The sequence below is a fragment of the Sceloporus occidentalis genome, unplaced genomic scaffold (genome assembly GCF_023333645.1).
Source record: "Sceloporus occidentalis isolate IW3139 unplaced genomic scaffold, rSceOcc1.0.p SCAF_1, whole genome shotgun sequence".
NCBI lineage: Eukaryota > Metazoa > Chordata > Lepidosauria > Squamata > Phrynosomatidae > Sceloporus > Sceloporus occidentalis.
The window spans coordinates 38,428,966-38,501,054 of record NW_028316981.1 but is presented as its reverse complement, the minus strand read 5'-3'; the positions used below and the strand labels follow the sequence as shown (position 1 = coordinate 38,501,054).

The 72,089-nt window shown below is 41.8% G+C and overlaps 1 protein-coding gene across 2 annotated transcripts; it reads left to right on the top strand.

Moving 5' to 3' along the window:
* The first annotated feature begins 35,096 nt into the window (after positions 1-35,096).
* EIF4E3 (eukaryotic translation initiation factor 4E family member 3) lies at positions 35,097-61,736 on the top strand. 2 transcript variants are annotated; one of them, XM_089519566.1, is made up of 7 exons: positions 35,097-35,322; positions 53,013-53,085; positions 55,650-55,744; positions 56,403-56,463; positions 58,215-58,281; positions 59,731-59,886; positions 59,985-61,736. In XM_089519566.1, exons 1-7 carry the CDS (start codon positions 35,156-35,158, stop codon positions 60,029-60,031), a joined length of 666 nt encoding a protein of 221 aa, XP_089375692.1. In that variant the 5' UTR covers positions 35,097-35,155; the 3' UTR covers positions 60,032-61,736. The 2 variants fall into 2 exon arrangements, with proteins under 2 accessions (XP_089375692.1, XP_089375702.1); XM_089519576.1 differs by lacking the exon at positions 35,097-35,322 and adding an exon at positions 48,776-48,821.
* Positions 61,737-72,089: the final 10,353 nt, after the last annotated feature.

Here is a 72,089-nt window from a genome sequence, read left to right as displayed (position 1 = left end):
TGCTGGTGCCCATGATTGCTGTGCCAGGGAACCGCAGCGGACAAACTACGCAGTTCCTCGGTGCCGCAGAAAGGATGCCCTTTCGTAACCCTAGTATGTGCCAAGCATGTACTGTTGGCGCGTCTGGAACGTGCCTTAGTTAAGTTTTTTGTTCTGCCTCTTTTCTGCTGTCTTTAAAAAAAGTGTAGTTAACGATACACAGGTATGTTTCCAAATGTAAAGCTAATCCAGTGTTATATATTTATTTTAGCCAAACAGATTGTGGAGTCTATTTATTTAGAAAGAAAGCCTTCACCCTCTGTCAAGAATCTAAGCCTTTGGCAGCACTGTTTCCTTAATCTTTGAGAACACCTGGAGAACAGGAGAAGTCCCAGCAGACTGGAGGAGGGCAAACGTTGTCCCCATCTTCAAAAAAAAGGGGGGGAGAGGATCCCAACCAATATCGTCCAGTTAGTCTGACATCTATAGCAGGAAAGATTCTAGAGCAGATCATTAAACAGAGAGTCTGTGAACTTCTATGCCATAATCACAAAAAGTCAACACGGGTTTCAGAGAAACAAGTCATGCTAGACAAATCTAATCTCTTTTTTTGATAAAATTACCAGCTTGTTAGATGAAGGGAATGCTGTGGATATACTATATCTTGATTTCAGTAAGGCTTTTGGCAGGGTTCCCCATGACATTCTTGCAAGCAAGCTAGTGAAATGTGGGCTAGACAACATAACTGTTACATGAATTTGAAATTGGTTGACTGGCCGAACCCAAAGGGATCTCAACAATGGCTCTCTTTCATCCTGGAGAGAAGTGGCCAGTGGCGTCCCACAGGGCTCTATTCTGGGCCAAGTGTTATTCAACATCTTTATCAATGACATGGATGACAGAATTGGGGGCATACTTATCAAATTTGCAGGTGACACCAAATTAGGAGGAGTAGCTAATACCCCAGACGACACGATCAAGATTCAAAATGACCTGAACAGACTAGAAAAATGGGCCAAAGCTAATAAAATGAGTTTCAACACGGAGAAATGCAAGGTACTGCACTAAGGGCAGAAAAATGAAATGAACAGTGAAAAATGAAATGAACAGATCGGTGACACCTGGCTGAACGAGACTACGTGTGAAAGGGATGTGGGAGACCAAGTAGACCACAGATTAAACATGAGTCAACAGTGTGATGTGGCAGCTAACAAGGCCAATGTGATTTTAGGCTGCATCAATAGAAATATAGTGTCTAGATAAAGAGAAGTAATAGTGCCGATGTATTCTGCTTTGTTCAGGCCCCACCTGGAATATTGTGTCCACAATTTAAAAGGATGTTGAGAAACTGGAATGTGTCCAAAGGAGGGCGACTAAAATGGTGAAGGGTCTGGAAACCATGCCCTATGAGGAATGACTTAGGGAGCTGGGGATGTTTAGCCTAGAGAAGAGAAGGTTAAGGGGTGATACGATAGCCTTGTTTAAATACTTGAAGAGATGTCATATTGAGGAGGGAGCTAACTTGTGGGACTCCTGGAACCAAACCCAAGGGGATACCAAAGGCACATTGTAAGATAGTCCAAATAACCTGTCATTATTATTTTATTTATTATTTATTTTGAGTATTTATATCCCGCTCTTCAGCCACAAAGGCTCTCAAAGCGGCTTACTTTTTTTAAAAAAATTAGACAGTTCCCTTACAATCTAAATCAGGTTTACCATCTAAAAAAACATGACAAAAAAAGATAAGGGAATGGTGGTGAGGAAGGGATCACGTTCATTGGTTCTTCTCTCCCTCTATGGCCCATGGCAGATGGGCTTGAAGGAGGGCTCTTCATCTTTACTTTGAGCTAGGCCCGATGGAGCTGGCCTGCCTCTCTCTCTCTCTCTCTCTCTCTGAGGCCAGAAAGGAAACAAAGGCAGTGTACACAACGCCAGAAAGAGGTGCGTCCCCGGTGCCTCTCTTTGCTCTGCAGGAGTGCCGCAGCAACCAAATTGTGCAGCGCTCCTGTAGAGCAAAAAAGGAGAGTCAGGAAGTGGCTCCTTTCTGCAGCGCTCCCCAAAGCACCAGCGATGGTGTGGGGATGTTGCAGCTGCACTGCCCCATTTGGAGGTGGCGCAGCTGCGATGTCACCAGTACGCACCACGTCTGGTGGGCACGCTGTAGCTGCATCACCCTTGTCATGTGCGAGGGCTGCCAGGTGTGTGGGCACTCTGCCCACCAGGCAGCTCTCGCACGTGATGAGGGCGCCGCAAAGGCCCGTCTATTCCGGGCCAAAGGAGCTAGCCTCTGGTAAAACTCAGTATAAATGGTAGCTTTGTTTATACAAAATACTCAAATCCTAGCCATCGAATTTTCAGCTGATTATTACTCATTAATCGAGAAGTGCTCATAATTTCTTCTCTTTAAAAAGCTTTCGAAAGCTTCAAATAATGGATATTTCTACTGTTTTTCAAATTTTGATGAATATTCTTTACACAGCTATGTGTCACATTTTCCTGTCAAAGGATACCCATGAAAGAGCAGGCTGGCATTCAGCTGAAGATATTCAGAGGAGGCAAGCACACAGAGAAGCAGAGAACAGCTGGCTAACTTTCTCTGCACCTTATCTCGCAAAGCAAGTAAACAGGAATTGCATTTGTATAATTGTGCCCTCTGTTTGACTGACCGCATGATATCATTGCTGTTCTATTGTTGCATTGAAGATAATTTTAAAAGCAGTTCCTTTTACTATTTAAAAAAAAACCTCAGTTACTGATGTCTTTTCCCACTTATGTCATGCTGTGATTTAAGAATGAAATTTGAATTATGCTTTTACAGGAAGTCCCCACTTAGCCTATGGGGCAAGGGAGCAGTGCACTATCAGAAACCGGAACTAGTCAAAAATCACAACCCCATTAAATTTTTTGTCACTCCACTCAGGAGGCATGCACGCACCTGCACACATACACAAACACATACAGTGGCCCAAGCAAAATGCCTCTCCAACCAGAGGACATGTCACAGCATGGCACTTTTGTTTGTCACTGTTTATCCTTTCTCTCTTTTTGTGGCTAATTATTCCTGCTCCCTTTCCTCTCAACCCCTAGGCACAATCATCTTTGACAGATAAACAGAGATAAAACATGGGATATCTGTGAGGTGGCAGAGAACAGAAACTACAGACTTCCAGAAATCTCAAAAGACAGAGCCATGCTTCTGTACTGCTGCTTCTGATGTTACATGTAGCCTACATCATAAATTCTCTGGTGTCTACTGAAGATCCCAGATTTCACAACCTATGTGTGGAAACAGCATTGCCAGAGTCCAGCATTTTTGGTTGTTCTTTTAACTAAATCTTTGTTAGGATTTTTTTTTCTCTGCTATGTTTTCATAGATGTTTATCACACTGAGCTTTTAGGAGATTTTACAGCTCAGATCCGGGGTGACTGCCAGTCCAATGATGTGAATTCACGTTATAACGTGAATGTGTTATCAGACGAGATTCCTTTCTATGGGTGCTCCTTCCGTGGTGCTTCCGCAGTGATTCCAAAGTGACCCCTTTGGAAAAAAACGTGAATTCACAGAATTCGCTTTCAAGATCACTTCAATTTCACTTCAAATTGGTCTGGTGTGGAAGATCACTCTGATGTCGCCCCCCTTGGCCCCCTGCGTCCTGCTCCTTCATCCTCCTCCTCCTCCTCCTTCATGCCATCTCATCCTCTCTGCCACCCTGCCACCCATCCCATCATCCCCTGGCTGTTCCTTCAGTCCAACCCTGGCCCCAGTGACCCCCTGCGACCTATCCCATCCCCTGGCTGCTCCTTCAGTCCGATCCTGGCCCCAGTGACCCCGTGACCTATCCCATCATTCCCTGCCTGCTCCTGCATCCCAATCCTGGCCCCAGTGACCCCTGCGACCTATCCCATCATCCCCTGATGACAGCGTCCAGAGCCCCATTGGGCATGCACAAAGGTGCAGATTCAAATCGTTGAACCCTCCGGTGTGGTAATACAATGTGCACTCACCATGCTTTGCTTGAATCCGCATCACGTGACTTGTCTGGAATCGAACTGACTCTGCTTCCCCCTCGATTTGGAAGGGCAACGGAAAGGCAACCAGGTGTGGTAAAACATCACATTTTAACGTGAATTCACATTGCTAGACAGGAGTGACTCCAGATCTGATGTGAAAAAACATCACATTTCGTGTTGCTAGAACAGGAGTGACAGCGGATCTGAGCTGCAACCCCCCCCCCCCGCGTGTGATAAGGCTCATAGATCTCTCCTCCCTCCCCAAAAAAGCCCTTTTCAACTAAGAAAAAACAGCCCAGCACTACTGTGCTCACTAATTCCCAGTTTAATGGCTATGACATTTTGACCAGCTTGCAGGCAGCATCACTGAACTCAGTGGGATACCACTGATGGCAGATGATAGGCCTTAGCATAATATGAGCAGGTCTTTGGGGAATACACAAACTAATTGATAGGGCCAGATGTTAACACTTGCAGGTTGCCTGTATAGAAGAGAACATTATATTAAGAAGCAGCTCATTGATTTTGCTTAACAGGGGTTCACCAGCAGGAGCGTATTTCACCCAGCATGCTCAAAAGAACTTCATTGGCTCGCGAGTTTGTTTTGGGGAAGAGTGCAAATGCTAATTTGATCTTAGTAGCAAGTGGCAAGTGGCAATGTTCATGGTTTGCACACAAAAGGTACCAGTTTCTATCCCTGGGGGTGGTATCTCCAGATAAGGATAGGAAAGACTCCTGCCTAGAACCCCAGTGTGGACTAGCGAAAGCTATTGCACTGTGGGGGGAATTTTGTCCCTGAACTACCTCCTGGCACATATTAGCAGCCCAAAAAGCTAACCCAGAAATGACCAGAAGTCAATTCTGTCTGCTGTTCTCATCTGCTGTGCAAATGATAAAGGAATTAACTCTGCTCCCTTCAGCAAAGAGGTGCATCTTTTCTCCCCCATTCTGATTTTTTTTTTATTTCCAGGCAACAGGCCAAAGTCTCCTAGACATCTTAACCTCAGTTAATATGATACAGTTATTTTAAATGGGAAACTATGAAACAGTTAAGTTTACATAACTGAGTCAGGTTGAAGCCTAGAGGTCCATTCAGGGCAGTTTAGGCTAATCTGTGATTTATCCTAAATAGATTTAATTGACCTGCGGCTTCGTTCCATATGCAGTTGTAGGCATGACTATTGTTACAAATGTGGGGGACCCTCCTAGCAAAATCAAAGATAATTTAATTTGCCTTTTTTTAAAAAAAAATCTTCCTACTAGCACACCCAAACTGGTTTTATTTATTAGGTTTCTCATCTGAGCACAGACTTCACTCTGACAGTATATTGCCAGCAGGCCGATTAGGACTTTTGCAGCTTTGGAGGCATTTCACACATTTTGCACAATTACTCAAGTGCGTAGACATCATCTCTTCTGTAGGCTGGATAGTTTTTCACCCAAAGGTTTCTGAGTGGATGTTAATGGATTTCAGAGGTAATCCTCATACCCTCAAATAAATGAAAACCAGTACACAAGGCCAGATCACCTTGAAGTTATTACTGAGAAAGAATACACAAGCTAGGAGAAGCTGCAGCACTTTGCTTTTGTCCAAGTCTACAGAGAAGGGCAAGATTTTGCCCCCCTTCTCCTTCCTCCTCTGCTGAATTAAGGGAATGCAAACTATTTTTGCACTTTGAATTCAGTTTGTAGCAATTAAAGTAAACTGTAAACAAAGAGGAAAGGGGGAAGGGGAGAGAGAAATCGAGCCATTTTAAAAGCAGTTGAAAAAGTGGGATGACACAGGATTAATCAGGACTTCCCCTGACAAATCAGGACAATTGGAGGTTATGGATCTTTTCAGATGGTGTGTTGAAGTTGCATTTAGCCTCCTGTGTTCAAATCTGCATGCAAACACAAAGTCCCTGCATATATCCAAGAAGAGCTAGCTAGACCATCACTTCTTCTTCAGGAATTAGTTGCAATGTATTTAATATTAATATTCAATACATGGAATGTTACTCCTATTGTCTGTTAAGTACCTTAAAAGGTTCACAGAAGGAGCTCATTCCTTGCCAAGAAAATTCAAATACTGTGCTTAAAACAAAATATGCACATATAAATACATGAAAATGTGTTCATTTGCATTAACATGGTCAATTTGCTTCATTCTGAATGTTGTAATTTGCGTATGATTTGGAATGATTTTACAAGCAGTTGTGTGCTGGCAAATATAGAGTTGTAATGTGAGCATGGGTTTTAGACATAAGAAAATCTGCTTGTAGACTACAAAAGACAGAGAACACATAAACATGAAGACCAAGGCCTGTTACAGACTGCCAAAATAAAGCTGCTTTGGGTCTCTTTGGAGGTATGCTATTTAAATGATGCATGGGTCCTAAGAGTCCGGAGGTCGCGCCCAAGCCACACTCCATTCCTAAGCATAGGAGTGCAGCTTTGGTGCAGCTTCCAGATTCATAGGATGCATGCATCATTTAAACAGCATACCTCCAAAGAGACCCGAAGCAGCTTTATTTTGGCAGTCTGTAACAGGCCCAAGAAACTCACTGTGAACTATGGAGTCTTTGCTTCTACAGTATTCACAAACACAATCACATTTATTTGTTTTTGTAGTATTTCCAACTTTCTGAACAAGGCACAAGATCTCAGCGGCTTTCGATACCATAGACCATGGTATCCTTCTGGAGCGCCTGGAGGAGGTGGGGATCGGGGGATCACTGTGCTTCAGTGGTTCCGGTCCTACCTCACTGGGAGGTTCCAGATGGTGCAGCTGGGAGACGTGTGCTCCGACAAGAGACCCCTAACATCTGGGGTCCCTCAAGGGGCCATTCTGTCTCCCATGCTTTTCAACATCTACATGAAACCGCTGGGAGAGATCATCCGGAGACATGGGGCGCGGGGTTATCAGTACGCTGATGACACCCAAATAATTTTCTCTATGTCTCCGACTGATGCAGTGACCGGGGATGGCATCTCTCCTCTCGTGGCCTGTATGGAGTCGGTAATGGGCTAGATGAGGAAAAACAGGCTCAGCTTGAATCCAGAGAAAACAGAAGTACTCGCGATAGGTTCTCCTGGCCCAGGGATGGCGGTGGTTCCACCTGTCCTGAACGGGATCACGCTCCCCGTGAAGGACTCTGTACGCAGTCTGGGGGTGCTCCTTGACTCGTCGCTCCACCTTACATCTCAAGTGGATGCGACAGTCAGGAGCACCTGTTATCAGCTTCAGCGGATACGCCAGCTGCGTCCCTACCTGAGCCGGGGGGACCTAGAAACAGTAGTACACGCTCTGGTAACCTCTCGGTTGGATTTCTGCAATGCGCTCTACATGGGGCAACCCTTGTACCATACCCGGAAGCTGCAATTAGTGCAGAATATGGCAGCGAGACTGGTCACTAATACACCTAGGACCAGTCATATAACACCGGTCTTAAAGGACCTACATTGGCTGCCTATTCGCTTCCGGGCGCAATACAAGGTGTTGGTTATAACCTATAAAGCCCTAAATGGCTTGGGCCCAGAGTACTTGAAGGACCGCCTCTCTCCGTACAATCCGCCCCGCACACTCAGATCCAGCAGGCAGCAGCTACTAAAAGTTCCAGAGGCTAGATTGAACAACACCACCAGAAGGGCCTTTTCGACCTCGGCCCCCATCCTCTGGAACGCGCTGCCTACCGAGCTCCGTTCAGCAACCTCCCTGGCCCAATTCAAGAAGGAGCTAAAGACGCTTCTCTTTAGGCAGGCTTATCCCTAAGCCTCTGCCTTGTGAGCCCTTCCCCCCTCTGTTAAGTCCCTGTTAAGTCCCTTTGTTAGTTCCCCTGTTAGCCATTGGTGAGTCATCTGTGATTTGGCACAGACTATTTTTACTGTATTGATGGTTTTAATATGTTGTTTTAATAATTGTATGGATGTCTGCTGTGAACCGCCCTGATGTTTCGAAGGGCGGTATACAAATAAAGTTTATTTATTTATTTATTTATTTATTATCCAATGGCAATATTCCCTGCACATGGAATCATTTTGAAAAGATGAACAGACCAACCTACACTAAATTATCAACTATAGCAGGGGTAGGCAACCTTTTTGAGCCGGGGGCCAGGTTGCTGTCCCTCAGACAACTGGGGGGCCGAAGCCGGGGGTGGAGCTTCCACCCTCCGGGGGGGCGGAGCCACATGCCAGGGGTGGGGCATCCACCCTCCAGGGGTGGAGCCACATAACAGGGGTGGAGCGTCCACCCCCGGGGCGGAGCCGCATGCTGGGGGTGGGGCTTCCACCCTCCAGGGCAGAGCCACATAACAGGGGTGGAGCTTCCACCCTCCAGGGGCGGAGCTTCCACAGAGGCATCATCATAATCATCACTACCACCACCTCCACTGCTATCATTGTTACAGCAGACCTTTCAGCAATAAATGCACCAAAAATACACAGAAATGCACTTTGGAAAGTCACACTCCTCCTCCTCTTTCTCATTGAGAGGGGATTTTGCACATAGAACACCAAGGACAAGTGAAAATAATAATAATAATAATAATAATAATAATCAGTTACAAACATGGAAACTACTAAAATGCAATTCAAAATAAAAGGCAGGAAACATGCACTCTTTCAACCCAGAAAAGCCACAAGGTACTACTGAGAGGGCATTTTGCAAAGAACACCAGGGCAATTAAATAATAATATTAATATTAAAGTTACAGGCATGGAGATTACTAAAATGCAATTCAAAATAAAAGGCAGCAAGCAAAGAAAAGCCAGAAAGTACTACTGGGAGGGCATTTTGCAAAGAACACCCACCTAACCCCCTCCCCCAATGAACCAAGCTGTGGCTGCAGCTGCTGCTCTGGCTCCGTTTCTCCCTGGCTTTGCCCTCCTTCTGCTGCCTCCTCCTCCTCCTTTCCCTGCTCTTGGGAGGAGGAGGGCGGAGGGCGAGGTGGAGCCTGCTGCAGGCCCACTGCAGCCCCTGGAGCCCTGTTGGAGTGCTCTAGGGGCTGCAAGGGGCCTGCTACATGGGCACCGCCATTTTGTTTTTCAAAATGGCGGCGAAATCTCGTGTGACCTTTGCCATCCTGAGGTCTCGCGAGATTTCGGCCGCCATTTTGAAAAACAAAATGGCGCCCGGAGCGGCAAAAAAACGGGGGAAATCGGCGGCAATCGGCGGCAGGAGTGCTCGGGGGCCGCTTGGAAGGCCTTGGCGGGCCGGATGCGGCCTGCGGGCCGCAGGTTGCCTACCCCTGAACTATAGTGTACAGTTCAGGCCCAGGCAATTTGAAGGACCATATCTTCTCATATGAGCCTGTCTGAGCTTTATGATCTTCAAGTAAGATCTCTTCTCTCTGTCCTACCACCTTCATAGGCATAGTTGATGAGAATGCAGGAGAAGACCTTCTCTGTGGCTGCTCCCACATTTTGGAACTTCCTCTCAAGAGAAGCTAGGATGGCTACTTCTTTACTTTATCCAACTGGCAGCTGGTTAACACCTTTCTTTTCCAGCACACCTTTGGAAATTCATTTTCAACAAAAGGACTTTTTATGGACATGTGGAAATGAGTGCTGAAAAGTTTTCAGCCTGACTCAGGCCCTATACAGACCGGCACTTTGGGCTGGCATGGTGGCAAAGTCAGGGAGGAGCATCTCACAACGCACACACAGTGCTGAAGGAGTGCCATATAGCCATACCATCATGGCTATCGCGCCCTGTGCAGTGTGCAGTTGCTGTGGCCCCAATCTGGTTGAAGAAGGGATGACTGCAAGCCGCCTTCACTTCTCAAAATCTGAGCATACTTTTGACACCATAGCCTGAAAGAATGTTCTTTTGTATTGTAAATTGCCAATTTGCAGGATCAGATGGGCCAAAAAAGCAGCTTCCAGCCACTTTGGGGATGTGGCATTCATATGATGCATGCCCCTAAAGTGGCCAGAAGCCTCACAAAGCTGCCAAGGTGGCAAGAGCCAGACATTCCAAGAGTGAATTAAATCCACTCCTGCTGGCGGCCTGTTTGGGACCCCAGCGGCAGCCCACTTTGGGAGTGGGCCAACTGATTGCCAAGGTCCCAGTTCAATTAGAGCCGGAGTGGCCACTCCTTATTTTATTTATTTACTGTATTTATACTCCACTCTTCAGCCACAAAGACTCTCAGAGCAGCTTACAAAGAGTTAATTAGACAGGCCAGTCTGCTTCAACCCATAATTCTATTTCTGATTATTATTTTTTCAGATCATTTATAAAACTATGTCAACACAAAGTGTGGAATTTTCAAGTGCTGAAGTCTGTGCCGTCATGAGGTTCCTGTTCCTGCAGAAGAAAACTCCAAAGGAAATCCATAAGTTTATGATGCAAACACTGAGTGATACGTACCCCTCATACTCAGCTATAAAAAAGTAGTGTGCCAGCCTTTAGCATGAAACTTTTGAGACCAAAGATGCAGCAAGGTCTGGCAGGCCTTCAAGAGTGTCAGCTCCTGAATTTGTTGAGCATGTTCATTACCTGATTTTGGCAAATTGGCAAACCGCAGCTAAAACAATTGCTGAAAGACTAGAGACCCTGAAAGCCTCTCCAGAAGACTGTTTTCAGGGTCTGGCATGGCTGCTTTCAGAGTAGCTGCACTGGATTATGGGTGGGCTGGTGGAGGGGAGGGCAATGCAGTTCACACACACACACACACACACACACAGAGAGAAATGCCAAATCTTAGCTCTCTTTTTGAGGAGCAACTGTCCCCAAGCATCTCCTTCTGCATCTGCCAGAGAGGAAGGATCAAAACCACTGCAATGCCGTGCCCCCGATTGCCAACTCTCTCAGGCGCTCCAGAAGGATGCCATGATCGATGGTATTGAAAGCCACTGAGAGGTCCAAAAGTACCAACAGGGTCACGCTACTTCTGTCGATACTCAGACGAAGATAATAATAATATAGTTTATTTATACCTCCCGCCTCTCCCATGGATCGAGGCGGGATTACAACCTTAAAAGACACTTACAATCAATACAACAATTTTCAATCAATACAGCAATAAAATACTAACACTGAATTTACCAAGAATTCCTATTAGTTCTCTAAAAATTACAATTTGTCCATTAGCCAACAATCAGAGTCAAGGAAGAGCAGTCGTCATAACCTTTTTATATGGAATTCAGTAGATAAACCCACTGGAAGAGATTCGTTTTGAGTGCCTTCTTAAAGGCCTCTAAGGAAGTAATGAGACGGATCTCTTCCAGTAGGTCATTCCATAATCTTTGGGCTGCGGCATTGAATGCCTTATGTGAAGTTGTCATTAGCCTGGTATTATAATATTCTAGTAAGAACTTCCCAGATGTTCTAAGAGTGCGGGGCAGATTATGTAAATTAAAATTTTAATTTTTAAAAATATTTCTTTAAAAATGTCACACCTTACCACATTTTAACTTTAATCACATGAAATTATGTATATGTATATGTAAATACATTTGGGCTGTGCATACAATATTTAAAGATACAATTTTAATTTTGTTAGTTGTCACAACTATTACCATTACATTCAGTCATGTCTGGGAATTATGATTTATGAGTAACATTAATACAAAAAATTACTAAGGATTCTGTATGGTGTGGTATGGGAGGAGACCAATGCAAGGGGGTGACCCCATGAGTTACTGCACTGGGTGACACCAACCCTAGTGACGCCACTGGCCATGCCACAGTCTTTTTGTAACTCTTTATCATCACTCTATTCAGACTCTGGCTCCTGTCCTCCAAGTTCTTAGAAAAGGCTCTTGTCTTTTCTGCTGCTGATCTTGTTCAAAGATTATATTGAATCCTGGAAGAAAAATCTGTATTTCTAACAAGTGAATTTATTCCAAATTAAAATCATAAAACAGTTGTTGATGTTCCCAGCTCTACAATATCTGCAGGCCTTCTTCACGACTAGTCAACCTCTTACTTTCTTCATCTGACTGTGGAAAATGGCTTCTCTATTCTTCTCCATAATTGAGTGGGGGATTATTTTGACTGGAAACAACCAAACAAGAATAAGATGACTGTAAAAAGCCTCTATGCAATCCGCTAGCTGAAGGTTTTTATATCCCTGTGTATAGGCTTGCCATATGCCGCCTGGGGGCTGGACTTTCCCGGTTTGGGGCGGGGCTGCACGGTCCCGCCCCGGTTTGGCCCCGCCCCCGGGATTGCCCCTGCTCCCGGGCGAGATATGGCAAGATGAGGGAGGCTTTCCCTTGCCGCTTGGGCCCAGGCCCAGAGGGAAAGCCTCCCTGAAGGGGAGGAGTCCCTCCCCACCTGGGCTCCGCCTCCGCCGAGGGCGGGGCCCAGGCCCAGAGGAAAAGCCTCCTTGAAGGGGAGGAGTCTGTCCCCGCTTGGGCTCCGCCCCCACCGAGGGCGGGGCCAGGCTCAGAGGGAAAGCCTCGGAGGCTTCTATTCAAATGTAGGACACAAAAAAAATGTGTCCTACATTTGAACATGTTGTCCTACATTTGTCCCGGTTTGGAAGTCCTGATGAATGGCAACCCTACCTGTGTAGCACAAATAAGACTGGTAAAACTCAGAAGAGGACTTGTGCATTGGAGTGACTGAAGAAAAGCAAGATTAGAATAAGGTGACACACATTTCCATTGCTGCCTTTAGCAAACTAGATGTTTGGCACCACATGTTGCTTTTTAGAAACTTGCCTTTTATGGAGATGCTTCCCTGAGAAAACAGGACACAGTGGAACCTACAAGAATCAGGATGTATATATATCCACCAACAAGAATTCACATTATTCAGTATGAACTTTGGGCTCCTATTGGTGCTTTTGTTCACCATGCTACCAAACAAGCATGTGCTAGATGGATGCTTTGCTTTCTGTAGAATCAAGATAATGCTTCCAGGTACTAATTTTGTTTATTGAAATATTTATGTCCCACTTTTCTTTATAAAAGTGATGGAGTCAATAATTTAGTATATACAATCCGCTCTCCTTTCTCACAGACTTGAGGTCCGTGGGCTTGAATATTCACGGAGGGGCGACCTCCGTTATTTTCAGTGGGGTGCACCTCTGTGGCACACGGCCCACGTGCGCTCAGAAAAACGTGCACCATTCAAGCCTATGGGGCTTGAATATAGGAGAGTCTCCATTTTTGCATGGGGGGGGGGGGTCCAGAATGGATTCCCTGTGAAAATGGATTGCCAATTTTATATATATTTGACAAAGTGATTGACAAACAGAACTTGAGAATATATCTCAAGACCAAAATGATTAAGGGTTTACCTTCTTCAGATGCCAAAGATGGAATTGAGCAATAGCAATAGTAGCTTCATTTATATACCGCTTCATACCATACTAAGCAGTCTCTAAGCAGTTTACAAATGTAAGCTAATTGCCCCCAACAAGCTGGGTACTCACTTTAGCAACCCCAGAAGGATGCTAGGCTGAGCCCCTAGTTGGGATTGAACTCACACCCTTGTGGTTTGTGATTGTGAGTGAGTGGCTGCAGTACAGGCATTTAATCACTGTGCCACTAGGGTTCCTGAGCTGTATAGTTGGTGGCAAACATGATATTATCAGCCTTCTTCGTGCATGATGGCATTATCTTCTAAATTGAGGACATATGACATTATAGTTTTTAGTATATAAATCCAGAATTTCCTTTTTTGTCCACACACACAGAAATTAAAAGTAGATCATTGCAATGGAACAATTTATATATAAATTCAATTAAAAATTCAATTGTAAAAAGCAAATTGAAAATGCTAAAATTGATTATGCATCACAAAACCATGACTAGGACAAAACAGTTCAAACAATACATGTTGGGACTATTTTTATTTTTCCCAAATGATCACAAAGCAATAAAATGCAGACTTGGCACCAAAAAGATATATAACTACATCGAATAAGTAGTGAGGCTGTCACCTGACCAATTTCCAGAGAAGAATGCATTTTCCTTGTAACCTTTCTTTCCCATAAGAGTCCACCGGCATTAAAATGACAATTGTTAACATCACTACAGCTCCCAAACTAATGGTAATAGTATGTATCACCTCCATCCCCCTGAAGTACTTTAGTTTGGCAAGTAGATAGCTTGACACAGGGAAGCAGTTCGTTGTCATTTTTAATGAGAAAGTGCATGCAAGGATATTCAAGGCTGCTGTCATCACATAGTAGGTCTCCTGTCAGTATGAATTAAGGCAATAGTTCTAAAACTGCACCTCATCTAGACATACCTGTGGTTGTAGAAGGTGTATCAGCTATGCACCCAAAGAAGTGAGCAGGAAAGTTCATTGTGTGCTTCTTTGTGTTTCTGAGGGGTGAAGCAGAGGCACAATATTAAAAAATGAAAATGAAATCATAAAAATGTAATTCAACTATGCCATGGGAAACATAGTTAACCATCCTCTTGCTTGTATTGTCACAATGCTTTGGAGCACATTAGTGCACAGAAGATACCATTCTGGAGATTTACTAAAGAACACAAGAGCAAATGGCTCTTGCTCCTGTACAGCTTTGGTTGACAGCCGTTACCCATGTTATCTCTCCCACGGAAAAGAATGGTATATATTTGAGCTTTCTTTTCTTTTTGGCAGCATTTCCATTACAACTATTGATCACTGATGTTTAGCATTTCCAGAATGCTATCTTCTGAGAGAGTCAATACTCTACTTTTACCCAAATTAACAATGTCAAGTTGCAATTATGGGGTGAAAAATGAATTTTGCCAACCCTTCCCCTTAAGTAGAACCAGCCCTTGGTGGAACACATGTCATCCTGGGGTGTCTTTTTCAACTTCTTGTAGTATATAGGATCTGTCTCTTTAAGAGACAGTCAAATGGCAACAGCAACTCCCTCTCTGTTGTGAGTGGATGTGGTTTCCTTAAAGATTCATCTAGAAATGGTTGGAAGATGTTTCTCTTTAAAAATAAAAATGTCCCACCCTTTGCCATGAGATTTCAGAATGGGATGCGATGAAATCAACTAATCAGGTTAACCTATTTAAAACAGTAAAAAAACAATGTAAGGAAATTAGGATTATCTGTTTTTTTGCATTGAGTCCAACTTTTTATGTTGCCGTTGACTGCTGGTTTGTTTATTTGTTATGGCTTCAGCCACCACACGGTTATGTTTCTTTTCTTTTGTGTCTTCCTGTGTTTTAAAAAGAAAATTCCTCAAATCAGGGAGGACCTTTCATTTTAAGTGAAGGATTTAGGTTGCTGCATACCACCCCAAACAAGGTAATTTGAATTGCAGATCAACCCTCAACCCTCACATGCCACTGAGTTAAGTGCATCAACTGAAGGAAGGACAAAGGTGGAAAGTGGGAGAGAAAGAACAAGTGAGGACATTTTAAAAGCAACTGAAAAAGTGGGACAAGACAGGATTAATTGGGACTGTCCCTGCCAAATCATTACAGTTGGTGGGCATGGTAAAGGTTCTGGGCTATACCAACCCAAAACAAGAACATTCTGACGACATATTAGTTCTACAAGGGGACTCTAAAGATGGGCACATTTATCTACCTCCTTCTGACCTTCCACCTCACCTGAAAAGAAGTGGCATACTCCAGTACTGTGGATATTGTGGATCGTTTGTCAAACTGTCATTGTTACAGAAGTGGAAGAATGATAATATTTTACTTTCCAGAATGGGGTGTTTATGGCAGAAGCATATTATGAACCTAACAGTATAAGCCTAATATTTACCACAGAGTCATTAACCTTGCTGACTGTGTAACTACTCTTTTTGTGTGGAGGTCTGGATGGGAAGTGAAACGATTTACACTATAGTTAGAAACAGAACAGGCATTGGAGGAAATCTGTACATCTAAGGGCATTATTGTATCTGCAAGTTAAACTGTGCTTACATGATAAACATAAGTATCTGGCTTACTTGAGGCTGAACTCATAAATTATAATAAGACTTCCTTCCCCCAGTTGCATCAGACTAGAAAAAAATGTCTAATGGTACATTAAACTATGGTGCAAACACTCTTTGTAGAGGTTGATATTATCAATGCCTTTGTTTCATTTCACATCTCCCACACCACCAGGGATGTGGTATATAGAGTGTGCTGTGACTAGTGGAATTATGTTGTAATGTTTTCCCAGCTGAACGTTAAGGGTCAAGAAAGGTCCGTCAGTGTGACTATGGAGTTTATCAAACAAGGGAAATTAGAAGCATAATCCAATGACAATCTGAATACAATCATGGGGTTTAACTTATTACATGATAGACTACCACACGCAATTTCGGGCAATGGGAAGTCAGTCTGAACGCAATCATGGGGTTTCACGTTATTGCGTGATAGACTACCACACGCAATTTCGGGCAATGGCAAGCTATTTTCGGGCAATGGGAAGTCAGTTTGAACGCAATTCAAATTCATGTAAATTCTCTGAACTATGCAAGATCTTTAGTGATATACATTTAACTTACTTTGTTCTCTGCTGTCATGGAGAGAGTGGAGAAATTGTCAGAGCCTGACTACCTTCTGCAGCTAGATTAGGAAAAGGATAAAAATTAAATACAAGTGTCTATCTTGTAATGCCTTATACAAATGTATAGGCTGACCAGCAGTGTAACAGTATGCACAATTCTGATCAAAAGGACATTGTGGAAATGAAAAGATGAAGAAAGAGTAAGCCGTGTCTTGAGGAAAGATTACAATGTTTGCATCTGTTTAGATTAGGGGTAAAAAAAATGAGTAGAGGGCATCATGACATGATAGCACCTATAAAATCATGCATGGTGTCAACTTGCTTTTTTAGAAAAGCAGAAGCTTGGAATTATGGCAGCTAACAGCCCACATGGTCGCAGGGTAGCATGATCCAAAATCCAATTAGCCAAGTAATGTGACAACACGAATGGTGTGAGAAAAGCTTCTTTCTTCTCTTACCATATTCAGATTTTGTTACCCAAAAACATGGGGGGACGTGGGGCCCTGTGTCAGGATCTCCTTAAATGTTGGGTGAAATGCTTAGCTCAAGGAGGCTTGAGAAAGGCTGGGTAACCTAAGGATCATTTTCACCTGTTTATACCAGTATTAACTGCGGGAAACTGTAGGCTTGGTGAGTATAAGGATTTTGTTTTTAGAAACTGGCAAGAGTGCAACCAAACACATAATAGTAATCCAAAACAAAACACCATACAGAGTTATGCTAACAGCCTGCAGTCATCCAGTGAAACTAAAAGACAGAAGATTCAGGACAGACAAAAGGAAACACTTCACATGGTCAGTACTTAGTGAAACTAAACTTTAAAGTGGAATTAGACAAATTTATCGCAGCTAAGGGTACTGATGAATATTTTATCCAGGATATGTCTCTATTCCACATCCACTAGAAGAGGTAGCATTTCTCTGAATACCAGTTGCTGGAAGCATTAACAAGACAGTGCTGTTGTGCTCATATCCTGCTGTGCACTTCCCATATGTGCCTGATTAACCAGTGTGGGAGATCATGCTGGGCCAGATAGGCCTTGGTTTGACCCAGCAAGCCGCTTCTTATGATCTTATTTGTTTCATCTGTTGCCACCAAGAAACAAGTTTACAAGACAGTATATATAAGCCAAGATCGATCTTCTGGTTACCGGACATAGTAATTGGACAATTTAACAAGGTTGTAAGGGAAGAATCCTCCCAAGCACAATTTCTTTCACAACTCCTTTGTAACAGAATGAACTTACACAGCCATGTCTCAGTTTGCCACTCACCCAACTGATATTGCTTCATTAGCCAATTACCTCTGTTGAATGCTAATACTAAGCAATTTTCTGAAGCTATAATCAGTTGGCACATCCTGACATAAGGACAATTTTGTTTAATTTGAAACAAGCTGATTTGGAGGGGGGATCAGGAAGTCACAGAAAATAAACAAGCAAAACCCATCTTGCAATTTGAAGTCACAATTCCAATCTATTCATTAATTGGGTGATGTTCTTGGCAGGAAGTGTCACCTGGTTCAGAAAGCACAGCATTTCTTGGACCCAAGAGATTTGAGAAAACTTGAATTCAGCTTGGAAAACCTGACTTTGAGAGGACTTTACCTGATGTAATTTCGTATCACCAAATTACATACTTCACAGAAATAAAGTATTGTGATGTGGATTGGGATCCATCCATTTTGACTCTTAAGCAACAATGAGCTGCATAGGCCTGGAACAGATGGGCCTTTGCAGCGCCCTCGTCACTTGTGAGGGTTGCCTTGTGGGTGGAGCCCCCACATGCCTGGCAACCCTTGTATGTGACGAGGGTGCCACAGCTGCGGCACGCCCACCAGACGGGGCATGTAACAGTGACGTCACAGCTGCACCTCTTCCAGATGGGGCAGCACAGCTGCGATGTCACCGCGCCGATTCTGGTGCTTTGCGGCATCGCAGCGACGCCACAAAAAGGAGCCACTTTCGGGCACTCCTTTTTTGCTCTGCAGCGGCGCTGTGCAATTTGGTTGCTGTAGCACTCCTGCGGAGCAAAGAGAGGTTCCGGGGAGGCACCTCTTTCTGGCGGGCTGTACCCCACCATAGTCAACTTTACTTTTGCATATATCCTGCCTTTTCTGTAGTTATGCCAGCTTTGCTTTGGATTTTATCTTGCTGGTTTCTTAAAGTCTGGTGATTAATCAAAATTCTTTACGATCTCTTTCCCCCCTGCATAGCTATCTGATTAATTCATAATATTTTTAATAGCAAAATGGAGCATCTTAGACACTTACCTGAACTTAGGCCCGTTACAGACAGGCCTTTTAGTATGGAGTCAGTCCGTACTAGGGTTAGGAAGTTGCGGTGCTTCTGCACCCCCCTAACCCTAGTACGGACTGAGTCTGTACAAAATGGTGGCACCCCATCTACATGGGGGCTGCCATGACGACGTCACGACCATGAAGCCCCAAGGACACCCCTTTCCAGGCTGCGGGGAAGCGGCCTTTTGCCACTTTCCTGTGGCCTGGAAAGCGGCGGATCAGGGCCTCAGCGGCTGCCGTTCTGGCCACTGAGGCCCCGATACCCTAGGGAAAGGGGCGGGTACAGGCCGCCGCTTTTCGGCAGTCTGTAATGCACCTAAGTTTAACCAGAGGCCAGTGTAGTTAATAGCAAGCAAAGGTCTGCAGCTAATGAGCTTGTGGAGATACAGAGTAAGCTTCTTAGTCCAGTTATAAGAAGCTTGCAGCATTTAGAAGCTCTGCTGCTTTGCTCTAAAACTATTATTCTTCTCAAGTTAAATAAAATCCCATTTCTTAAGAGGTGAGCATCTTAATTGGGTGAATGTTTAGTCACCCACATAAGTATATACCAGAGGACTAGGAATAACTTATGCACAGGTGAGAATAGTTCCTGAATATATTAATTCTGCAACAGGGATGGGGATCCTGAGTCCTGACTTCTAAGCTAAAATAAGATTCACTGTGGTGGATATGGAGAGTTTGCAGATAGTGACATGGCAACCCACTATGGTTCAAACCTATTTTATATTAAAAAGAAAAAGTGTGGAAGGTAACCTGTGTTCTAGTGAAAGATCACTTACTTTACAGGAGGGGTAAGACTCATGTGGCTTTCCAGATGTTGGATTCCCGTCCTTAGGGTGACCAGAGATCCTCCTTTTTTCTGACATGTCCTACATTTCAACCTCCTGTGAAGAGGACAGGGGTCCGGGAGGAATGCCAAAATGTCCTTTATTTTGAGCCATAAAACCTGTCAGGCAAGCGAGAGGTAGCTCAACAGATCTATTACCGCCACTTGCTGCTTCAAAGGGCAGAGAAGCAAAACAAATGGGAAGGAGAGTTTTTCTCTTTTCTTTTCTGACGGAGGTGTGGAAAGGAAAGAAAGATCTAGGTTGTTGAAGCAGATCAGCATTATCAAGGGAAAGCGATGGGGGGGAGAAAGTGTCAATTTTGGTTGAGAAAAAAAGCAGGACAGATGAGAGAGCAAATGGGAAAACTACAAATAAAAGTAATAATTTAAATGTAGATTCAGTCAAGGTTTTGTTTTTAGTAAAGAACAATTTTAAGCATTTGTTTTGTTCAGAGTACTATAAGTATATTGCAAGCCACTAAAACATTTTAATAAAGATAAATTTATCAGAAAAATAAAAGACAGTATATGTAATATAGTTGTAAATGAAATGAGCTTTAAATATGAAATGAATTTATATTTATAGTAGTGTTTTTAGCTTTTATGTGAAAATGTCCTATATTTTTCTTCAATGTCTTACATTTTGTGGTGCCTTGTCCTCCTTTGAGGTTATGACATCTGGTCATCCTGCCCAGCTTTCTTCACCATTGTCTACAATGTTAAGAGATTATGGCCTAAACTAATTTTTTATTTTCAAATGATCTCGATAACAATTAAAAGGAAAACATTTAAGAATTGGCACAAAGAACTTTCTTCCTTCATTTGGGAAGGGAAAAAACCCAAAACCCGATTAAAAGCATTACAGGACTCGAAACAAACTAATTTGGAATTGTATTACAACTCTTGTTGTCTGGTTTGGCTGAAGGAATGGATTAAGTTAAAAAACAATAATCTTTTGGCTATATAGAAGGTGAAGGCCTTCGTTTTGGATGGCACGCCTATCTCATGTATGAAAAGGAGAAAATTAATAACATCTTTAACACCCACTGTATTAGGAATTCATTAATAGATGCTTGGAAGAGGTATAAAAAACGATTGGTAACAAAAATACCAGAGTGGGTCTCTCCCCAAGAGGCTTTACAGAGGAGGGAGACTATTCAAGAAGAAAACTGGCTTACTTACAGAATATTGTTGAAAGGTAACAGGAAAGAAGTAAAGTTAAAGACCCAGGAAGAGTTGGTAAAGGAAGGATGCATGATTAACTGGTTCCCATATAGGCAAATTTACGAAAGGTTCCAATTGGATAAAAAATGTTTTGGATTTATGGAAAAAGATAAAGAACCAGAGATTTTCAAAATTATTACATCGGGGTCAAAAGGGTTAATTGGGAAAATATATAAAGTTCTGTTGAAAGAAAGTTTAGAGTCCGAGGTAGTCAAAGAAGAGATGATAAAATGGGTGAAAAACATTGGTTACAACCTAGACTTGGCAAAATGGGAAAAATCTTGGAATAATGTAACAAAATATATGGTATCACAACGAATTAGAGAAAACTATTATAAAATCTTTTACCATTGGTATTTAACCCTGAAAAAATTTCTACATTATATAGCAACAGTAGTAATTTATGTTGGAAATGCAAAAAGAATCCTGGTACAGTACCTTTTTTCACTGCTGGTAGTCATGTAAAGAAGTGGGGAAATATTGGGATAGAATTAATGATCAAACTTGGAAACCTGTGACGGAATACCTTAAGAAATCTGGAACTCTAACCCTTAGTTAATATATTATAACATTGTATAAACTGTGAATGGTATAACAGTGAAGGGGAATGTCTTTGTAGTTAATCCGATGGGTAACATGGTATTATAGTCCTCGGTAAAAGAAGTGTAAATATATATGTATAGGTGTGTATATATACATATATATATTTACAGATCATGATTAATTAGGCTTGTCAGCTATCTTGTAGTTTAATCAATTTGTAAATGTTTGAGTGAAGTCACAAAGGTTATTTTGAAGAAAGAAAGTTACTCTTACCTTGAATTTGCGCAAACAGCGAAAAAAGGAGAAGGAAGTAACCTGTATGTTAGTATGAAGAATGGATGTTAGGACTAGAAATTAGATAGAATAGGATGGAAGAGTTAGAATGAGAAGAGAGAAGGTAGTTAGTTGAGGAGATGGAATTGGAATTGTAACAAACCAAACGTAGGAGTTTTTTATGAAGGTGTATGTACAAGATAAGAAAATATTTATAGAATTTAGAACCATATGTACACGTTTTATTTTGTAAATGTATGTAAGTTTGTATGGATGTTTCTTTTAATTCAATAAACTATATTTTAAAAAAGAGAGATTATGGGTGAGACGTCCAATAACATTCTGCCCCTTTGCTTCCATTGCCTAGGAAAATCCATTTTCTGAAGAGCCACTACTAGTCAGAGTAAAGGAGAAGGCAACCTGGTGTCCTGCAGATCTGTTAGTCTACATCTCCAATTATTCAATACCACTGACTATGTTGACTGGAGATTATGGGAACTGTAGTCCACAAATTGTCTACCTCTATGAGATGGACAAATTATTTGGCCTGGTCTAAGAAAGCATATGCAGCTAATACTGTTGTATGTTCCTTCTGAAGATCAACAGAGCAGGGCCATGAGTTCATTTAAGAGTTGCTAGACAGCCAGCTGCAAAGTAATTGTTTGATTCAACTGTATGGAATTTATGTAGTGTCAACTAGTAAAGCTATTTTAATTATTCAAAGAAGAATGAATGGAGTTATGTCATTGCTGGCGAGACCATTTAAACACAACTGAATCCATCTCTCTGCTCAGACATATGGAGAAATTTCTCATAGGGAGATGGTCATAGACAGCCCAAATGCTTCTCCCTTCCCTTATGCTTCCCAACCTACACCAAGGAATGAATTATAAAGGAAAAGAATAGTCAGAAAGGCAAGCAAGCTTTCAGACATGGCATATATATATATATCCTTTGATATTTTTTTCCAAAAGTTAATATTAATGTTCCACACACAAATAATAGAACTAATGGTGAGAATATGAACACAGAATAGACACTAGAAGCAGCATACATGATAATAAAGTGCTGATTTTTTTTCAGACTACTGGTTTACTGGGCACATGTTTTTTATAAAGCAAAACTGGTGTTACAAGTGGTTAAGTTTAGTTTTCTGGAATCTGATTAGTCTACACAGGTACAGCAAATGGTTATGTCAGTACAGCAGATGTAACAAGGAAGCAAGCGCTGTGCCCTCATTTCCATTCATAAAATGATTGAGGCTCCCTCTAACGGCCAGTTTATATAATACAAAGTTGCAGGGGATCTTTGCAATTTGGTGTGCCTCAAGCATGTCATAGATGGTAGGCTCTGTTTGGCATGGAGGCATAGTGCAAAATGTTCAAAGGCTTATTAGCAGAGCTGTTTAAATCTGAGTTCTTTTTCTGGCTGCACCTAAACCTCCAACCCAACACAGAGATAGACTTACCATGCTGAACAATTCTGTAGATGCTTGCCTGGAAGTAGGTTTCAGTGGATTCACCATAGCTTGCTCCCCTAATAAGTGTGTTAGGAATTGTGGCTGAAGCCATTGATTTTGAAAGTTTCAGACATTCCTGAGAGGAATAATATTTGGATTCAATACTATGATTAGCAGCACACATGTGTAGGGTTCGTAACATATACAAACATGCATACGTATAAGGTTAGTAGCACACATATGTATGGTTAATAACACATGTAAACCTACATACATGTAAGCATATATCTATATCAGATTAGCTACACATACTGTATATGTATGATTAGTAAACTATATATAGAAAATTAGTTAATAGAAGTAGAAAGAAGCGGTTTGAACTCCATATGAACCCCAGGGGTAGAAAACTGGGCACGTTTTTTCCACACAAAGATACTTGATCATTAAGACAGCGAATAGACAAATGGTGTTATCTTTTGGCAAAAGTGTCATGCCCAGCCTGGAGGATGGCTTGGAGGACTCAGAGGATGAGCTAGAGCCCCTGGGACCTGAACCTGTAATGGAGGAGCCAGAGCCCCTGGGGCTTGAACCTGTAACGGAGGAGCCAGAGGCTGGCCCTAGTTCTGCTGGAGCAGAGTCTATGGCCCCTCCAGAGATTCAGCAGTCAAGTTTGCCTGGTGCCGAGGCTGTGGACACGGAGGAGGATCTGGGCAGTGTGCCTACCTTCAATGAGCGTCAAGCAGAAAGAGAGGGCCTTCGAAGATCTCGGAGGCTTTATCAGAAGCGTCTTCGTAATCAGACACAGCTGAAGGCCGGCTCCTTGCCTTCTTAAGCACCTAGAGCATGTGTGGTTCTTTGCCAGTGGATATCTGACTCTTTTAGAGGAAAGACTCTGGCGTGTTACAGACAGCCAAAATAAAGCTGCTTCGAGTCACAGTGGAGGTAATGGTATTTCAATGATGCATGCATCCTAAGAGTTCAGAAGTCGCACCAAAGCTACGCTCCAGTGGAGCGTGGCTTTGGTGCGACTTCTGGACTCTTAAGACGCATGCATCATTGAAACACCATACCTCCACTGTGACTCGAAGCAGCTTTATTTTGGCTGTCTGTAACAGGCCTCTGTCTCTGGCTCCTTTGGCTTCTTGTCTTGACTACCCGGAAACCTTGACCTTGGACTGCTTTATCGACCTGCCTATCTGTTGCCCTGAACCTCGGACCGTCTGACAATTCTCTTGGTAATCCCTTTTGGTAGAATTACTGTGAATCTCCAGGACTGTGTAGCTTACACTGACTTTGCTGTGCTGGGAGGGGGTTTGTTTGTTTGGGAACTAGCTGCCTTATCAGCCCTTTGGCTGCTTTCCCGGACAAAAAGGATGATACGTGTGCCATCCTGAGCTCTGGATAAACATGAAAAGAGGTAGTACTAATTGGCTGGAAAAACAGCTATAAATTACAATGGAGTCCAGTCTAGTTAGGATGGCAAGATCAAACCCTGGACTGATGTACCAGGGCAACTATGGCCAAAAACCACATCAGCCTAACACCGCAAAAGAAACTGAGTAAATAAGATTGGGCGGGGTTAAGATTTGAGGAGGGGGTCTTGTAAATAGGTACAGAGGTAATGTATTCATTTTAGGCGTTCATAACGTCAGCTCATATGGGAGGATTTTTACCAGACAGATTAAGGAATAAAAATTGCCAACTGCATTTGGCTTGGTGTGCCTCTCTTTCTGAGAACACCCAATTCTGCAGAGCTGTATATCAATAAAACTTGATTGCTGTGTTTCACCTGTTTTGTCTTAATTGAGTTAACTAGGTACTTGGTACTTGACAAACTGTATCTCACAGTTCCTAAATCTGCTCAAGAGCCAGCATGGTGTAGGGGTTTGAGTGCTGGACTATGACTCTGAAGGCCAGGGTTCGATACCCCATTCTGTCATGAGCAAGTCACATGCTCTCAGCCTCAGGGAAAAGCAAAGGTAAACCTCTCTGAACAAATTGTGCCAAGAAAACCCCATGATAAGTTTGCCTTAGTCAAAAACAACTTCAAGGCACACAACAACAAATCTGCACTTGCGCTGTATATATATATAAGAAACTACTGTACTGAATAAAGAACTAGGAACCAAAGTGAGGAATTTGGAAACTGTTAATTAAGGATTAGGGCCTGTTGAATAAGTTGTCTGAAATTAATTTCAGTCTCATCTTTGGATAGCTGTGAATGCTGTTCACACTGCCATGAGCTGACCTGGAGTATCTGTTTGCCTGTTGACTGTTTTTAAGGTGTGTGAACATTCAATTTATTTTATAAATAATTATGGTTAGTTATTTCATCTTCCCAGAACCTGGTTACTTCCTAATTTCATTTCTAGTCCTCAAATTGGCATACTTTATTTTCCTTATGGAAATGACTGATAAAACTGACTAGAACTAGAATATGTGCAGCCTAAGAATGACAAATGAAGCAAATACTGAGAAACCTTTTCTCTATCATGGTAGTCTGGAAGCATGAGAAGTTCAAAAAGTATTTTAGTCATCATAGTCCAGTGGAAGAAAGTACACCCTGCATTCAGGCTCAATTCCTAGTGCCTCCTATCTTGGAAGGGATCAGACAACAGCTGGTCATGGCTGCTGATAGCTAGATCTATAGTTCCCATTCTTGGATTCTCAAATGTTGTTGGACTTCAGTTTGAGTCCCTATAGTGGGAGAAAGGTGGGATATAACAACAACAACAACAACAACAACAACAACAACTCCTCTCAGGTGTCTCAGCTCCCATGGGCAATGAACAGAAAACTATAGCCAAACATTGTCTGGAGGCCCAAGTATGGAAACCTAGGAATTATTGACTTGTTCAGGGTCCGGAAAGGTATAGCCACCAAGGATGTTGTTGAATTTCAAGTCCCAACATCCCAATGCTTGATAGGTCCATGTGCCAGCATAGCTAATTTGAAGAACGCTAAGAATTGGAGTTTAGCAAAATTTGAGGGATACATGGTTTTCTCCCCAGAGCTAGATGGAAAACTAACCTGACTTCATAAATGGCAACTTCCTATTTCCTACACTACAAACAAGGATGGTTTCAGTTTCATGTCTTAGGCCTAGACTAGACGGGCCAAATGAAGCTGCTTCCAACCACTTTGGAGGCATGGAGTTCAAAGGTTGCATGCCTCCAGAGTGGCCCAAAGCCATGCCAATGCTGCGCTCCGATCCTTTGGACCGACGCAAAGGAGCCAGGATAATCCCATCTTGGCGGTGCTGCTTGGGGCCAGCATCTGCTGCCTGCTCTGGGAGCAGGCTGTGCAGTAGGCTTGTCTTGATCCACTTTTGGCCAGATAGGACTCGGGCTGCTCCTTCCCCCCCTACTGCTCCGGCCCTTAGTTTCATGTATGTCCGAAGACCTTTTGTTCTTTAAAAAAAACAAACAACATAAAATCTAAGAAATTTGAATTACTGTGAATCTGTGGCAAGTGAAAGAAGTAAGGAGAAACCTTGCAAGAAATCCTAGATTAATACATTACGATCCCCATATCCATAGGAGATGCATTCATGGACTTAACATGGAAATGTGAAACTATGGATGATAGCAAACTTTATTGAAATGACTTCTGGCCCAACCTCTGGCAGAAGCATACCATAGAATCATGCTGAAGAAGCTAGAAAATGCCCAGAAAGGACATTTTGTTTCAGAAGTAGATAAGTGAACTGTGAGTAGCGGTCCCATGGATATGGGGGTCATGCTGTACATAAATTGTGTTGTACAAGTCACATCACAAATACAGTCTAGTTATTTATGCCTATTTCCCTGAAGCTACTTAGTCACCATAAGAACATATAATAACAGGCAGCTTGAAGGCACACACACACTTGTTTTCCCAAGCCGTATACAAATGCAAGTACTGTATTCATAAAACATCAATATTTAAATTCTTAAGTCCATAGAGTGTTGATGGTGTTGTATTCCTATATATGTTCTCAGCCATGATTCCAAAAGATGACATTCCATGGGGAGGAAAAGAGGCAGACTGGAACTTCTGTTGCTGTTGATGAAACCGCTATAATGTTTTAGATGCTTCACAGCAGAATATAGAATTGTGGTACACAACTCCAACATCATCTGGCAAGAAATTCAGTTTGACTCAACCTTGATCCAGCATATACAGCCTGTTTACAGAATTTATTGCACCTTTTGTAATAACTGACTGCTAAAGTTATGTAAGAGATGCTATTAATAAACCCCTGCAATTAGAATGCACAAAGAACCTATTACACATCACATATAGCGCCTCATATATGCCTATTACCAATAAAACCCATTCTGTTTCCATGACAACCTATCCTGAAAAGCTTAGCTGATATGAGATCTTTCCTGGAAGCGGAAGGCTTTTCAAAACAACTCTAGAACATGCTTGTGTGTGGGCACATACAAACAAATACACACCAGGACTAGCTGAAGACATTTTGCTGTGTTAGGCGGAGCATCTGTTTACATAGTTCCTAAAGACAGCCATTTTATTTCATTAGACATGGCAGAAAATCCTACAAATCGCTCCTACTTCCCAGCAGGAAGAGAGAGAAAAAACCCACATAATTACATGACTAAACAATTTTCTGCTTTTCCATGACACCCCAAATCTGTTCCCTGAGGCAGCCAATTTACCTTGCCTAATAGTATGCCATGACATTTACAGATGTTCAGCAGGAGTAACTCCATTAATCTCCATCACCAAATCATTATGGCAAGATAATTTAAGAATGATCTCTTGATATGCTTCCCCTTTGTTTTTGACTTTGCTTTGGATTACACTAGCATCCCCTAAAACATTTTCTATTGTTGTCTTTAAGCCACGATGCTTGATCAATCAATGAGCCATGAATTTCCCCCTCTAGTCAATAGGTGCCCATGTTCTTTCCCACATTAAAAATTATGTACAGTCGTTCTGTGGTATCCGGGGATTCAACCATCTGTGGCTTGAAAATATTAAAGAAATAATTCCAAAAAAGTAAATCTTGATTTTGCCATTTTATATATGGGATACCATTTTACATAATGGGGTCTGAGCACATGTGGAATTTTGGTTTCCATGCTGGGGGAGGGGGGTGTCCTGGAACCAAATCCAACTGGATACTATGAGACCACTGTATGGGGTAAACATGTGGGAGGGTAGAACCTCAGTAGCACCCAAGTATGACATACAGGATGTCAAAATTCAATTCCTGGCATCTCCAGGTAGGGCCAAGAAGGAATCTTGCCTGAAACTCTGGGGAGCTGATGTCCATCCATGTTGTCAGTACTGGAATAGAAGGGCCAAAGCTCTGATCCAATGTTTTCTGCACAAGCAATTCATTCTCCTTTCCAGCTAGTGTTTCCTATACAGATAAGATAACACAAGGTGAGTAATCACCGTGCAGAAAGGGGATGAGTGACCTTCATCCATACATGCAGATAAAAGCAATTTTACCAGGCAACCACTTCAACTACAGCTATTGCGGGCTGAACAGCTGACTTAGCTAATTTCCAGGCTCTTACATGATCCCAAATGCAGTCCCTGTAACCCTTGTCTCACAAGGTACTTACACAGATCGAAGACATACAGTGTTTGCACACTGAACATTCAACTCTTTCTTTACTTAAAATATTTATATCCTGCCTGCCTTTCTGAATGATGACAGGCCCTCGAGGCTGCTGAGAACAAGTGATAATGAATACATTATACCATATAATAAGATTACTTCAAAGGCAATGATATGAGTTGTGAATATTATGAGCATATGATGTTGGAAAATATCCCGTTTCCCAGGCCTTGGAAAGTACTTCTGATGCTGATGAGTCAACTGCTACTCTTTCATGTATTCTTGGAGATACAGATACCAGTTCAGGATCATTCTAGGGTCCCTGAGGTTTCCAGGCCAAAACCTAGTGAGACCTACAGTGATGTCATTAAGCACTACATAATAAGAACCAATTACCAGTTCCTCACAGATAGTCATTCAGACAAACACATATTTTCATAATTATAAATTAAGTCCGAGATCTTAGGTAAAGTGGCTTTTCTCACATCAAGGTGAAATAAGAAGATTATTCTTTCTTCCTTATTTAGGAATAAAGATGAGAACCATTTATTCTAGCCTACTTTTTTCTAGCCATAAGGTGGCTGCGCAGCAGAGTGGAAGGAAAGCCATGGCACCACAATAAAGGAGGAAGCTAACTAAATAAATACATAAACCTCCTGGAGAATCTTTGCAAGCTGCAACAACAAATCAGTTGAACCATGATAACTATAGCAAGCAGTTGGTCTCCTCTCTTACCTGGAGAGGAGACCAGCAAAACTGGAAAATTTGCACCTTTGTCATCCACCTGGAGAAGATGCACAGAAACTGGAGTCTGAGAGCCAGCCCTCAGATCTGGCAAACATGCTTGGAAGCCACAGGGGAGAATGCGTGTACTACCTGAAAACCAGAGCATCAGGCATTCTTGCTGCTAAAAAGGTTGACAAACTGTCTTTACATGAGCAGTTGGTATGTTGCCAGAGTGAAAACTGGAGATGGCTCCTGTGCTTTTAGCAGTTGTGCAGTTGCTTGTTATGTGTTGCTGAGATAAGCAACACTTGCTGAAATTCCCTCTTCTACACAACTATTAAAGGTTCTGGTTCCCCCTCCCATTTGCAATCTGGCAATCGTACTAGTTTTGCAATGTATGTCATTCCTGGCTGTTTTGAATGCAGGGCAGGGGGCTTTTGAAGGCTGGAGAAAAGCTATTAATAGAAAATTTCCAGTGTTATTTTTATCTTTGTTATTGCCTTCATTATTTGGGAGTGAGATTTACAACATAAAGAACTGATCTTGACGTTGTCGATGAAGCCAGGCTAGATGTTGCAAAATGCTGGAAACATTTTAAAAGCAATTAATATACAAAATGGGGTAGACATAATTTGATCTATATTAGTGGTTCTCAAATGGTGTGGCGGAACAAGAATTGCTCAAATGGGGTGCAAGATTTGGAGGCTCCAATCCTAAAATGTATGCATACATTGAGTTAAATGTTGAATTTATTTAAATAAAACTGTTCTAATTTCAACAATGTTAATTTCCTTATAAAATGTTAAAGTGTGGATATATATGAATGTGCTAATGAAACACTAAATAGAGTATTTTTATTCCTATACTATGATGAATTGGGGGAGCAACATCTATATGTAAATGTATGGGGGAGGGGGGTCTCAAGGGTAAAAGTCTGAGTACCACTGGTCTTCAGCCTTAAATGAAAAGCTAACATATCAGCTAAAAGCACCTAAAGGAGAAACTGTATTGCACAGATTTGAAGCAATATGTTGGCCATTCATCAGTCTTGTCAGTTCAGATAATGGAGAAGTTCATTCACCAGCATATGTTTTGAAATACAGGAGAAGCAGCTTTAGAAATGGGCACATGCGCATCATTTGGATTCTTTGCTAGATAGATTTAAACATGTTAGATAGTTTTTAAAGTATCACATATTAGGTTAACTATTTAAAAAGAAAGAAGACGAGGAAGGGATTGGGTTATGGTGTAGGTGGGTAGAAGGTTGTACAGCAAGGATGTTAAGATCAGGTTGTACTTTTTCTACTGGCTGGTTGTAAAGCTCTCTCTTTCTTTTTTAAGTGGAATATCCACTCCATCAGCTATAGCTGTTTTTGCTGCTGGTGGTGGTGGATGTGCCTGCTTCAGTTGTTGTTCTTTGAAAGTACCCTGGAGACTCATCTTCCTCACATTGGTGTTTTCCAGCTGTGTCAGATTCCAGCTCCCATTATCCCCAAACAATATAAGCAAGTTGGGAGAGTGCAGTTTGTCCAACATTGACACAAAATGACACAACCCAAACCACTCCCCAAAACATCTTTATCAGCTGCCTGCAGAACCTATAGCCTTCCAAACCAAAGCACACTATGCTACAAGGAGAGCAAATATACTCCATAAGCGTAACTTTTTAAGAATAGACAAACTTTTTTTTGAAACTGTGTTAAGCTGAGCTTTCCCTTTCCTGGACTATAAAACCAAACAGGTTATTTTGATCTAATACAATCTAAAAATTATTTGTATGCAGGAATGTTATTAATAGCAGACAGCAAGGGTATCACAGCCAAAAGAAGTGGAGACAAAGATCAGGAGTTTTCCACATGACAGCTACCTTTTGCTTTCTGTTTCAGGATGAGGAGATTACATTTTTTTAAAATGTCACTGCAGCTGAAGATTTTATTCAGTCAGAAAGCAATTACAAATGTTCCATTTCCATGACACAGTTATTATTTTGTTTACTTCCTCTGCTAACATGATTTCTTTTTCTTTTATAGCTGGTTTATGGCCCCTTTTGTTGATTTTAGTGTATTGTGCATGGAAACACAGTTTTGCTGATGACTGTTTGGGGAAGAGGTATGCAGGAAATTAGGCAGCTCATACAATTTACTTCCAGAGTATTATATTATTTATTGTTCACCGCTGAATCATTCTCAGGTGCACAAGGAATATGCCAACCACAGATACTGGAGAAACGTCAGGAACAAACTCTTCTAGAACATGGCCATATAGCCCGAAAAACTGTAGAAAAACTATTAAAATGAATATTAAATCAGAAATGGCAAACTGAGCTCTCAAGCCTAAATGTACTTGTTAGTCATAATTACAATAGACCACAATGGGAATGAGGCTAACTTGAGAATTAGTGGTAGGATTCAAAGATATGGCCGTGTTGTCTGTAGAATCACTCCTACACCAAGACTTGGTGTAATTAACTCAGAATGCTAATCAATTCATTGATGCAATGAATTTGGAAGCCGAGACTGACTATTGAGTTTAGGCCTTAGAGATGGAGAAACTGCCTCTGTCTTCCTGCATCATGCCAGATATGGGGGAATAGACCAAAAACACCAATCCTACCATTCCAACTACCAGCCGAATCCCTGGAGAACAAGGCTGTGGTGGTTGTGATTGTGGTGAGGAGATAAACCTGGTTTCACCCTAACCATTTTCTTGGAATGGCCTCCTCTTCTTTCCTCTTCACTGGAGTATCCATCTTTATAAGCAGATACAGTATGGCTGGCCTACCTACAGCAGCCCCTCTGAGGACACCTTTGTGGTTTTTGTGTGCCTTCAAGTTGTTACAGCAACCTTAGGTGAACCCACCATGGAGTTTTCTTGGCATGTTTCTTCAGAGGGGGTTTGCCATTACCTTCCTGTGAGACTGAGAGAGTGTGACTTGCCTGGGGTCACCCAGTGGGTTTATATGGGTGTAAACCCACTGGATTTGCACTAGAACAGCAGTAAATGAAGCTGGTAAAACAGCACTTGACATTGGGAGGGGGGTACCAAAAAGGAAGACAGATTGAGTTGGTGAGGAGAAAATGGAGAAGTCTTTCAGAGTATTTTTTTTTAAAGCACAGACATTTTATTTGTGCAGCTTCTTTGATTAAGGAGTTTATCACACGGAATTTCTCTTAATTTCGAATGAAAAGAAAGTGGGGCCAGAATGCATTTACATGAATTTACATTAATTCAAATTGTGTTCAAACTGACTTCCCATTGCCCGAAAATAGCTTGCCATTACCCGAAATTGCATGTGATCACCTCTCGCGCAATAACGTGAAAACCCAAGATTGCGCTCAGACTGACTTCCCATTGCCTGAAATTGCGTGTGATAGTCTATCATGCAATAACATTAAACCCCATGATTGCATTCGGATTGCCATTGGATTATACTTCCAATTTCCCTTGTCTGATGACGCCCTAAATCTGCTCATCTGGAATGCAGTCTTCCTCTTTTCCTATTGCCATCTACTTTACCAAGTATTATTGTCGTTTTTTGTGAATCATGTCTTCTCATTATATGTCCAAAGTATGCCAGGCTCAGTTCAGTCATCTTGGCTTCAATGTTTTACAATGTCAAGCTTCCCCTGATTCATGCATCTCACATTCCATGTTCCTATCATATGTGTTATGCTATTTCAGACTTTCCTTTCACCTCTGAGCGGGTCAACAGCCGCACATCCTTTTGAATGTTGTCTCTCAAACTACTCAGGAAGTACCCATTTGCACTTGGTCTCGGTGCTGCCATATTGCCAACCCATTATCAGCTTCACAGTTTCCATAGGCAGTTAATGTACACACACAGACTACTGCTTACTCTGATTCAAATAAAACTATGATGACATCTTCACACAGAGTGCTGAATGTACAGAGAGGAAGAACCCCCTGCATGCCTTTATTATAATCTCTGACAGAATGAATACATTTACATAAGCAAAACCCATGTTTTCCTCCAGCGGCAGGGGAAAAACACCGGAGGCTTGCTAATGATAAACCAGGCTATCTTCCTAAAATTTTGTGACTGAGGCAATATATATAATGACACAACAAAAGCTTTGCCCATAAACATCCTAACTAAAACTACTGAGACATGTTTATGAATAAACACACACAGATTTGGACTCTAACCCCAAAGAATGTATGCAAAGGGATTTTGTAGCACCTTGTGACAAATGTTGTAGCATCAGCTTTTGTAGACTTGGTCTACTTTCTCAGATGGTCTACAAAAGCTTATGTTACAACGTCTTTCTCTCACAAAGGTGCTACAAAATCCCTAAGGTCGCACACTGATATTGCAGGCAAACAGGGCTATGGAGCTTATCACAGAGGCTGATTTCGGCATTAAAGACTAAAAGAGATTGAAGTGCATTTAAAGCATTTAGTGCTCACTTTTCGTTTTTAATCATTTGCCGTTGTACGCCTTCAAATAATTTCCGACACATGGCAACCCTGTCATGGGTTTCCTTCACAAGATTGGTTCAGAGGAGGTTTACTGTTGCCTTCCCTGAGGCTGAGAAGACGTGACTTGCCCAAGGTCACCCAGTGGGTTTCATGGCCAAGTGGCGTAGTGGTTTGAGTGTTGGACTCACTGGGTGACCATGGGCAAGTCACACTTTCTCAGCCTCAAGGAAAGACAATGGCAAACCTGTTCCAAACAAATCTTACGAAGAAAACCTCATAATAGGGTCACTATATGTTGGAATTCCAAAATGCCTTCCATATGTGTGTGTGTGTGTACATATATGTATATGCATATATGTACACGTATATATGTATATAATAATAATAATAATAATAATACAATAATATATTAATAATACAATAATATATTAATATTTATTTATTTATACCTTGCTCTTCAGCCAAAAGGCTATCAGAGCGGCTTACAAATTGTTAATTAGACTTTCCTTGCCCTCAGGCTTACAATCTAAAGAGACAAGACACAAAAGGAGAAGGGAATGGCAGTGGGGAAGGGGCAAAGTCCAGCAGATCTTCTCTTCCTCTGAGGCCTGGACCATGGCAGATGGACTGGAGAGAGGACCCTTCTTTTTACTCTGATTAGCCCAATAGAGCTGGCCTGTCCTTCTCTCCCTCTGGATGGTGGATGGAGGGGAGGACTTTCTTCTTTCAGGCAAGCCCTGATGGAGCTGGGTTGCCTTTCTCTCCCTGTGGATATGTGTGTGTGTGTAGATGTATATGCATATATGTATGTGTATTTATGTGTGTAAATGTGTGTATGTATATGCATATATATATATATATATATATATATATACATGTATGTATATGTATGTATATACATATATACATACATACACACCTGTACATATGTGATTGCATATACATGTTTGTGTGTATGTATATGTATATGCAATCATATATATATATATATATATATTCAGGTGTGTATGTGTGTGCGTATATATATATATGTACCTGTATGTATAAGTTTATGTATGTATATATGTGTATGTATATGTATATATGTACATGTATGTGTGTATCTGTGTATAGTATATGCAATCATATAGGTACAGATGTGTGTGTGTGTGCATAGGTCTTCCTCCTTTCCCAGGAGGAGGCGTCCTCCATTTCCCTTTGTGTCCAGCCAGGAGTCGGAGAGAGCCTGGGTCTCCATTGACAGAGGGCGAGGGGCCTAGCTCTAGCCGGGGCCAAGCTGGGCCTAGGACCCAGGCTCCCTCCCTCAGGGGCGGAGGAGGCGGGATTTGGGCGGCGCCGAAAGAAGGAGGCAGGCAGCCGGGCAGGAGGGAGGAAGGAAGGAAGGAAGGAAGGAGGGCCATGGCGCTGAGCCCCCCGGAGAGGCAGCCGGGACCCCCGGAGAGGACCCCGCACCCGGCCCCGGAGGAGCAGGAGGAGGCGGAGGTGGAGGCCGAGGTCTGCGGAGGTTTGGAGGCCGAGGGCGCCGGGATCCCGCTCCACTCGCCCTGGACCTTCTGGCTCGACAAGTGAGTGAGGGCGGCTCTGGGCCGGCGGCCTTCTCCCTCCCTCCTCCCCAGGGAAGCCAAGGGGAAGCAGGGCCTCGCTTTGCCCCCGGATCCCTCAAGGGCAAGGCGGGACCCCCCCCCCCACTGACAACAACAACAACAACAACAAGGGCTCCCTGGTCCCCACACAACACACACGAGAGAGACCCCCATTGCCTGCCCTGCTCTCCTCTCGGCTCCCTCGCCCCCACTGCCCTCTCCCTCTGCCATTCACACACAACACACAACACACACAAAGAGAGGGGAACAGGCAGGAGAAACACACACACACACAGGCACATGGATGTGTGGCTGTGGGTAAATATAGGTATATACATATATGTAGGTAGGTAGGTAGGTATATGTCTCTGTGTGTGTCATTGACAGAGAGGCAGGATGTAAATATAGTATTATTATTATTATCATTATTATTTATGTACAGGCATTTATGTGTGTGTGTGTGTGTATATATATATGCATATATGTGCATGTATGTGTATGTGTGTATGTGTATGCATATATGTACAGGCATCTATGTTTATATATATGTGTGTATGTGTATACATATATGTATATGTATGTGTGTATGTATATGTGTATACAGTATATGCATGTTTATGTATATGCATATATGTAGATGTATATGTATGCATATGTGTATGTGTGTGTATATATGGACATGTGTATATATGTATATACATGTGTGTGTATGAATATGCATGTATAAGTATATGAATATATACAAGTATATGTATATACATATGTGTGTGTGTATGTATGCACATGTATGTGTATGAATATGTGTGTATATCTGTGTGTATTTGTTGTTGTAGTTGTTGTTGTGTGCATCCAAGTCATTTCTTGACTAATGGCAACTCTAAGGCAAACCTGTCGTGGGGTTTTCTTGGCAAGATCTGTCCAGAGGGGGATTGCCATGACCCTCCTCGGAGGCTGAGAGAGTGTGACTCGCCCACAGTCACCCAGTGCGTTTCCGTGCCCCAAGCAGGGATTCAGAGCCTGGTCTCCAGAGTCATAGTCCAGCACTCATGCCACTGCACCACTCTGGCTGGCTCTCACATAAGTGTGCGTTGTATTTAGAGAGCCAGCATGGTGTAGTGGCTTGAGAGTTGACCTGCAGCTCTGGAAACCGCTTGGGAGACTCTGGGCAGGTCACACACTCTCAGCCTCAAAGGCAACCCACCCTCTCTGAACATATATTGCCAAGAAAGCCCCATGATAGGATCACCATAAGTCATAAACGACTTGAAGGCACATGACAAGAACATGTATCTATATACTGTATACAGGTTGAATCTCCCTTATTCCAAAAGCTTGGAACCAGAAGTGTTTTGGATTTCCCAGTGTTTCAGATTTTGGATGTGTTTCCATATGTTGGTGTTGTTAACCACCTTCAACTTGATCTGGACTCATGGCGACCTTGTGGAGGAGACATCTCCAAGACCCCCTGCCCTCCACTGCAGACCCAGGCCCACGGCCTCCTTGCTTGAGTCTAACCACCTGGTCTGCCGTCTTCCTCTCTTTCCACTCCTTTTACCTTCCCTAGCATTACTGTCTTTTCTAATAATTTGGTCATCTTGGCTTCCGGGGAGAGTTTAGGCTTGATCTCTTCAATGACCTATTTGTTTGTCTTTTTGGCTGCCCATGCACTCTGCTCAAATGAATTGATTTTCCTCTTAATCTGCTTTCTTCACAGTCCAGCTCTCACATTCTAATGATGGGGAATACAATGGCTTGTACAATTCTAACTTTAGTACTCAGTTATATACCTTTACTCTTTAGGATCTTTTCTAGTTCTTTCATAGGTAATGAGGTATTTTGGAGATGGGACCCAAGTCTAAACATTAATGTTTCATATACACCTTGTGTACACTGCCTGTAGGTGATTTCATACACAATATTAACTTTGTGCGTGAAACAAAGTTTGTGTACCTTAAACCACCAGAAACCAGAGGTGCCACTATCTTAGCCATGTGTTTACATGCGCGCATATATGTTTTCTTCTGCATATTTTCTCCTCTTGGCCATTTGGGGCAATTGGATTTAATTCTGAAGTCTCTGTTTAGTTCCAGGGATCATGAAAGCCTATGCTATCAACTAATGAGTGCGCTTGAGCATGTGCAGAGCACCTTTCCCTTTTGTGGTATGACCCCCTTCCCTATGGCTGTTCTGCTTGTGTCTGCTGGCAGAAATTCAGCAAGTGCAGCTCCCCTGCCTCGCCCTGCAGATGTACAGGAACTTGTGGTGTGTGTATGTGTGTGTAGCAACACTGTTTAATGGGGACCAAGAAAAGGCTTGTCTCTTGTGGGAAAGACAAAAGAAGAACCCCGGAGCTGTAGCTTTTCAAATAGGTTCTCTCACCACTTTTACCAGTAAAGACCTTGCTGTTCCTTTCAGTACCTTTTCTGAGCTTCTTTGTCACACAGCAGGAAAGGAGGGTTTTCTTTTCTTAGGAGTTTATCACACGGGATCAATTGGAAGTGTAAACAGGGTTTATCTTGTGAAAATGGCACATTTGCAATTAAGATTTTCACACAATGTCATGGTTAAAGTACCATTATCCCAGGAATGTCCTGTGAAAATTACACAATTGCATGCATTTGTGATAAAGGTTTTCACACAACGTCGTGATCAGAAGCGATTAAAGCGCCATTAACCTGGCAATAACCAGGGAATAAACAGCAATAAATTATCCACAGGAAAATCCTATGAATGATTTGTTGCTGTTTATTCCCTGGTTATTCTTGGGATAATGACCAATGTATGTGAAAATCTTAATTGCGCTTCAATAGTAATTGTGCGATTTTCATGGGATAAACCCTGTTTAAACTTGCAGCTTCCCCTCGTGTAATAAACCCCTTACTGATCTTCCAAAGGTTTTTAAGACTACAATCTTCCCTCCGCATTTGTGGCTTTGACTTTGTGACAGATGCTCTTTCATGCCATCCTGATTGCCCATGAAGAGGCATGTTTACCATCAGCAGTATTCATGGTTTAGAAAAATAGTTGTTGTTGGTTGAAACACAGTGCCAAACAGTGACTTTAAATATCTTTTTGTCACCCCACACAGCATGAGTTTTCATTGTGTGCCTATGGATGAAATGGGGAGTCTCTTGAAAGTTCCCAATGTATGGTGTGTTCTGAATTAAAGCAAGGAAGAAAAATACTACCTTAATTAAGAATTAAGACAATTAATTCTCAGAGATTAATTACCCCCAATGTCACATAACTATCAGTTTGTAGATTCTCATTCTGTCAATGTTGTCTTTACAATTCACGCTTCTTGGGGAAATAAGATTGCTGCCCTTTCTTCAAAGCAGGGGTTGGCAATCCAGATGCCCTCCAGATGTTTTTGGACTGCACTTCCAACAGACCTAGCCAGCATAACAAATGGTGAGGGATTATGGGAGTTGCAGCTGCTCAGCATGGTTTAAAAGCCATATGGCAGTCAAAAACTCAACATATGATGATTACAGAGAAAAGGTCATAATTTGTATACATGCTTATAGCTGGCTCCCCTTTTTAGAGAAATGCATTTCTGCTCTGTCCCATGTCTTATTTAAAAATTACAAGGCTATTTTTACCTCATAACTTTGTGTAGCCTTCAACAGGCTCTACTTCTGATATGTTCTTTACCTTCGTATTTTGCAACCTGATCTCTTCCTGTCTTTCTTTATAATTCACAACCTAAAAATAGGGCAGCTTGGAAATTCATGGCTGCCTCTAGTGATTTCTTTATTTTAATCATCATCATCGTAATCTTGATTTCCCTCAGTGTTTTGCTAAAAAAAAATAATCAAAATAATTTGTAGAAAAGAAAAGAAATATCCATAGGTATAAATTTTCTGACAGATTCAAAAGTCATGGGCCTACTCCCAGTCTGTCACACTCCAAATCCACTCCCCTTATCACTCCAAAGCAGGACTAAAATACATGTTTGTTTGTACTGTCTCAAACTGCACGCAATTTTTTTACCCTCTTCCGAACTTTGTGATTTCCCAACACTTGTTGTTTGGCTTGCACCCTGTCTAGTCAGACTTTGTAATAGGTGCTTGGCTCGTTGTCCTGTAAAGATCAGGTTTTGTAACTGGAGAATCTGTCCTTGAGGTATAAACAGCTTCCTCAGACAAATAGCTGAGGCCTGAAATCTTCTTATAACCAGTTGCATTTTACAAAGAAATCCAAAACTACTGAGGGGTTTGATAAAATTAAATACTGAGAACCAGACCTGATGTGACATTAGCAGTTTGAACATAGAAGTGCCCCAGTTATGTAAAAGGGAAATGAGTATGAAAAATGGTCTTGTAGCAAGCACCTTTGAGACTAAATGTGTGGGGGGAAAAGTTGCAGCATAGCCTTTTGTAGACAATGGCTGCCTCCACACTGCAGAAATAATTGGTTTGAGACTTGGTGCTAAGGAATTCTGGGAGCTGTAGTTTTGTGAGACATTTAGCCTTCTCTGTCAGAGAGCTCTGGTGCAACAATAAATTACAATTCCTAGGATTCCCTAGGACTGAGCCAGGGCAGTTAAAGTGTTCTCAAACTGGATTATTTCTGCAGTGTGTTTTGGACCTATAACTGCCATGGCTCGGTGCTATGGAATTCTGGGAAGCAGAGCTCTGGTGCCACAACAAAAAATATCCAGAATTCTATAGCAGTTAAAGTGGTGTCAGACCAGATTATTTCTGCAGGGCAGATGCAGCCAAACATCCTCTCTGCACTGGCTGATAGTCTGGAGCATTATGCATTATTGGCCACATTTAGAGCCTCATGCACCCGGTACAACAGCACAACATTATTTGCACAGTCCAATCAGGCCAACACTCAGCAGCATGGCTGGCCCATCCTCGGTCCTCCTAACCCTTTGATCTCTTCTTGTTGGTCACAGGAAAAGCAATGGTCCACTGTAGTTGTGCTGGGTGGCCTGTGCATGGAGTTCCTGCAGGGACAGAAGCAGCGGTAATGGCTCTGGGAACAGTCCATCTGCTTTCCCTGTGATGCTCAGCTTGGGGAAGCAGGATGGTACGGTACCAAGTGTGTAAACAGCTTGGTTAGCCCACTTTGTGCCCAATCCAGCTCTTTGCACACCAGAAACCCCATGCTCATCTGAGGTTTCGGGGAAACACCAGGGTTTTCCCTAACTCCAGGGCAAAGTCAGGTTAATGGGGAAAGCCCACAGTATTCCTCCGGAAGTTACAGTGCATCATGGAAACAGGAGCCCTGGTGACACAGTGCTTAAATGCCAGTACTGCAGCCACAAGTTGTGAGTTCGATCCCAGGGGCTCCAGATTGATTCATCCTTCCATCCTTTTGTAGGTTGGTAAAATGAGTACCCAGCTTTTGGGGGGCAATTGACTTATAGATTGTAAACCTAGAGAGTCCTGGGTTCACTGATAAGCAGTATAGAAATGTAAATGCTATTCCTATTTCTTGGGATGCAGACAGTGTTTAACCCATGCAGACAACCTCTTGTTCTACTTCCTCTGAGGAGGTAAATCAACTTTCTACTTCCTTTTCATATTGATATTTTGGACTAAAATGCTATGTCTCTGAAAAGGGAAACAAGTTTTATTTTAACAGCAAAATAGGCAGAAAATGAGGTGTTTCTTAATACCAGTTTCTTAATTTCGCCAGTTATACCCATCTCTTTGCCTAGTCAAAGTCACTTTGGGTCTTAGAAAATGGTAGATGTGGGAAGAACTATTTAGAAAAGATGTTCAGAGAAGTTATGGGTAGTGGCATTCTTCATTCCTGACCTAGACTGCTGCCCTATGGCAGAATAAATGCAGTTTGACAATACTTTAACTGTCATAACTCCATCCATGCAATCCTGGGGTTTGTAGTTTGTTGTGACACCAGAGTGCTCTGATAGAGAAGGCTAAATATCTTACAGAATTACAAATTCCAGAATTCCATAGCATTGAGCCATGACAGTAAAGTAGTGTCAAACTGAATTAAATCTGCAATGTGGTGCAGCCCTAGATGTCCTTGGGCCAAAGCTAACAAAATGAAATTCAACACAGAGAAATGTAACGTACTGCACTTAGGGCAGAAAAATAAAATGCCCAGATATAGCATGGGGGACACCTGGCTGAATGAAACTACATGTGAAAGGGATCTGGGAGTCCAAGTAGACCACAAGTTGAACATGAGTGAACAGTGCGATGCAGCAGCTAACAAGGCCAATGCAATTTTAGGCTGCATCAATAAAAGTATAGTGTCTAGATCAAGAGAAGTAATAGTCCCACTGTATTCTGCTTTGGTCAGGCCCCACCTGGAATATTGTGTCCAGTTCTGGGCACCACAATTTAAAAAGGATGTGGAGAAACGAGCATGTCCAGAGGAGAGCAACTAAAATGGTGAAGGGTCTGGAAGCCATGCCCTATGAGGAATGACTTAGGTAGCTGGCGATGTTTAGCCTGGAGTAGAGAAGGTTAAGAGATGATATGATAGCCCTGTTTAAAAATTTGAAGGGATGTCATATTGAGGAGGGAGCAAGCTTGTTTTCTGCTGCTCCAGAGACGGACCCAGAACAATGGATGCAAGCTACAGCAAAAGAGATTCCACCTCAACATTAGGAGGAACTTCCTGACAATAAGGGCTGTTCAACAATATAACACACTCCCTTGGAGTGTAGCGGAATCTCCCTCCTTGGAGTCTTTAAACAGAGGCTGGATTGTCATCTGTCGGGGATGCTTTGATTTGCTATGTACTTTATATGTATTAGCCTACTAGTCCCACCACCTTTCCCTGCTCCTTTTATGTCATGTCTTTTTAGATTGTAAGCCTGAGGGCAGGGAACCGTCTAATTAAAAAGATCGTATGTACAGCGCTGTGTACATTTACAGCACTTTATAAATAAAGGTTAATAATAATAATAATAATAATAATTTGGATTTCCTGCATGGCAGGGGGTTGGACTGGATGGCCCTTGCGGTCTCTTCTAACTCTATTATTCTATGATTCTATTATTATTTCTGCAGTGTGTTTTGGACCTATGAAATAAAGGGTATCAGCAAATCTGCAACCTAAAGCTGACATTTAAGCTTTAGGTCTAGGATGCAGCCCTACACCTATTCCAAGATAAAATCCATCATGCCTCAACCACCTTCACTTAATCCTCAAATTGCTTGTTGATGCAAGCAGAATGCCCCACATCAGAGATATCTCCCGCAACCTCCGCCTCCCCTGCACTTTTTCTCCAAAATTGGGATTCAAGGAGGCTTACGAATTAAAATGAGTACAATATGGGTCTAAAAGACAAACCACTCAGGAAAATCTCAGGGCCTGGGCAGACACATACAGGGAGATACAATTTATAAAACAGCCTGAATGTAAGCCATATTGGGCTTTCTGGGGCACAGTTTGATCCCAAGGGCTCCAGGTTAGACCCACCACCTTTACAGGTACAATTGGTGTGGACTTAGGATAGAGCCTACTCAGTGGCTGGTCAAGGCTCCAGAATTTCTTCCCTAGGTAGGCTAGAAATGCCCCCTCCCTTTGCTATCCCTCCATGTTTTAAATACTCTTTAATATTCTTATAGTTTGGTTTTATTTTAATGCTGACTTTTATACATTTTTAACTATATTGTACTCATTTTAATTCGTAAACCTCCTTGATTCCCAATTTTGGAGAAAAAGTGGGGCATAAATAAAGGTTGCAGTAGAGGGGAGCCATGGCAACCCACCCCACCACATGAATAGAAAGGGATTTCATTCCTTACACCTTTGTTGCAATCTTGCCTCATACCAAATTACCAGGCAATAAATCCTTTTGAAATTAGTGGCACATCATTTTGATCTGGTATGCATCTAATTGTTCAATTCATGATTAGAACAGATTAGGTTTATGGAATCATGACTTGGAAGGATCTCACTGAATCATTTAGCCCAAGCTTTTATCATTCTTAGTGCTTTCAAAGATATATACATGCCAAATAATTTTTATTTTATTTTATTTTATTTGCAGAGGCTGGAAAGGTTAATTTTTAGAATTGCAACTCCCAGATTTCAAAGGGCAGAATTCAAAGGGTGGGGGATTCTGGGAATTGTCATTAAAAAGTAAATTTTTCAGCTTATCTGGTATAGGCATAGTTGAAGCTACAAGTAACAACGTGGCCTTTTCATAATTATTTGTCCTGTTGTTTTGCCCTTTCCCCTCCCTCTTTCTCTATCCCTCAGTGCTTTCCTTGATCCATCACTTACCTATCTTTAAAAAAAAGTAAAGGGGAGTCTCTTGTCCCACAATGGCAGGACAAGGCCCCCACCTACCTATTCACTTGGACCATGGACCACTACTTGTTGTTACTTGCCATGAGGTTGGCTTTGACTTATGAGAACTGAATAAAGAAGAAACCTTCAAATAACCCCAGTCATGACAGTTGTACTCAGGTCTTTTCAAGCTCAGAGCCACAGCTTCCCTTTTTGAGTCACTCCAAATGTGGTCTTCCTCTTTTTTAAAAAAACAAACAAAAACCTGCCTCCCACTTTACCATTATTGTCTTTTTCAGTAAGTCACATTGTGTTCAAAGTCTCAGCTTAGTCATTTTAGCATCTAGTGAGAATTCAGGCTTGATTTGCTCTAGGATCCATTTCTTTGTCTTTTTGATTGTCTGGAATATCTGTAGAACTCTCCTTCAATACCACATATCAAATGAGATGATATTTTTTCCTATCAGTTTTCTTCACTGTCCTGCTTTCAGAAACATGCACAGAAATTGGAAATACAGTGGTATGGATTATTCTGATTTTGGTATTCAATGATATATCTTTATAGTTGTGGATTTTACCTAGTTCCTTCATATCTGGGGTATTCTATAGAACATCATATTAAAATTCCCATAAAATGTAATGTACACTGACATTTTTAAGAGGCTGAAAAATATTCGTAACACAGACACAGAAATCATAGAAAATCTTTGTAGACAATTACATGGCCCAACATACATTGGTGGTTTCAGTAGATCTTATTTTGGGAAGGACATGTGGACAAGAAGGGAGCACATTTACATCCTCAGATGTAATCGGTTGTGACCAGCCCTACCCACCAAGGCCAATGGTAAGAAATTATAGTTCAGAATATCTGAAAGAACAAATTTCCCCTCCTCTAAATTAGGATGTTGCATGTGTTTTATGTTTTGTTACAATTATGTGCCTTTTGACAATTTTATCATAGAATTTTCTTGGCAAGTTTTATTGAGAGGAGGTTTGCCATTGTCTTCCTCTAAGGCTGAGAGAGTGTGGCTTGCCCAAGGTCACCCAGTGGGTTTTCATCGCTGAGCAGAAATTTAAAGATCATCTCCCATAGTCCTGAGTGCAGGGTTGAATTTTGGAATGTTAGTACAACACTCAGACCACTATACAGTACAATACTGACTCTGCCTTACATTTCTTAGAGAGTTATACAGTCGGTCCTCCTTATACGCGGATTTGCCATGCGCGGATTTAAGCATACGCACATGGCAAATCCGGGGATTTTGTCCCCAATGGCGGCGCGCGTGCACGCGCGCCACCATTGGGGACAACTTCCCTCCCTCTCCTCCCCCCAACTCTTTCCTTCCCTCCCTCCCTCCCTCCTTACTTACCTTTTCGTCGCCGGTGCCACATCGCTGCTACCGCCGCTGCCGCCTCAGCCGGAGCCGGGGGGAAGGCCGGGTGGGGGTTTTGGAGGCCAAGAAGCCTCCAGCCTGCCACCTGGCCCTTCTGCAGTGGCGGCGGCAGTAGCAGCGGAGCACCAGCGCCAGAGGCCTCTTCGGCCCCCACTCCGCCGCCGCCAGCCCCCTGGCTGTAGCCGCGGAGGGAAGGCCTCTCCGTCGCCACGGCTGACAGGGGAAAGGCCGGGCGCTGCTCCTGGAGGCCTCCAGGAAGAGCACCCGGCCTTTCTCCTGGCAGCGGTGGCAGCGCCGCGGAGAGGAGGAGGAGGAGGAGGAGGCCGAGCGCCTGGGGCCTCTGGCCCCCTCTCTGCCGGCGCCTGCACCTCGATGCAGGGGCCGAGTGGCGGACTGGAGGCCAAGAGGCCTCCAGCCCACCACCCGGCCCTTGCACAGAGGTGCTGGTGGCGGCGGCGGCGGAGTGGGGGCCGAAGAGGCCTCTGGCGCTGGTGCTCTGCTGCCGCCGCCACCGCAGAAGGGCCGGGTGGCAGGCTGGAGGCTTCTTGGCCTCCAAAACCCCCACCCGGCCTTCCCCCCGGCTCCGGCTGAGGTGGCGGTGGCAGTGACGCGGCACCAGCGACGAAAAGGTAAGTAGGGAGGGAGGGAGGGAGGGAAGGAAAGAGTTGGGGGGAGGAGAGGGGAGGGACAACGGGACTTGAGCATACGCGGATTTTGGTATACGCGGGGGGTGGGTCCGGAACGGATCCCCCGCGTATAGCAAGGACGCACTGTACTGCAACTCAGTGCTTTCCCCCTCCTTTGAAATTAAAGAGGTTTGTTTTGGTTCACATCACCCTTTGTGTTTTGAAATGCATCAGCCCATGTATGGAAACGGTAATCATGTGACTATAGTTATTTCTTTTTCCTCTAAAAATGCAAGTTGACCACAATTGGCTTCTTTATAATTTACAGGATTCAGTGTCTGGCCTTTGTCTTGTTAATTTCAAAACAGGGAGAACAATGAAAGCTGTATAGAGCAAACTACTCATCAGGGTTAACTTGCTGGAAATCCAAAGGTTCAGTCTTCAGTGTAACTACATTTGCTGTCTTATGAGAGGCGATTGTGGAAACATGTAGCAAAACTTATCCAAATGTACATTTCTTAAGGACACTGAAATTGCAATGAAAGAACTTAAATGTTCATCAGCTTAGCAGACTCCTTGAAATTTTTGGAGTCTCTTTGCAAGCAAAAAAAAGCATCAACAGCAAAGTGATGAAACATACTTGGCCATCTGATGCACCAGAGCTCTGTTTTATCTACTGTGTGCCCAGCAAACACAGAATCATGCTTCAAGGACTCATAACTTAGGGCTGCTTCGCCCTCTTCCCAAAAGACAGACATGTTTTTTTATTAATAGAGTATCCTTCATATATTTCTATGATAAACACATTAGAAGTTGAGGATGATGATGTGATACTTCTAGCGTAGTTGTTCCATGGTCTTAATAATAATAATAATAATAATAATAATTTGTTTTATTTATATACCGCTATTCCAAAGATCATAGCGGTGAACAGCAAGTAAGCTAATTAGCAAGTAAGCTAATTTGCCCCCAACAGTCTGGGTACTCATTTTAGCGACCTCGGAAGGATGCAAGCCTGAGTCGAGCTTGGGCCCTTTTGCTGGTCTTGAACTCGCAACCTTGTGGATCTTATGTCTCTGCTCACAACTTTTGTTCTCTTTGTAGAGCCTTGTTCATTGTAAACACATGCCTCATTCCCAGACACACACTTCACTGCATTTTTAAAATCCATCTATTTCTGCTATTTTAGTTGGGGGCTGGTTGATCCAGTATTGGGCTTAAAGTCTGTGCTGGCTATGGTTGCACTCCCCTTTAGGATGCAGGGTGGCAGTCCTTTGGATCATTGTCCCTGTTGCCACCTCTTGGCTTGCAAAAAAAATAAAGAAAACAAATGTGTATGAGCACCACAGCACACAGATGTACAAATGCTCAAAAATGATGCTACTGTCAATTTGTGAAATTGGTAGTTCTGTTTCCTGGCAGGAAAAGGCTATGTGATGGCCTGTTCCACCCACCTGCCTTCCCTCTGCCACATAATCCTCTGCCATGCGAAAGCATATGAAGTGGACACCCCCACATTCAGTAGTGTGCATCCTTCTGCATACTCCAGTAATAACTGTAATTCCTTTTCCTTCAGCATTTGAGTGTTTTTCACACACACATACACACCCCAAAATAGGCCAGATACGTTTGAATCATGTATGGCCAGATCACATTCTAATCGCAAGAAATATTTTCATCTTGTAGACTAGCCCTTTGTTGGTCCTGAAAAGTCAAATTCTGATCTGTTTCTTGTAATGCTGCAGCTAATATGAGCATGTCTCAACCATTACTGTTAGTGAACTGATCAGTATACTCTTCTCTTTTGTAAACACTTTGCCCTACATCTGACGTCTGCAGAACATGCTATGGCTCATGAGATCCTGTTACTGTCTATGTTCTTTCTCTTGGAGCCTTCCCAAAAACTGAGAGATTTTCCCAGAGAGCATACGCAGCCATCACTGGCCCATCCAAATATTCCTGCAGTGAAAACTTTTGTGGATGGTATGGGAGAGTCCGAAAGGTCTTACTATCCATGGACTAAAACTATTCAGTAGTATTAGACGTCTTGAAGCAATAGAAATTTTTGTTCTTTTTCAAAAATATGTTTACTAAAACAACCAAACAACCAATATACACAATTTTCTGTATCTAAAAAACAGAGGGGACAAAACAGCAATAACTAACATCAAACAAATGTTTTTTAAAAACATGCACAATAACCAAGGGGGAAAAGCTTCCAGCCTACCTAGCAATGGCTATTTAACATTACTTGTCTACCGTACTATAAGTCGACCTCATGTATAAGTCGAGGTCAGGTTTTGGGGCCAAAATTATGGATTTTGCCATGACCTATGGATAAGTCAAGGGTAGAACTTGGAGGCTCCTTCAGTTTGTGTATGTGTGTGTATGGCAAAAGAGACTCTTGCTGAGGCTTTTGTTCATTGTTTCAGCTTTCATTTCAGCCAGACACAGGCGGGAGAGGGACTCTTAAGCAAACAGCAATAGTAATCAGTCATCCAGGACTCTTTCTGCTTGGCTCTTTCTTGCCAAACTAGTGACCTGTAAATAAGTTGACCTGGGATTTGCGGGGGGGGTGTGTGTCAATTTTGGGGCATAAATTTTTATAGACAGGTATATATGGTAACTCTTAAATTTATTCAAAAGTTAAAGCAAAAACTAGAAATATAAATAAAGGCCTTTCCCTGAGGCCTTACAAAGGTCTAAAACATTCTATAAAAACCAAAGCCTCTACTTAATATCTCACTCTCAAAAAACTAAAGTCAAAATAGAACCTCTCTTATTTTTCATATATTCTGTCAACATCTTTCATTCTTTTTAAAAATTCTCTGATGGCTTCTCATGTATCTGCATAGTCAGCTTATCCATATCCACTAAGTCATATAATTTTAACAACTAGTCTTCAGATGAAGGGATTGTTGACGCCTTCCATTTTTGTGCATCAATCTAGCTGCTGTTCTCATATATTGTGGTATTCTGGCTTGATTTTTCTCCAAGAAATCATCTAGAGCTCTTAGTAGAAATAATTAAGGATCCAACTGAAGTTTAATTTTCAAAATTTCTTCCATCAAAGCAATGGAAATTTGATAAGCAAGAACTTATTTAAATTCTATTGATTTCTGTGGTTCTGCTCTAATTGGGTCTAAAAATGGATTTAAACCTATAGCATCTGAAACTGGAGCTACTTGGAATCAGAATACTTGTCTGGAAGGATCATCAGTCTCAGCTGGTAAGTCTCTTCTTGAGTTCAAGCGTATGCCTTTGGCGACCTATCTATTAAAATATTTTGATCATACCCTTTTATCATGAAATCTCAAGGCAGCAAACATATTAAGTCCAAATATGCTTCATTCTCATGAAATACTTGTTTCAGTAAAAATCCATTTTCTCTGTTCTTTAGAATAATATAACCTTCAGGGAAGATGAAAAGGTGTTATCAATATTCTCGATGCCTTCCTATATTTTCTCCAGTAAGCTGCGATTATTTTTGCAGCTAACTCCTCTTAAAGATGCCAGTCAATTTCTCACTCTTTCTTTGTGAGACAATTAGTGCAGAAAGAAAAGTTCTGATGTGGTGCAGAAGGCTTCAGCATCCCTTAGTTTGTAGTACCCCAGCAGTGATTTTTCTAAGAAGCAAATAATCTGAAGCAGCCTGTAAGTACTGTAATGACTCCTGTGATGCCAATTCAGGCATCATATTTCTTTTTAGAAACAAGGCCAAAAACCAGCTTATCAAAGAAGGTGATGGTTGTAATAACAAGTAAATTATTCTTGGGTACTTAAAGAATGTTAGTGATTTACATTTTGCTTGTGTATGAGCGTTAGCTCAGATTGGTTATAAAATGATCCAGTGCATCTTTTTCCAGTCTGCAGAATCAATGTAAAATGGAATGTTAGTTCATCTACAGAGGAGATATACTACTGTAATACTAAAAAAAATAAGTTGTTCTACACACACTCTTAATAAAAATAATCTGATAGTTTTCTACCAGTTGCACATGTGCTGAATGTTTTGCCAGCCAACAGCACCAGAACTTTGAACTCAGGGGAGAAAAAGGTCCCAGATCCAGCGAGATGGGCACACAGCAGTGAGCTGGGTTTCAGTCTAGGCTTCCAACAACTTTGGCATTACTCATTACCTCTTTACCAAAGGAAAGATTAATCCAACCTCACCCATCCTTTTTATAGGTTTGAATTGGGGATGGGTTTTTTGCCTTTTAATATTTTTAAATATAGCCAATGTAATGATAATCCTGACTACAGCAAACAGGAAGGAGTGTGCAGAATCCTTGTACTTGTTCAGAATATTTAAGAATTAACTCGCTATCTGTGTTGCAATGGTTATTATGCAACTGGTTGCCAGGACATTGCTCTAAATGTACATTTCTCTTCTGGCTAAGAAAGATAGTATAATCTCTTCACCACCTTGGATTTGATGATCTGTATATCTTTTGAAGGAAGAGAGGGTAGCTGATATTATGTACTTATCATTGTTCATCTTTTGAACTTCAGGAGTACAATGTGCTTAAAAAATGGCTTGCCCACTCTTAGAACAGGTTTGACAATGTGACAACAGTGCTCCCAGTTAATAGGCTGAGCAATAAAGGCAGTCCTGTAGCTCTGCAATAATTCTCTCTGTGTGTGCAATTGTGCATGTGCTTCAAGTCGCCTGTCGACTTACGGCTTTTGGTCTAGGCTTCGGTCTAACCCCATATATTTTGTAGTGTTTTCTTAGTCAAGGAATACTCAAAAGTTTTACCAGTTCCTATCTCTGAAACATAGCCGACAGCACCTGGTATTTGTTGGTGGTCTCTTATCGATGTACTAACCAGAGGTGACCCTGCTTAGTTTCCAAGATCAGACAGGGTCTGGTGCCTTTAAAGTAGCTCAGCAGAAGTTGAATCTAGCATTTTTATCTTTTGCAAAGAGATCTTGCAATACCTCTGTGTGAAAGAAATTGTATCATAAGCTTTCATACACTAAGTGTGTGAAAGCTTATCCTACAACTTCTTTTCCACAGTTAGTCTTGAAGGTGCTACAATTGCATATTCATATTCCAGTTGCATGCTCATATCCCAGACTGACACGGCTATGTCTCTAAACTCTTATCTCTTAATTCAGTGGTGGCTGCCAACTCTGATGTCAGTGAGGTGCTTGAATCTCTTCAAGGTGCTGAAGCTAATTTAGGTGTCAGATTCAGCACTTTGAATGACTTCACTAAAGATCAGGCTAGAAACCGTAAAATATTATTTGTCCTTTGAGCTTCAAGTGGCTACCAGTCCCTTCACTACTACTCTAGTCCCCCATTCTTCTTGCTTGGTGAACCTGTCCATCTTGCTGTTAGCTGCAATCCCATCAAAATAGGTTACTGGTGGATAGTGGGCACTTATGTTTCCGTGAACATCAGTGTTTTGGGGAGGTTTTATGCCCATTCTGCCTACAAGATGTGGTGCAAATGAGTAATGTGGAAATAGCCTCAAAAATAGTTTAAAGGGACGATCTGTACCTGTGAGTAAGCATCTGTGCTCTATTATACCATTTCTCTAAAAATGTATGTTGGAAATCTGTGACAGTTTTTCATTTTCAGTATTTGCACAAATGCATGAAATAACGAAAGTGTGACAGTTTACTAACTAGTTATTAGTTAACAAGTGTGGGCTTCTGTGCTTGGATTTCTGTCATTGAAGGCATGATAAGGTTTATAGGAGGTTGCCATCTAGTGGTGTAGCTATAAAATTAATAAAATGAAACTTAAAAAACTTTTTTAGTTTGATGAACACAATGTTCATTTAATCAGTATGAAAATGCAAGACATGCTTGTAAGAAATCCTTGTGGTAAAATATAGGTTAAAACTGAACACTTTTTATAAATTGTTAATGAACATTCTTAGGGAAATAACAATGGGAAACATGGCTTTCCAGATATTGTTGGACTGCAGTTTCCAGCATCCCTATCCAGTGAAGCTAGGAGACAGGAATGCTGGGAATTCCATGATAGGCTAACCCTTAGGCTAATTTCATTTGCAGAGAAGACTCAGTCAATCAGTTGTTGAAGGTAAGTCAACACTTAGGTAAATCCCATTGATTAAATGGATCTACTTTACTTGGGATTAGCAGGTGGATTTAAGACAAGGGCTTCCCTGCACATGAGCACCCAGTATTTTGGGTGCAATTGTACACAGTTACAATTGCATCCATTGTGTAAGTGGGACATATTTGTAGGTAAATGCATCCAAAACGCATAAAACAATAGTATCTTTTATTGAGCCAACCAAAATGCACAAAATACATGTTACAAGCTTTCAAAGCTTCACTGGCTTCGTCATTAGGCAAAGCTGTTAAAAATCATACAGGAGAAAAAGATACGATGTTAGTCACAAGCCTGTGGCTGTTCTCAGTTCAGATGTCTTGGAAGCACATTCATGAAAGCAAGCCCCTGCTCCTTCTCGCCATGGATGGTTTCTTTAGAAATTCAGTGTGCTCTGCTTTACAGAGGAGCTTGTAGTTTCACAAAGAACAGAGGCAACTCGAATCTCAAGAGGAGCATCTCTTTTTGTCTTGCTAATGGAACTTACAATTTTTTATTTTCTGGAGTACCCACACGGCCAGAAGGAGAAGGAAACCTGCCTGCATGTAACATCTGAACTGAGAACAGCCATAGGCTTAGGACTAAATTTCCTGCTGGAAATGGACATATATCAAGTAAGTACCAATGATCCTTTCTCCTGCATGATTTTAAACCTCTTTGACTGAGGAAGAAGCCAGCGGAGCTTCGAAAGCTTGCAATGTGTATTTTGTGCATTTTGTTGGCCCAAGAAAGGTATCATTATTTTGTGGATTTTGGATTTTATTGTACTTTGCTACATGGCCAACATGGCCACTCCTGGATATGTAGGTAAGGTGTATAGAATTACCACCTTAGGCTGCTTAAATCTGATTGAATTCAATGGGAAGGATGGCAGCATTTATACATTTTATATAACAGAAGACGCCTGCAATTCATTTACTGTACAGTCCCCTCTCCATCTACCAGTATTTTTAATTGAAGGAAGAAAAAACTGAGGAGCACCCAATAAAGTCCACAGAAGAATCTGAAGACACATCTCAAAGTGCTCAATAAATGAATGACTTGTCAATAAACAATTCATTGATTGAACACATTGATTCCTCTATGTGTTTAATCCCAATAAGGCTTAAATAAATTGGAAATTTTCAAATACACGGAGGGCTTCTGTCCACACCACTTAGATGATCGCAAAAGTGTGATTAAATATTGGTTTTGTCATTTTCATAGAATAATGTTCACAATGTCAATAGTACCATTTGTCTTATTTGTTTTAAGTACAGGAAAGACTTTCTATTTCTAGTCATTTTTATTCTCAGGTGTATTATAATTCATCTGCTTTCTTTTACTTTTAAGGTCCCTTCCTGGTACCACAGCTGCTGAATGTGCATCAAATTTAAAGAAGATCTACACAGTACAAACTGTACAGGTAAAAAACAAAGGTGTTAGCACATGAGAATTATTACTTGCAATTTGAAATTGGAAAGCAGTTCATATTTTCAGACTTTCTGCTTAATGTCTTCAAGTGAAACATTATTAATGGAGTTGAATGGTGTGATGTTTTGTCATCTTTAAATATCACAAATTGCCTTATAAAAAAAGTGATACCTGCAGTCACTATACAGGTTTTGCAACTATATTTTTAACTATGTATTGCAAGCTAATAAATAAATAATAAATAATAATAAATAATAATAAAATCTTTATTTATATCCCGCCCTTCCAAAAAGATCAGGGCGGCTTACAAGTGCGAACAGAGCACAAATACAGGTTAAAAACATACATAACACAGCATCAATACTAATACAAGAATAACAATAAAAACAATAAAAAAGCCCCATTAGCCCATCCTCATGGCCACGGAAGAGGAGGGAGGCCCGCAGGATGTTTAGTCGGGGAATGCCTGCTTAAATAGGAAGGTCTTAAGATCCTTCCTAAATTGGGCCAGGGTAGTAGATGAGCGGAGCTCGGTGGGCAGCGTGTTCCAAAGGGCAGGGGCAGCTGTGGAAAAGGCTCTTCTAGAAGTAGAAGCTAGCCTAGCCCCTGGCACCTTCAGCAATTGCTGCCCAGATGTTCTGAGGGTGCGAGGCGGATTGTACGGGGAGAGGCGGTCCTTCAGGAATCCTGGGCCCAAGCCATTTAGGGCTTTATAGGTAATAACCAACGCCTTATATTGAGCTCGGAAGCGTATAGGCAGCCAGTGAAGATCTTTAAGTATAGGTGTTATATGGCTGGTCCTGGTCGCACCAGTGACCAGCCGGGCTGCCATATTCTGTACCAGTTGGAGCTTCCGAGTTTGGTATAAGGGTTGCCCCATGTAGAGTACATTGCAGAAGTCTAATCTCGAAGTTACCAGGGCATGTACAACAGTTTCTAGGTCCCTCCGGTCCAGGTATGGGCGCAGCTGGCGGATCAGCCGAAGCTGATAACAGGTGCTCTTGACCGTCGCATTCACCTGAGCAGTTAGATGAAGCGACGAATCAAGAAGCACTCCCAAACTGCGCACGGAGTCCTTCACAGGGAGCGTGACCCCGTTCAGGACAGGTGGAACCACCGCCATTCCCGGACCGGGGGAACCTATCACTAGTAGCTCCGTTTTCTCTGGATTTAGTTTGAGTCGGTTTTTCCTCATCCAGTCCATTACTGACTCCAGACAGGCCCTGAGAGGAGAGACGCCATCCCCGGTCACTGCATCAGTCGGAGACATAGAGAAGATAATCTGGGTGTCATCAGCGTACTGATAACCCCGCGCCCCATGTCTCCGGATGATCTCTCCCAGCGGTTTCATGTAAATGTTAAATAGCATGGGAGACAGAATGGCTCCTTGAGGGACCCCAGTTTTAAGGGCCCGCTCGCTGGAGCACACGTCTCCCAGCTGCACCATCTTAAGTAAGCTACTTACTTAACTTTATCAAAAGCTTCATTTTTGCAGTAGTGGAAGAAAGCCACTTTGGTTCATAAATGGATTGAGGCATAAGACTTTGGAATTTATATATTTTAGAAACATTTTCAAGCCGTGGATGGTTGAATCTGTGGATAAATATCAGTGGATACGGAGGGCTGACTGTACAGTTAACACAATGGATAACACAAAAGGTTTTTTTTAATTAAATTATGCCATTAAAAGCATTCATTTAAAACAATTTTTAGAAGTCCATTAAAATGAAATAATAATAGTAAAAAATACAACACAGCCCAATTAAAAGACCTGCAACAGTTAACACTTCACAGTGTAGATAAACAGAAAAGTCTGCCTGCTGGGGGGAAAGGGAGCAGAGATGGGGTCACTCAGCTTCCTATAAAAGGGAATTCTGCAGTCTGATAGCATCCACCAAGAAGGTTATCTGACATGTGCTTACCAAACATGGCTGTGATGATGGTGTGATCAAGGAAAAGTCCCCCCTCCAAGGATCTTAAAACTTGGGCAGGCTCAAATGGGGATATATAACTGTAGATCATGACCAGCTCTTTGAATTGTACCCAGAAATGAACCAGTTATGTACTGTTATGTTTACTGTTAAGTATGAATTACTTATTGAATGAGAGTCAGCATGGTGTAGAGGTTTGAGCATTGGACTGTGACTGGAGATTAGGGTTTGAATCATGGCTGGGCCACAGAAACCCACTGGGTGGCCTTGGGCAAGTAATACTCTCTCAGCCTCAGAGGATCTCAATGGCAAACTCCCTCTGAAGAAACTTGTCAAGAAAATCCCATGATAGGGTCACCAGAAGATGAAAACAACCTGAAGGCACATAACAACAACATGAATTGCTTAATAATAATTTAACCAGCGTGTCATATGTTTTGAGCATTGACCTACGACTCTGGAGACCAGGGTTCAAACCTCCACTTGGCCATAGAAACTCACTGGCTGATCTTGGGCAAGTTACACACTTTCAGCCTCAGAAAAACCCTGTGCTAGGCCACCACAGCAACATTATGGTCACCATAACAACAGTGAATTTATACCAGTATAATCATTTTTTTTCTAGATATTTTGGAGCGTTTATAATAATATTCCTCCTGTGACAAACCTGCCTCTGAGATGTAGTTACCATTTAATGCGTGGAGAAAGACGACCTCTATGGTATGTATATTCACATTATTACCATTCTTTGAACACAGATGAATTCTTATGCCAGAAGAAATAAGTAATAGAAACAAAAGAGAAGTGGATCACTTTTTCATGTGGTAATTTCTGAGCCTTGGAAAAATTAATTTTTGGACTAAAAGTATCAGAATTCCCCAGCCAGCATTCTACATTCCTGCTAAATTCCCTCTTGTACAGGGCTGAGAAATGAAAGCTGCCCAAAGTGCCATACTTGCTTTATGCTGAAATACCTATGAATAGTCAGTGCTACAGAAATTCTGCAACAGTGTAACTGGAATTCTGCAACTTCTGTAAAGTATATGAAAAGGGCAAACCTTTTCTTATTTCATTGGAACTATTTTGCGAGCCTTAGAAGGGGCTGAAGAACTCTGAATCTTTTGGCCACCAGAAATCCTGTGTGGTCCTTTTCTGACTTACAAAATTTTTGTTCCTGTTGTTGCCACACAATTCAGAACACAAGATCTAGAACATTGCTTTATTTTTTTTCAGTCTCCAGATCTTTAAACAATTTTAGTCTGCTGTGCTATATGTTCAGCATCAAATTGTTTCTTTGCATGATACTTCCATAGGAGAACACTAGCCCTACAATCTGATAAATATGCCAGTCTGTACAGCTGTTTTCTTCTCAAATCAGGGAAGAAGAAAGCAACGCCAGAGGTGGTGTCTGGAAAATGAAGGTCCCCAAAGATAGTACGGTATGTTGTGCTTGACATCATGTCACCAGGCCTAATTCAATAATGTTACTGTGTTGTGTGGAGCGGGTGCTATTTAATATTGTTTTAGGATAACTCACTTCAGAGTTCTAGTTCTGTGAGCTGTGGGGCAGTGTCTGTGAGAAACAATGAGTTTGTGTGTGAGAGAGAGGGGGGAGGCAGGCTGCATCTACATTGTAGAATTAATGCACTGCTTTAACTGTTATGGCTCAGTGTATGGAATTCTAGGATTTGTACTTTTGGGAGATAGTTTGCCTTTTCTGTCAGAGAGCTCTGGTGCCACAACTACAAAACCCAGGATTCCAAAGGATTTAGCCGTGGCTGTTAGTGGTGGCAGACTGCATTAATTTTGCAGTGTGGCAGCAGTTAGAGCTGTTCAGGACATTTAACTTTACATGAGTGGAGGTCTGCTCATGGGACAGGACCTCCCATCTCTTTTCTCCCATTGCATGCACACACACACACACACACACACACACACACACACACACACACTTGTGCATACCCAAAATCTGCTCTGAGATATTCCTTCTGTTCCGCAGGACAGAGTTTGGGGAGATGCATGCAGGAGGGACAGTATTGTTCTGTCATCAGTCTCTGTTCTGCTGACAGATTAATCACCGCCACCACCCTGGACTTGTCTTGCTTTGAATACCTTTGTGTACTTTTTAAGCATCACTTTCCCATCCCAGTTGCCGCTTCCTGTTTAACAGCTTCTGCTATCTCCCTTCCTCCCTTAAATGATTATTGTATTTCAATTTTTGCTTTTATTATTATATTGATGACTATACTACATGCCCTTTACTCCTACACAGGACTAAACCCACATTCATAAATGGGGCACTGATTTGTTCTGTGCTGCTTGCTCCATCCGAAGGGCTTGGGTGGATAAAAGTCCTCACATTTTAAAACCCTAGTTACTAGCAATGAAACCTTTACCCACTTCCAAAAACTCAGATGGCTGGGCTAAGCCTTTTTACCTTCAGGAAAAGGGAGTTCCAAATTTAACAGGCAGCCAACATGCCCAGACCGCAAGGACACACTGACAGATTGGTTCAGAAATAATAGGTTGAAAGAGCAGATGTATTTAAGTGCTAGCCCGGTATCCATTAGCAACCAAGAATCACAAAAAGGCAAGTGCATGTGATGCCATGTATTCATGCAGTGAGCAGATTAGCAGAAGAGGGATGGAGTGTTTCCTGGAAACTAAGCATAGGAATAACTGTCCCCTTTCCGTGGTGTCCAGCCATAGAAACGGAGCTCTCTCAGCAGGTAAATATTTTTCCAGGCTGGTACCTTTTGTGAGCTTATTTACAAGGCTGCCTAAAACGATTTGTGTTTTGCTAGTAGATGGCATGGAGGCATACTGGACTCACATGTACCACAACAAATCTATTTGTCTCTAGGACAATGTCTTGTTCTCTTCTGAAATGGAATGATTCCTAAAGATAAACAGTTAGAATGGATCTCATAAGCTGTTGTTAAGAAGGGGAAGTTTAGAGGAAAGAGATAAAAAAAATTCAGAGAACATTCCCCAGCTACTTCATGTTTGAATAAACCTCAGAAATTCAGGTTAAAAACATACAATCAGTTACTTAGCCTTTTTGCAGTAAATTGAGAATAAAATGCTCAGTTAGAGTAGCTTTTGCACAAAGTATACTGAAGTTCAAACTGCAAGTACCATCTTTTTAAAAAAAACACACACACACAATTTCTTATTTTTTCTTTTGTAGTCTGCAGTTTGGAAAGAATTGTTGCTAGCTACCATTGGGGAACAGTTTACAGATCGCTGTGCAGGAGGTAAGGATTTGTTTATTTATTCTTTTAGTTTTAAAGTATTTCTTGCTTAAGTTGAAATATAAAATAAATGTGACATAAAGATAGGAGTTATGTTATTGCTGACTGATCCGGCACATTCCAGTCAGTGGGCTCTTTCACACTGTTCAATTATAGCATCATGATTCCACTATAACTGCCATAGCTGCATCCTATGAAGTTTAGGGAGGGGCATTTAGAATTCTCAGCCAGAGAGCTTGAGTGCCTCACTATACTACAAATCCCAGGATTCCATAGTATGTTGCCATGACAGTTAAAGTGGAGACATAGTGCTATATCTGTGTAGTATGAGAGGACCCAAAGCTGATCGTCTCTTTGGCTGGTTCAGATGCTGGGGAAAGGAATTTATTTTCTTAAGCTTTGTTCAAGGCACCTCTGTAAGCTGGAAGGGAGGGTGCTGTCTTTGTAGAAAAAAATTGAAGTACTTCAGTTCAGTGTGCTAATATTGATAAAGTCTGTTGACAGTACTCTGTCCAAATTTTATAGACACAATATGGAAGCATGACTAGAACACACCTGTGCAAAGGAAGAAAGAAAAAAGTGACCTGCAGGAAGTTGGATGCTACCCCTTTGACTACCAGCACTATTGGTCATGCAGGGGAAAGGCTCAACAGGTCCTGTTGCTGTGGATTTGAAAGGGCACATGTCTCCTTGGCTACATCACGACAGATAAAGAATATGAGAGCACTCTGAGTTTGGAAAAAGTGAATGCTTAGTACCTGGCTGCAAACTGTAGGGAGGAATGCATCATCGTGAGGTGCTGATAGTAAAATTTGTCTGAATGCCCATTACTCCTCCTTCCATCCTTTGTAATGCCCTGCAGCTACAGAGTATTCAGTAGCTTTTCTCAGACATCCATACTTCAAATTTGTCCCAAACAAGCCTACAGCCCCAACTTTTACTTTAAACAATAATCTCTGAGTTCTCTAATAATTAGGTTTACTGGTTAAATTAATATGTATCTTGCAGTGTCTAAGTACTTTATAGTAGAATTGAGTGAGTTAGATTTTGTAATAACTGGATTTAAAAAAGGATATACACATTCATTTTCAACATGCCACATAGACCAAGTTTTCTTCACTTGTTTGGTGTGTTTGTGTTTCAATTGGAGAGTGGTGATTAAGAGCTCCTCATAGGTCCAAAACACCCTGCAGAAATAATCCAGTTGGAGATTCCTTTAACTACCTAGCTCAGTGCTAGAGAATCCTGGGAATTGTAGTTTATTGTGGCACCAGAGCTCTCTGACAGAGAAGGTTAAATGTCTCATAAAACTACAGTTCCCTGAATTCCCTAGCATTGACCCAAGGCAAGTAAAGCAGTCTCAAACTGGATTATTTCTATAGTGTGTTTTGGAGCATACATTCTAGTAAGTTGAAAATAGCTTTTAATAATGATAATGCTCCCTCTTCACAGGTGACGAAGTAATAGGGGTTAGTGTCAGCGTTCGTGATCGGGAAGATGTTGTTCAAGTCTGGAATGTCAATGCATCACTAGCAAGTGAAGCTACAGTTTTAGAAAAAATCTATGAACTTCTGCCACAAACATCTTTTAAAGCAGTTTTTTATAAACGTAAGTGTTGCCTTGCATGCCATATAAGTAAAGTGCAATGTCCATAAGACCTCATCAACAAAATATATTTCATACTTATGTGATATCTTGTCTTTCAGCTCACAAAGAACATCATGCCTTTGAAGGAGGACGTGGAAGGCATTAACAGTACTGAACTCATAAATTGTATTTTTTTCCCTTTTTCCCGAGATCATCATAATGGAAAGATGGACAAAACACTTGTAGAAACAAGGCAACTGCCAGTTCATTTCAGATTTTTCTGTCCCACCTGAGCCACAGGTATCCAAAAGCAAGGAGAATTGCATCTGAGTTATTGATCATGAGGTTTCTTTTGACTTCTCAACACAGAAAAGGCTCTCCTTTTTAAAGTATTCTTTTTCTTTTAAAGTAGAAGACTTTGTGTTTAAGTATTTTTGCTGTACCTAGTTTTAAATGCAGATGTGCACAGGCATGCTATATGCTCCCTTTTTCAAGACTGTCCGCACCTAGGGAAAGAATTGCTTTGTGGATCATGGTTTTGTTTCTGTCTTGTATTATTTGCTTTGGAACATTCCTGTCAAGCAAAGATCTACTCATACAAATTTGCACTGTTGTAAAATACAGTGGGAGAAATCAGTTAACAGAAATCCTACTTAGCCTCCATGGGAATGAATGGAGCGTGGATAGCGCTGGTGCTGATTGGCTTGCTTCCAGTCATGCACTGCTTATGCACTGATAATGCTTGTACTGTAAGTTAGATTGCAGTGATCCCTGAACAGAGACTGTGAACTCTGTATATACTTCTTTTTAACTAATTCTGAAGACAAATCCTTTAACATGCATTGAACTGGGATACACTTTATGGTGGCCTTGGAGGGTGGTACCATCAGACAGTACTAGTAAACTAGGCTGTGCTCAAACAAAATGGCTGTTTGCGATTATATATCCACTCTGATTTCTGTTACAGCAGTGCTTAAGTTGCTACAGAGGTCAGGAAAAGGACTATGGAATTGTAGTCTAAAAAGTAACTTTCCTGAGTTCTGGCCACAGTTGTGCTAGTTATAGTGCAAAAGTTTCCTATCATATATGGAGCAGTTAGTTATTAATCAGTGTTGGTTCTTTTCTGGCTGTCTGAAAAGTCTGTTTAGACAAAATGAATGATCTTTCAATAGGAAACCATGGACTCTATTCTGAAAGTGGCTAATTTTGAGTTTTTAAAAAAGTGATATTGTATAAAAGCTCAAAAAAAGAACTTTAAAACTCTCCCCTGTGCTCTCCCTTATAACAGGAAACTTCATAGCTATACTTTTAAGACACTTGTTAAAACAGACCTTTCCTACCCACCGCCTCACTAATCATATCCCATTGAAACCAATATCAAATACATTGTAACTTCATTGTAAAATACAGAACAACTGTGTGTAGTTGCAAGCTATCATGGCGCCTTAAATACCTTTTTCAATGTAGAGAGAAGTCAATTACACTTTTGAAGCACGAATGTGAACATTTTCAGCATTTGGTTTGCATCTTTTCCTCTCCATACTGAATTATTGGAGATTTTGGTATATTTTTATTACAGTACCAAAGATTGATTTAGTTCCTCACAAGAGGATGCCGATGAGTTAGAGGGGTAGTGCATCCATCTAGGCTGAATTGCTGGATTAGTAATAGTATTTTAAAAATTGTTCTGACTGCACTGACACCAACCCATTTTAATTTCACAAAAAGTGGCCATTGGAATTCAATGCGTTTCTAAATAAATCAACTTTCCCTTTTTAATTTTTGTACTAGTTCATCTGTATTTATGAATTAAACTTGTGCATTTAATGAGCATTATTAAAAAGTTTTATAAACTGATGTGCATCCCTTCAGTAAGTGCATTATATTATTGAGTTCATTCTTCTCGAGAAGCCAGATTATTCTCTGAAATCCTAATTCCTTCACATCTGTTTGTACAGCACTGAACATTTACCATATAGGTAGAGTACTTTCAAGAATTTTATGAGTGCAGCATGTCTTCAGTGGTTTACAGAAAGGGTTCTGAAAGAGCTATCAATAAAATTGCAGAAGGAACTCTTAAATACCATTGGATAAATAGTGGATAGCAAGAGACATTGGAACATGGAAGAAGCAATTCAGCCAACACATTTACAGGATAGGTTTGGACGTATCACTGTTATTCTTGGACTTTAGTTTGCTTAACTTCCACAGAAGTCTAATAGAGCTTTCTGTCTGTTAGCCCTTACACTGTTGTCCTTCTGCATTGTTGATGTAGCTGCAGCCAGGCCAGCACAGGTAGGACCTTACTTTCATGGCTTTTATTAGGGCAGCAAATGGAGACTGTCCCAGGTATACCCTAAGTGTTTCTCCCTGCTCAGTAGAGTCAAGTCACCTTCATACAAGAGATGGTTTTTGAGACAAGCAGTGAGGACAAGACAACAGGAAATGTTAGTGGAACGATCTGGGTGAAGTTTGAACTAAACACAGGTGTGGACCTATTTTAGAACTGTGATGAAGATGGTGGTGAAGATTAGACTACTTTCTTGTTACTGTACCATTTACTGCCATCCAGAATAAGCATTCTGAATGGTTTAGAGTCTGCCTCCACAAACTTTTGAGGTGATCTTAAGGAACCTTCAGCAGCCTGTTGTCCACATTTGGACATAAGATGCTTGGAATCTATCACTTCCTTGACCTTGCTCATCCTAATGCATTATTCTTGTGAAGTGGCCAGCTAGGTCTAAAAACAGGGAAGATTATTGGGACACCCCATTTTCTAAAAAGAGGGGAAAACAGCTCAATGCTGATTACTGTTTCAGTTACCTGCTGATATGGAAGACATCTGTATCTAAGGAAAGAGCTTGAACACTGATTTTATATGCATCCAAATCAGTCTCACTTCTAGCCTCTTTGCCACTGAAAATGCCTTGTTCACCCTGGTCCCTTATGGGTGAAAGACAAGGATGTGTGTGTGGGGTGGAAGGGGGAGGGCCTGTTTCTTTTTCTGGCTGTCACTGGTATTTACATGAAACAGCTGGGAGAGATCATCCAGAGGCATAGGGCGGGGTGCTATCAGTATGCTGATGACACCCAGTTATCTCTCCATGCCCTGGACCATAGTGTCAATTAATGATGGCATCTCCCCTCTGAATGAATGTCTTGAGGCAGTAATGGACTGGATGTGGAAAAACAGACTGAAACTGAATCCAGGTAAGACGGAGGTGCTCGATGTTGGGAGTCCTAATCCGGGAATAGAGGTTTGTCAACTGATCTTGGACAAGGTCACACTTCCCCTAAAGGACTGTGTTTGCAGTTTAGGGTTGCTCCTGGACCTGTCGTTCCAGATGTCAGCTCAGATAGATGCGATGGCCAGGAGTGCCTGTTATGAGCTTTGATTGATACGCCAGCTGCACCCCTTCCTGGATCTTGAGGGCTTAAAAAATATGGTGCATACATTGGTAACCTCACGACTTGACTTCTACAATGCACTTTACATAGGACTACCCTTGCACCTCGTCCGGAAACTTCAATTAATTCAAAGTATGCCAGACAGGGTTGTCATTGGACGATCCAGGAGTGATCACATAACACCTATATTAAAGTCCCTTCACAGGCTGCCTATTAATTTCCAGGCACAACAAGGTGTTGGTTATAACCTTTAAAGCCCTTCATGGCATGGGTCCAGCTTATTTACGGGATTGCCTTCTCCCATATAATCACCCTGCACACTTAGGTCCTCTAGCAAAAACTTACTGCAGCCAGAGAGAACTAGACTGGCTGCAGCTATTCAGAGGACCTCTTCTGCCACCCCCAAATTATGGAACAGCCTGCCAAAGAAGATTGGACATATGACCAATTTTAAATGCTTTAAAATGGCAAATTGCTGGATCCTGCTGAATCCCAGCCCAAAGGGGCCTTGACATGGTCCAAAAAGACCGTCTGTCGCAGAATTTCAAAGAAATGACATGTGGGCGACAGCCAGCAGACGGGGTGCCCTGCACACCCAGTACCTGCCTTCACTGTCCTATGGGTGAAGACCCCCTGTTGTAGCCTGTGACTCAGTGGGGGGCACCTAGCCGCATGGGTCTAGCAAGGGGTTCTGGTTCTGCTCTTATAGGCCACAATGGGAGTCTTCTTAACAGATGCAATGGTGGAGACAGATGTAAGGCATGCAGTGGTAGCAGGTCCATGGCACCGGTGGGTGGGTGCAAATACCCATCCATTATCACACTGGCTCAGGGACTGACCTGGGGTAGGAAAGCATGGGCTTGACCGATGCTATCTTGCCTGCCAGCTTAGGGCAGTGATGGCAAAACTTTTAGGGACCAATTGCCCAAACTAAAAGGCCTTCTAGCACCGGGTGTTACCCGATGTGGGGGCAGGACTTCCGAGGGGGATCAGGATTTCCAGGGCAGGATTTCCACCATCCAAGGGATGGGACTTCCACCATCCCGGGGTAGGACTTCTTTCCCTTGCCCTCCTGGGCCTTCATCTGCCTCTCCAGAGACAGCTGAAGGCCCTGTTGGGGCGGGGAGGTGAAGGGGGAAGAGGAGGAACAAGCACCTTTTACTCCTCTTCCCTGCCCTTCATGTGCCAGAAATAATGCCTTTGCATGCCATCTCTGGCACACATGCCAGAGATTCTCTACCACAAGCTTAGGGCCTAAGTTAGATCAGACCCAAGGTATATCTGGTGTAGCATTTTGTTCCCTCAGTGCCCCACTAGAAGACAATACAAGAAGGACATGAATTCGATAATACCTAGTTTTTCCAGCAACTGGCATTCAGAGGCATACATCAGTTTCTTCAGAATACCAATTAGAATGGGTTGCTGAAGGGAAAACAAAAGTTTATCAAAGGTGGTGTTGAATGCTCCCTTCATCAGAGGTGATGGGGGCTGAGATAGCAGTTAATGATAAAAGTATCTTTAAGGGCAAAGTCCTTGCTAAAGAATACTTTGGGCACTCAATGAATCCCTACTCTTCTGCCTTCTAAGCAATGGAGAAAATTTATGCCTCCTGAGCAGATGGTAATCATTTACATATTAGCTGTTTTGATACTTTGATGCCTCTACAATGATTTCTATTTTTGTTCTTGGGTGTCAGTATGGATGGGTCAGTTTTCCATTAATTTTATAGAAATGTCTGTCTTGCTAATGGCTCCTAACATGTGTAACACTGAAAGTCAAGATTAGATGAATCCAAATGTCCTCCATCTTGCAATCTCTTGCCCTGTTATCAAGTGTCTCTAAAGCAGAAGAAGAAAATCTCTGATACAGTATGTCACCCATGAAGAATGATGGGAAATGTCCCACTCACTGGGACCTGGTTAGCTTATTTCACTTTAAAAACATGCTGCCTATATTTTCTCATGTTTACTCTTTTTTTGTTGCCCTTGGGAAGAATCTGAATGTCTGTCAAAATCAGTTACGAGATTCAGTAGCAACATTTTGAGAACACTTGGTTGATGGCCAGTTCCTATATTTACTCAGAAGTAGCGTCCCATTTTTAATCAATGAGGCCTACTTCACTTCTGAATAAATATGCTTAGGGTTGTGTCATTGATGTGCTCAGTAATTCTGCCTCTAGTCTTGTGCCAATAGTTGCTCAGTACATGGGCTCTCATGCCCACTGTGTTTGATGCCAGCTGCTGCACTTGCCAAGGACACAAAAAGAGCTTTGTCCCTGTTAGTACTTCTTCCTAAGGAGATGGGCCTTTTTCAGGAGCACAAAGCCTTACGCAGCTCCCCAGAGAACGGCATTACAGTTAACACAGTAGGTTGCAATTGTAAATTCTTCTTAATAAGGATGAAAGGCTATCCACTGGGGCATCCTAATTAAAGAGGCTTCTACAGTAGTAATTACACAAAATTCTGCTGTATTCAGTTCATCTAAAGAAATATTTGAAGATGTCAGATTTCTGAGGTAGAGGATAGGCCAAATTTATCACAACCTCAGGGTCTCTTACCACATCCACTGAAATATCTCTTTCTCTCCCCTATCTTTTTCCATCTACCTTCCTGCTTTGTCTGCATAATCACTATTTATTTATTCATTCATTCATAAAGAAAAAACAGACAAATTAAATTTGCTGTTTCTCCTCTTACATTAAATCCTAATCTTCCCCCATGACCAGGTTTGAACATGAAATTGTTTGAATAGCTCTCATTTCTTGGTTTATGGGCTGTCTCAGTTACCCAGGCTTATTTTTCTCCTAATGTAGGAGATGGAAATGTGTTACTTTCAAGTTGGTGTTGGACCCTGACTCCTATCAGACACCAAAAGCATGACCAAAGAGGTTGAAATTGTAATGCAACAACATTTGGAGGGGCACAGTTTCTTCATCCGATTCTAACAAATGGCTCTGGTTCTGGCATTCTCTCTTGATCATGAATGGACTCCTGATTTGTCAGTCCTATGTCATGAAAACCTGCACCTGTGGTCTTAAGATGAGAAGTAGTTGGAGAAGGGGGCACAAAGAAAAAAAATGCCCATTCTAAGCCTGTATTTCCATTAGAGTGACCTTTTCGTATGAGTGTAGAAGCAAAGGGTTTTCAAATATATCTTATTGGGCTCAGTAAAGTTTAAGTGCAGTTAGTGCACTGTATTTTGGTTTAGGAGTAGTCATTCACTCACACTAAATCCACATTGGCACACTGCATCTTTTAAATCGGTTTCAAAGTAATATGAGGTTTTTGGCAGAATTTCATTCTTCATTAACTCGTCAAATTGGGAAATTAGGAGAGCTGTCAGAGTCGAGTGCAGTTAAGATTGATGATGATTCTTGAGATCAAAATTTTGGATATCCTCTTTCTTCTGATTTCCCTCGTCTCTTCCCTCCCTCCCCCAACATCCTAAGAGAAATCCTTACAAGGGAAAGACGAACTGTTTCGCACTCAAAACTGTTCGTTATACTTTTTTTGTTGAAGAATAAGAATCAATTTGACATTTAGGTATATGTGAAAATGTTTATACAAGTAAGCGAACATGTCAGTTCTTGTGTCTCTTTCCCTCAATCAGAGGTTTTCTCATTATAACGGGTCTGCTCCTCCCGCTTGCCACCCCCACCAGCCTCTTCATAGCTCTTCAAGCTGATCCCATGGCAGGAGGAGGAACGCATGCAAGCCGCTCTCTTCTGTACATCTTCCAGTTGGCAGACATGGTGCCTTGACAGGGGCCCTTGGGGAGCTTGTTGCTCCTTTGTACCCACCATGTATGAAGACAACATTTAATTAATTGGCACTGATAGAAACGTGTGATCTCTTTGGAGCTTTCCTTTGAAGAGTATGTAAGACATGGAATTCAGGCAATGAGTGAAGGAGAACTTGGGAGCGGTAACGGATACAGGCCCTTGATCTACTGTCTCTCAAATAGCAGGTTTTTCTCCTGATTTTTTTCACCCTCCAGGGCTGCTTCTGTCTCTTTTAACAGCTAAATCCTCTTATCCAAGGCAGCAGCACTTCAGTCCCTGCCTTACTACAGTGGGACCCATCATTAGTCCTTTGCATTCAACTAGTCTTGAGCCAGATGGTTTTGAAAAGGTAATAAGAAGATGTAGTGAATTATCAATTGCTGGTACTAGAAGTGAACTTGAAGAACACTGCTTGATTTCTCAACATGATGAGAACATTTTATTATTTAAAAAGCAAATGAACGTTAACTGGTTACTGACATATCAGATCATGTGGGCTCAAAGAGAATGCATTATCTAGATCCCTCATTATGCAGAAAAAGAAGAAAGTCATGCTTTTTAAGAATTAAGGGCTCAGCAACATGTTCCATTAAACATGCTAAATTTGTAGTTTGGGAAAGCCTAAACTTTAGGGTTGAATCCTTCCTTCTCTAACTTTGGGTTACTAGTACCAGTGTGGAAAAGAAGATGATATAGCTACATCTTTAAAGTAACATGTAGTTGTTTTAAGAACTTGGAAAAATTAGGTTTTATACTACTGTGGGCCTTTGTTATTCACTGGGGTTTGGGTCCAGAACCCTCCATGAATAACAAAATCTGTGGATGCTGAAGTCCCATTGAATACAATGGCATAGAAAAATGGTGTCCCTTATATAAAATTGAAAATCAAGGTTGTTATTGGGAATTTATACTTTTTTGGAATATTTTCAGGCCATGAGTGCTTGAACCCGTGGAGGGCCAACCGTACAACTCCCAAAATCTTCCAGCCACCATGGCTCCCAGTAAAGACTTCACATCTAATTAGACAAACACATTGAGGAGAAATGAGTCAATGGCAAGTGGTAGAGATGGCTACATGTAACCTGTCTCTAGGATAAGAACCTATGTGGCCCACATGCAATGTAGGGCAACGTTTTGGCACTTATTTCAGGGGAAGGAACTGGCAAAACCACCTCTGAGTATTCCTTGCCTAAGAAAACCCTATGAAATTCATGGAGCCATGATAAGTCAACAAGCAGCTTGAAGGCCCATGCACACACATCCCTCCCTAATATCCCCCCTCCAATAATACCCCCCCCCATGAGAACTGCTCTTACTAAAAGCTTCTAGGTGTGGTGATTCTTCTTCACAACAAGATACAGGTCACCCTTGTGCCTTGCCTTGTTCCCCAATTTCTGGCCACTTCCATTTTTTTTTAAAAGATGGTATCAGCCTGCAGCAGGTCCTAGGATCCAAAAGCTAATCCCTTGACCCCTGGAGCTTCCTCACTCCTGATATAGGCCAATGAATAATGCTTGGAAAGAGACCATGAGGAAAAGCTATTGATTTTGTGCTTGGTTTGTGAGTTTCTGCTTATGCATTGTTGTAAACAAGATTGTAGAGCATATGGACCTTTGATCTGATTAGTTCTTAAGATGTTCATTGACAATGAAAGTCAAACAAGAACCAGAAAGGTGACCATTTGATCTCTGTTAAAGTTTCACAGGATTAAAAAGAAACAATGCTAATAATTAAAGCAGCTACGGGAAATATTTGACCCTGTTCAGATTTTTTTTTCTCCTACTACACCTATGGCTGAAATGTTCTAGGCTAGCAGTCTGATCAAAACTGTGTGATTAAAATGAACAACAGCAAAAACAAAATAGAAAAACACCATGAAACATTAAAAAATGGTACTTATGGAATATCAAGCAATCATCACCAATGATTGAAGCATTAACATTTCCTGATATTAAAGGTCAAAGAAATCCATTAAAAGGCACGCAGCAGGAGATTGTTGTTTTGATATGTTTGACGCTAAGTATTTCTCAGCAATAGAGAATGTATTTCTCAACTAAGCTATTTAGAAGTCATACACCTTTATACCCTAAGCATCATAAAAGATTATTTCTCTGGGAAAACCTAAGAAATATATGAACACTGAAAAATATAAAAGGTGAGTCAGAAATAATATTCTCAGATGGCTCTACATAGTGAATGGATGCTGCCAAAAGATTGTTTGTCTAGGAAAACATAAAAAATATACGAACACTGAAAAATATAAAAGGTGAGTCAGAAATGATACTCTTGGATGACTCTACATAGCAAACGGTTGGTGCCAAAAGGGATTGGACGAAAATGCTATCCTGGACAACACAAATTCCTATGACAGACAGCTATAAGTAAAAAGCATAATACTGTAAATATTAACATATTTACACATCCTGATAAATATTGTATGTTGATCTTAAATTATTATTTTGCTGTCTAAGGGGCTGAGAAGATGCGAGAGATAAAACAAGGCCATTTCCAGGTTTTCCCAGTTTGGCTAGAACTGCCAGTATCCACGGCATGCTCCCAAGGCAGGCGAAACATTCATGGACACCATGTGGCATCAAGCCACATAACTTGATTATTATTTTTTTTGCCTCTCCCCATGCATGTCATCATCACACGATGGTGACTGTCCACTACCTTCTTTGTCCCACCTAACTGCTATCCCATTGGACACCCCATATGACTGGCCGCTCAGTTGCATATGCGGTACACTGCCTGTACAGTGCATCAATGCACTCAGTGACACTAGCAAAGTACACTCAGGAGGCACCAAATATGTGCCCCCTTTTTCCCCTTCACCCCATGGCCCCCTGTTGGACTGGCCACTTTGTTTATGTTTTTATTACATCCATTGCATTATTGGCAACCTGCTCTGTTTGTCATAATTTCACTTCATGGGATGTGTGATGGTTTGCTCGCTTGATGGGTCGATGTTGCACCTGGCCATTAATGCGCTTGTATGCTTGACACAAGAAAAACATCACGTGGCAAGCAATGGCACCAGCAGCTGTGTCTCACTGGGCCCAGGGTGCATGCTCCAGACTACTTCTGTAAGCTGCTTGGGCCTTCCAACATTCCTGCAATCACGTTGTGCTGTTTATACACCAATGTGATAATTTGCACTTCCCATGTTAGAGAGGAGGAAAATGACCTTGTTTTTCACCTCTGAGCGCAGCTTCATCCAGGTTTCTCCACATTTTGACTTCATGCATTGTATAAACAGCTTAAACTCAAAACAAGATGAAACTGCTTTTTTTTTTTGCCACTGCGGACAGGCCCTAAGTTACAAAATCTTATAGTCCAGCATCTTATTAATATTTAGAACTTGAACATATTTGTAAGGTTAATATTGAGCACTTGAACATATTTGTAAGAATTGCATTGGCTTTTTTGACTGCTGCTGCATCATACTATTGGCTCATGTTTTGTCTGTGGTCTACTAAAATTCCAAGATCTTTTTCACATGCATTGTTTTTAAGTCAGATGTTGCCCATCTTATATTTGTACATTTCTTTTTTTCCTGCCTAGATGCTCTGGAGACAACTCATTTGGAGTTGTCAGGTATTCCTTTACTACCTCATTTAACTATTCTGGGCTGTAGTGCTCTTACTGCATTATTTATTCTATTTCCACCAGTTAGGGCACCATTTCATTGTTGGAAGAAGACTGAGGCAAAGAACATATTAAACAGTTCACTCTTATCTGTGTCCCTTGTTAGCATTTCAACACCTTGTGTTCTCGAGTGTTTTTGCTGTTCTCTGGACTGCTTATTGGCAATCCCTGGCCCCAGCTACAAAATTTTATTCCCACCTATAATTGGGTTTCTTTTTTATTCTAAGGCATTGTGAGGGTGTATCTTTCTCCCCTTTTCTCTCTCTCTTGTGTGTGTGTGTGTGTGTTATTGTGCTATAGCACATCAGGGAAATGGCTCATATGCAACATAGCCCTATTCACTCTAAAAAATTTTTAGAATTCCAAGAGGATAAAAATTGCCCTTCAAATCATAGGACCACGTTAATGGATAAAGGTCCTGTGATTCTGGGGGTCTTTTTATGGAAGAACCCTAGTGGAGATTTACGAAATTACTAAAAGCGGCCCCCTAAAATAATGGACTGAGCGGACATGGAGACAATGACAGCCAGCAAAACCCAAGGGGTTTTTGCCAGTAAAACCCAAGAAGCCAGCATGACAACTCACACTTCTTTAGACCAATCTGGCATTGCCCAAGGCATGTTTCCAAGCTCTGCTGGAATAGCAGGGCCTTTTTTTGTACACATTTTACTTTCTTGCCTCAGTTTGATGCTTCAGCAAAAATTTGGGAGTATCTCAGGAAGAATTACCTCTGTAAAGAAGCGTATGTGTCCTCATGGTTCTATGCACACTGTGGGTTTGGGCACGCTGTCAATTACTTGCCTCAGATATACAGCTACGTAGTCAGAAGGAAGGCTGGGGATTCAGGACTGATAAAAATATGCTAATCCTCCATGAATAGAAATAGAAGAAAATGCTCTTATATCTCTCAAGTGAGCACTGATCTGTATTCTTGTCAAATGACACTATAGCCCCTCCTAAACTGTTCTGCCACAGACAAGGCAGTCAGTGGTATTTCATGGTTTACTGATGCCTAATTTCCTCTATCAACCCTTCCAAACTGTCTGCTTTCAGTATCAGTGTCTATGACATGTTATCTTTGATGGAGAGGGCCAGGAGAAATGGTTTCCGCTAGAGCTGCTGTCAATAAAACTCCATAAATCAGCGAGCCAAGGCAGGCTGAAGGCAAAGACCAATACATGAACCATCCATCATACCTCAAGTAGCATAGACCCTACTTTAACAAAGGTCTATGGAGGAAAACTAGGATTTGATTGTAATTTAGGATGGAGTGATGGGTTTATAGTGTCATGATTTTCTGTAATAAGCCTATCGGCTTCCTTCAGCTATTTATTCATTGCAGTTCTATGCATTTAACTCAAGCACTGGGTGTGTGCATTAGAGGCC

Bases quoted from the DNA above. Each gene is read 5' to 3' on its own strand.
- EIF4E3 (XM_089519566.1), top strand. From the start codon at position 35,156: ATGGCGCTGAGCCCCCCGGAGAGGCAGCCGGGACCCCCGGAGAGGACC. The intron at 53,086-55,649 runs GTAAAAAACAAA...TTTTTTTTCTAG, and splicing joins ACACAGTACAAACTGTACAG to ATATTTTGGAGCGTTTATAA. The intron at 56,464-58,214 runs GTATGTTGTGCT...TTTCTTTTGTAG, and splicing joins AGGTCCCCAAAGATAGTACG to TCTGCAGTTTGGAAAGAATT.